Source organism: Neoarius graeffei, chromosome 5 (genome assembly GCF_027579695.1).
Source record: "Neoarius graeffei isolate fNeoGra1 chromosome 5, fNeoGra1.pri, whole genome shotgun sequence".
Taxonomy (NCBI): domain Eukaryota; kingdom Metazoa; phylum Chordata; class Actinopteri; order Siluriformes; family Ariidae; genus Neoarius; species Neoarius graeffei.
The window spans coordinates 18,136,556-18,208,644 of record NC_083573.1 but is presented as its reverse complement, the minus strand read 5'-3'; the positions used below and the strand labels follow the sequence as shown (position 1 = coordinate 18,208,644).

Genomic DNA, 72,089 nt, shown 5'->3' with positions numbered 1-72,089 from the left:
GGTCAACATCGATGCATAGACTTTCCTTTTCCAATGGTCCACTTAAACTTGGTGGTAAAACGATGAAGCTCCCACGTAAAATAGAAAAAACAGTTTTTTGACTGAATTATAAGCAGCTAAGTCTAATACTTGAAGCAGCTGAGGGATGCTGGATGGTGACTTGTTAATGGATGCGCTCGCCTATCAAGTAATGTCTAGTGATTAACTGACATAGAGTATAAGATGCTTAAAATTGTAGATTTATTTACCACAGTGCAGTTCACCACCAATATAAAACTACCGCTCGCCCAGCATAGCATGTCAAGCGAAGCAATCAAAAAACTGTGTGCACTTTGCCCTCCAGCAGCATCTGTCACCTGAGGAAAAGGTTCCTACCTATGTTGGACAATCATTGGACAAGAGTGACCCCTACAGGACACATCCATGCTAAACACCATGATAAACACAAAACATGACAAAAATGGCTCTTACACTCACATTATCAATATTATTTTTAGGGTTCCAAGCATCAAAGTCAGCTCAGACCTGCTGTTTCCTATCAATGGAAATTTCACGAATAGAAGGTTCTATGTGCCTCAAAAATATAATTTAAACATTTTTCATGAAATAAATCTATACTGTGGATGTCTGTGGAATTTATTTGATAGTGTAAGGGGTCCCTGGTTACAAAAATGCTGAGAACTTCTTGGTTGGTTTACTGGTTAAAAGGGGAAATTATGCACATTGCTTACATGGAAAACAGCTAACATTTCACTCCACCACCAGATGGCGCTGATGATCGCTGTGATTTTGGCCAGAGGCTTCCTGTTTAGTCTGCTTATTCACTGTAAAGCCATTTGACTATCCTATTTTTTTCACACCCAGTTTGGCAGTGATGACTGTGTTCATGCTTTTGTGCTTTCCTATATTTTCTAGGGCAGTTTCATTTTCTGCGCCTTTCAGGTCTCAAGCAATGATCAGTAGAAATAGGTTAAGTGTGCATAAGCTTTATAAAGGCTTATACAGCAAATGGACCACACAGTGAAAACGCATTAAAGGTCAGAGACAGCCAATACCATCTGTAGAGAGAGAAAGAGAGAAATGTGTCATCATCGATTGCGCTAATTCCTCCTCTTACTGACACTCTCTCTTTCTGTGTCTGTGTGTGTGTGTTTTCACCACTCCAGTGAGAGGAACAGTGTTTAGGGATCACTATGAGGAATAAGGGATGCTAAGGTGAACTATAAGAGGAGGATAGAGAACCATCTCTTAGACAATAATCCATGGCAGGTATGGCAGGGTATACAGAGCATCACCAACTATGTAGGGCCATGTAGTGAGACCCAGAGGCTCAAATGTATCACTGGCAGAGGAGCTGAACTGCTTTTTTGCACGCTTTGAGATACAACAGCACATAGCCATTCCACTGCTGCCTGCACTAGTCATTCAGTCCTGTGATATTGGTTTTCTTAGGAACAGGATTATTGTGGCGCGTTTGAAGCATGAGGGGACTTCACATAGCTCCAGGGATCTATTAAAGATCTGGGTGAAGATGGGAGCCAGCTGGTCAGCACAGACCTTCAGACAAGAGGGTGACACATCAACTGGGCCAGGTGCCTTCCTGATCTTCTGTCTGCGGAAAAGCTGACAGACATCCTTGTCACAGATCTTGAGTGCTAGTGGGGGGTCAGAGGCAGGGGGTGGCAGAATGGCAGGGGGTGTAAATGGGTCTTTAATGGCTGAATGGGGGAGAGGTGTGAATGTGTCAAATCTGCAGTAAAACATATTCAGCTCGTCAGCCAGTTGATGGTTCACTGCAGTGTTGGTGGATGGTCTCCTATAGTTAGTAATGTTCTGCAGGCTTCTCCACACTGACATCAGATCATTTGCTAAAAGGTTGTTTTTAATCTTATCAGCATAGCTCCTCTTAGCTGCTTTCACCTCCATTGTCAGTGTGTTTCTGGTCTGATTATACAGAACTCTGCCCATGTTTACATTAGACCGTATCAGCGGATCATCAGATTAACGTTTTAAAAATGATTAGTGTGCACACAGCAACACCAATACACGATTTGCATGCACACAGCAATACCAATACACGGATACGCTCGGCTCCGCAGGCATCCTGCGCTCCAAATCACTCCGCCCTGAACAGCGAGTGCCCTCTGGAGGGTGCGCACTCCGGCCTTGCGCAGCTCACAGAGCACGCGAGTGAAGTGAACAAGCTGTGATTCGGGACTGAGCCGCTGTGTGTGTGATCCCAGCGCACATCACTTACCACTTGCAAGTGGAAGGATGGCAAGCCTAAAGACAATCATAACTACACAATGGGCAGTATTTGCATCAGTATTTGCAGTATTTTCATACTTTTATACTCTTTAATGAAAGGTGATACAAGGCGGAAGTCCGCGCCGTTTTTCAGCAGTCGCGTCACATGACCAACGCCAGTGAATCAGGAAGGTGGATGTCACAGTGACGTTGTCCAATGAGACGCCAGCTAGAGCTCAGCACAGCGTATCTGCGTATTCTGAATGTTTACACAGCACCGGAGCTGACACGATCTGGATTGAATACGTGGACGCTGGCGGATTCCCGTTTCCCGGCGTTTCCAGGCGGTTTAATGTAAACGGACAGTGCATCCGCAAAGAAAACGAGACAGATACGGTCTAATGTAAACGTAGCCTCTGTCTCCACTTTTGTAGGCCTCTTCTTTGTTTTGACGAAGTTGCCTGAGTTTTGCAGTGAACCAGGGTTTATTGTTGTATATGTGGAAGGTTTTGGTAGGCACACACATCCTCACAAAAACTGATGTAAGATGTCACAGTATCAGTCAGTTCATGCAGGTCTGAGGCTGCAGCCTCAAAAACACTCCAATCAGTGCAGTCAAAGCAGGCTTGTAGTTCCACTTTGGCCTCATCGGACCATCTCCTCACCGTCTTAACTACAGGCTTAGCAGATTTCAGCTTCTGCCTGTAGGACGGGATAAAATGAACCATACAGTGATCAGATAGTCCCAAGGCTGCATGGGGGACATAGTGGTATGAGTCCTTTAAAACAGTGTAACAATGGTCCAGAGTGTTAGAGTCCCTGGTGGGACACTTAATGTGCTGTTTATATTTTGGCAGTTCGTGGTTGAGGTTTGCTCTGTTAAAGTCTCCCAAAACAATGAGCAAGGAGTCCAGGTGTTTTTTTCTCCACATTGTTTTTCTGGTCAGCCAGGTGTTGTAACGCCTCATTAATACATACCTGAGGGGGGATGTAAACTCCAACCAGAATAAATGAGGAAAACTCTTGCGGAGCATAAAACGGTTTGCAGTTTATGAATAATGACTCCAGATGAGGACTGCACGATTTGTTTAGAACTGTGACATCAGTACACCAACCTTCGTTAATGTAAAAGCAGACTCCGCCTCCCCTCGTTTTCCCCGTGAGCTCCGTTTCGCGGTCCGCTCGGTGCAGGTGAAATCCAGGCAGATGGAGAGAAGAGTCCGGGATGTGCTCACTGAGCTAGGTTTCAGTGAAGCACAAGGCAGCAGGTCTGTTAAAATCTGTGTTAATTGAGTTGAGGAGCAGCAGTTTGTCCATCTTATTGGCCAGAGAGCGGACGTTAGCCAGGTGAATAGACGGGAGCGCAGTGCGAAACCCCTGCTGCCTCAGCCTGACAAGTACGCCGGCTCGCTTCCCCCGATGTCTCCGGCAACCTCGGCGTAATCCATAGAGAGCTGCTGCTCCTCCAACAAGTAGCTCTGGAAAACTTTCCAGATCAATGAAAGCCGATGAAAAAACTTTAGTGGTGGTTATTCCAATTTTTATAAATTCTTCTCTGGAGTATGTGACCAGCAAAGGAGCGCAAAAAACACAACAAATACACAAAAATATAGAAAGTACGAGAGAGCGAAGTACAGAGGCAACCGTCCACGGCGCCATCTTGGATACATTTTTTCATTCTTACAGTGCTGAATTCACTTCTTTAGTCCTGAAATATCTTCTCAAACCTCACTTTATATGGATGGATGTTATTTTATAACACTATATTCAACACTAGGAATACTGCTGGGTGTGTAATGCTGGGATCAGACCATACGATATTTTTGTCTTTCCTGATGGTCACCATGTCAGATGAGGCAATCATAATGGCATAAATTCTTGCCATGTCTTGGTTGGTAGACTGGCAACACTACAAGTTTGACCCCAACCAATCATCATTAACATCCTTGCATGTTTATACTTTTATACTTGAACAATTCCTAATTCCACAGGTCACTTTATACTACTGCACTTTATGATATTTTTGCTGCTGCATATTTTAATATACTTTTATATTTATTTCATTCTGTGTACACTTGTTGCATACTGAATGACAATAAAGGTTGTTTATGTCTATATTGTCGGGGAGGAGGGTCAAGAAATTGTTAGTCATGACTATCAAGGAACATGCTGTAGGAGTTGTCAAATTAGGTGGGAAAATACAAAAGATTCTGACATGCTAGACTTTTTATCAGGGTGTCATACAGTGGTGCTTGAAAGTTTGTGAACCCTTTAGAATTTTCCACATTTCTGCACAAATATGACCTAAAACATCATCAGATTTTCAGACAAGTCCTAAAAGTAGATAAAGAGAACCCAGTTAAACAAATGAGACTAAAATATTATATTTGGTCATTTATTTATTGAGGAAAACGATCCAATATTACATATCTGTGAGTGGCAAAAGTATGTGAACCTCTAGGATTAGCAGTTAATTTGAAGGTGAAATTAGAGTCACGTGTTTTCAATCAATGGGATGACAATCAGGTGAGAGTGGGCACCCTGTTTTATTTAAAGAACAGGGCTCTATCAAAGTCTGATCTTCACAACACATGTTTGTGGAAGTGTATCGTGGCACGAACAAAGGAGATTTCTGAGGACCTCAGAAAAAGCGTTGTTGATGCTCATCAGGCTGGAAAAGGTTACAAAACCATCTCTAAAGAGTTTGGACTCCACCAATCCACAGTCAGACAGATTGTGTACAAATGGAGGAAATTCAAGACCATTGTTACCCTCCCCAGGAATGGTCGACCAACAAAGATCACTCCAAGAGCAAGGCGTGTAATAGTCGGCAAGGTCACAAAGGACCCCAGGGTAACTTCTAAGCAACTGAAGGCCTCTCTCACATTGGCTAATGTTAATGTTCATGAGTCCACCATCAGGAGAACACTGAACAACAATGGTGTGCATGGCAGGGTTGCAAGGAGAAAGCCACTGCTCTCCAAAAAGAACACTGCTGCTCATCTGCAGTTTGCTAAAGATCACGTGGACAAGCCAGAAGGCTATTGGAAAAATGTTTTGTGGATGGATGAAACCAAAATAGAACTTTTGGTTTAAATGAGAAGCATTATGTTTGGAGAAAGAAAAACACTGCATTCCAGCATAAGAACCTTATCCCATCTGTGAAACGTGGTGGTGGTAGTATCATGGTTTGGGCCTGTTTTGCTGCATCTGGGCCAGGACGGCTTGCCATCATTGATGGAACAAAGAATTCTGAATGATACCAGTGAATTCTAAAGGAAAATGTCAGGACATCTGTCCATGAACTGAATCTCAAGAGAAGATGGGTCATGCAGCAAGACAACGACCCTAAGCACACAAGTCGTTCTACCAAAGAATGGTTAAAGAAGAATAAAGTTAATGTTTTGGAATGGCCAAGTCAAAGTCCTGACCTTAATCCAATCGAAATGTTGTGGAAGGACCTGAAGCGAGCAGTTCATGTGAGGAAACCCACCAACATCCCAGAGTTGAAGCTGTTCTGTATGCAGGAATGGGCTAAAATTCCTCCAAGCCAGTGTGCAGGACTGATCAACAGTTACTGCAAATGTTTAGTTGCAGTTATTGCTGCACAAGGGGTTCACACCAGATACTGAAAACAAAGGTTCACATACTTTTGCCATTCACAGATATGTAATATTGGATCATTTTCCTCAATAAATAAATGACCAAGTATAAATTTTTGTCTCATTTGTTTAACTGGGTTCTCTTTATCTACTTTGAGGACTTGTGTGAAAACCTGATGATGTTTTAGGTCATATTTATGCAGAAATGTAGAAAATTCTAAAGGGTGCACAAACTTTCAAGCACCACTGTAGAGTGTCTCAGACACAACATTGCTGTTCTGTGATTATTTTGCACAACAAGGCATGTTCTTTGTTCCTGATATTCATATTCAGGCCTGATTCTGATCCCAGCATTAGTGATTTCATTAGTGATGCTGTACTGAGCTGATTCTTAATATTCCCTCATTTGTAACTGCAGGACCACACATATGGCATGAGAAGTTTGCGATAGCTAATGGACCCTGCCAGTCTTCCATTGACATTGTGACTGGTGAGGCTCAGTAGGACCCTGAGCTCAAGCCACTCACGCTGCGTTATGATCCATCAGTATCACTGGACATCATCAACAATGCCCACTCCTTCCAGGTCACTTTTGCAGATGATGAGGACACAGCAAGTGAGTGCATAATGTCTCTTAGATTACTAACATTACAAATGGCACCAAACTACAGTGTTCATTTGACCCTTACTGTTTAAACACCACCTGTAGTGTTGTCACTTACACTCACCAGCCACTTTAATAGGAACTTGCTCTTGATTCAAAGATTCCTGTTGTTGGCTGCAGGAGTGGAACCCAATGTGGTCTTCTGCTGTTGCATGCTGAGATGCTTTTCTGCTCACCACGGTTGTAAAGAGTGATTATATGAGTTACTATATCCTTCCTGGCAGCTCAAACCAATCTGGCCATTTTCCTCTGACATCACTTAACAATAAGATGTTTCCACACACAGACCTATCACTCACTCAGTGTTTTTTTTTGTTTTGCGCACTATTCTGTGTAAATTCTAGAGACTGTTGTGCATGAAAACTCCAGCAGATCAGCAGTTTCTGAAATACTCAAACCAGTCCATCTGGCCCCAACACCCATGCCACAGTGGAAGTCACAATTTGAGATCACAATTTTTCCCATTCTGATGTTTGAAGTAAGCATTAACTGAAGCTCTTGAATTGTAGTTGCATGATTTCATGTATTGCACTGCTGTCATGGTATTGGCTGATTAGATAACTGCAGAAAACAATAGGTGTATGGGTGTACCTTGTTGAACTAAGACTTTTGAGTGATTGATTTTAGACCTGTAATTGTTGTACTGTTTGACTCTTGCACCCATTAACCTGATATGTATAGTGTTTGTGGATGTTAATTCGGAACAGTGAGCATTAAATCAGTGCTATAGGTGTTAATTTGGCACTAGGAATTTTGCCTTGATGTGATGACGTATGTGATGGACCTTATCCATCACCTTATTATATTTTATGTATAATAATCTAGAATTAATTCATTTGTATATCATAGTCTTGAGATGTCAGTACTAAAAAGGTCAAGATGTGTAATTTAAACCAACTAAAAAAAAGAAGAAAAAAAGCCCCAGGATCCTGGAGATGAAGTACAGTTATTTCTGTGTGTCCGCTGGGATTGTTTAGTCATATTTACCCAGCATTCAAATGTCCTAATGAGGAAGTGTGAGTTGAAAGACTACACACAAAAATGTCCTAGTGAACTTTTGACTCATACTCAGTTAAACATTAAACACTACACTATGTGCAAATGTGTCAGTCTGTGATGGAAATAATTTCCTGAGCAAAAAAGCAGACTGTTGCACACAGATGTGTTGTGAAGACAGTATAATTTTATTGGACTATCATATATCTTCATGCGTGTGCGCGCACACACACAGTTATCTCAGAATCAGACAAAACTCTATTTATCCCCGAAGGGCAATTAGAAGGGCAAAGAGTGGTACATTAAAATAAGAGCAAGAGAATAAAATCACAAAAAGAATAAAATCACAAAAGTGGGTGGGCAAAAAACAAACAACAGCATATTATGTACAATGTAAAATGGCAGGCCTGCTGCCAGTAACAAAGTAAAAAAAAAAAGCAGCAGATAAAATATGGCAAATAAATAAAATGAAGCGTGGATAAAATTCAAGTGACAATATGATTAGAATGACATTGTAGTTAAGGTGACAAGGTGATATTGTAATATTGCACATCAGGACATGTGATATTGCACTAGAGTATTGTACAGAAGACTTAAGTTATTCTAACTGTCTTAGACTTCTTAGAGTTCAGGAGGAGAATAACAATAGAATAATAATAATAAGTCCAGAATCCAGAGGATGAGCTGGCTGCTCATGTTGAAGTTCCGGTGGAGTCTCTCTGCCAGAATATGCGGTTGCAGGGTATTAAAGGCCAAAGAGAAATCTGCAAACAGGAGTCTGACGGAGGTATTGGGAAGCTCCAGGTGTCTGTGAATAGTGTCGATGATGAAGGCTTTGGCATCGTCGACACCTTTATGGCTTTGATATGCAAATTGGAGCGGATCAAGTTGTGAATTGGTCAGAGTGAGAATGTATTGCCTGACAAGCCTCTCCATAGCCTTCATCACCTGGGAGGAGAGGGCCACTGGGCGCAGATCGTTCAGGGCCATGGGGGGGCTTCTCTTGGGAATGGGGACAATTGTTGAGTGTTTCCAACATTTGGGGACAGTTCCTGTGTTGATGGAGATCTGAAACAGTTTCTGGAAAACACTCCCTAACTGGTCCGCACAGTATCTAAGGACCTGGCCACTGACGTTATCAGCTCCAGATGCGCTGTTAGCCTTAGACCTCTTAAGGGCCCTCACTACATCAGTGGTGGGGAAAGAGATACTAGAGTCATCAGGTATGAAGTTGGATCTGATGTCCTCTAACTGGGTGGAGTTGTTGATCTCAAATATGGAGAAGAAGGAATTAAGGTCATTGGGGAGATATGCTGGTGTACTGCCAGGGATGTTAACAGAGTTGTTACTGATAGGAAGGTTAACAGCCGCCATTCTCTTCAGGCCCTGCCAAGCTGAGTGGAGGTTTCCATGAGAAAACTTTTCTTCCACTTTGTTCTTGTAGTTCAGCTTGGCAATCTTAATAGCCCTCTTGACCTCTTTATTAACCTCCTTTTTCTCCATCTCTGACCCAGAGAAGAAGATCCGTTTCTTCTTATTGATAATGGTTTTTAGCTCCTTGGTGACCCAGGGTTTATTGTTAGGGAAGATGGTAACAGTCTTGGAGGGTATGATGTTTTCCTCACAGAAGTTGATGCATGATGAGACGACATCCACCTGTTCGTTTATGTCATCAGAAGAGGAAAGGAGGTTAGTCCAGTTAGTAGACTCGAAGCAACCCTGGAGGATTGCTATACTCTCGTTAGTCCACTGCTTGATGGTCCTGGTAACCTTCTTAATTTTCCTGATGACTGGGATGTAGGCAGAAGCGAGCAGGATGGTGAGGTGATCAGCAGAGCCGAGGGGAGGAAGAGTGACAGCTCTGTAGGCATCCGGGACAGAATCTATCAAATGTCTTTCCCAGATGAGTGGAGCAATGGATGTATTGTTCAAAGCCTTTCAAAGATTTTCCAGGATTGCAGTGATTAAAATCTCCAAGAATGAATTTGGGGGAATCAGAGGATAAATGTTCAAATTTGTCCAGGGAGCTTTTGATGAGGTCAGTTGCTGAAGTGGAGTTAGCTTTGGGGTGTATGTAAACCAGGACGAAGAAGAGTTGAGGGAACTCTCTGGGAAGGTAAAAGGGACGAAGAGACAGAGCCAGGAGCTCAATGTCTGGAGTGCTCAGCTTCTCTCTGACGTGGACAGTGGAGCACCAACGGGGGTTGATATAGAAACACACACCACCACCATGTTGTTTACCGGTGACGTCACTGTCACGGTCGAGCCTGATGGGGGTGCCAAATCCATCAATGTACAGCGCTTTGTTGTCATTGCCATGGTTGAGCCAAGTTTCAGTAAACGCCAGAATAGAAGCATTCCTGTACTCATGCAGATGGTTCACATTAGCCTGAAGTTCGTCTGTTTTATTCCTTAGTGAGCAGACATTGGCGAGGATGACTGCAGGCAGTGTCAGCTGTTTACCTGTTGCTCGCTGAAGTCGCGCTCTGATACCTCCCTTCTTTTTTCCCCGTCTGGTCGCCTTGTGAAGTCTCTGTTTGGAGTTGGACTGATCCGCCTTGGATGTTTGTTTCTGAATCTCCTTAGGAAGTGTATCGGGGGAGAACGGAGCCGGACTGAGGTTGAGACACAGCAGCAGCTCCCGTGAATATGTAATCCTTATTATCTCCGAGGGTGAAGCAGCAATCGAATAAACCAACATGTGTAAAGCTGCCAGCGTGTAAATAATTCCGGAAAAATACATTCCGACAGTGTAATAAAACAAACAAACAAACCAAAAACACAAACAAAACAAAACACAATAGAAAAAATAAAAATAGGAAAACCGCTCAGTGCTCAGACTGGTCAACCGCAAGAGCAGTGACCCGGAAACGGAAACTGTGATCTGGGTAAACAAATCACAACATTGTACATGCAAGAATGTATGTGTCTTAGGGGAGGGTAGTGGTTGTATTATCATGTCTCCATTCTCATGAATTTGTGGTTTTCCTTAAGTGAAGCTGATTGTAATTATGACAGAAAGAACTGTATTTCATTAATTATGTCAAATGTCTTGTCAATTGATACATCATGATGTTTTTTTGTTGTTGTTGTGTTTGCATCATCAGCTCTGACAGGGGGGCCAATAACCGGCACCTACAGACTGAAACAGTTCCATTATCACTGGGGATCAAGTGATGATAAGGGCTCCGAGCACACAGTTGATGGAAAACTGTACCCTGCTGAAGTATGTGCCTTCCATATCCTAATCCACATCTTGGTGCCTACACAAGTTTGCCTAATTCAGTAGACTTTTAGGCTTGCATGCGATTCATTAGAATATGCACAGTTTTATAAATGACGAACTAAATTGTTGGCTTTAGTGCAAGTAAAGAAGTGGCTTCTTTTCATCTTCCCTAGCTTCATCTAGTTCACTGGAATACTACATATCCCAACTTTGGAGAAGCTGCGAGCACGTCTGATGGCCTTGCTGTAGTTGGAGTCTTCTTGGAGGTCTACACACATGAGAAAATTTATTCCTTTATTCTATTTTGTGATAAAACAGAACTTGTGATAAAATACTGTGGCATGAAGGACATCTCTTGTGTATTTCAAGTGTGTTCATTTCTGTATTTACTTTCAACATATTGGTGATGAAAACCCTCGACTCCAGAAGGTCCTTGATGCACTGGATGCCATTAAAGGAAAAGCAAGTTCTCTTAAAATTTCATGGGACTTTTATGTTAAGGATTAATTTCGTAAATTATTTCTGAGATAAGTTAGCTAATCATGACATTCTGGCTTTCCACCCAGGGAGCACAGACTTCATTTCTAGACTTTGACCCCACTATCCTGCTGCCTAGCACTCTGGAGTACTGGACATACAATGGCTCTTTGACCACGCCCCCTCTACTTGAGAGTGTTACATGGATCGTTTGCAAGAAGTCAATTGGTGTTAACTGTACACAGGTCCTGTCGATTTCATTAACATATTATTCATAGGACCTAAGACCTCATACTGGAACAGTTCTAGCTGCTCAGCATATACTGTACATATCGATATACACTCACCATGATAGTAAAAAGTGATTGTATGAGTGACTATATCCTTCCTGGCAGCTTGAACCAATCTGGCCATTTTCCTCTGACCTCTCTTATCAACAAGGCATTTCCACCCACAGAACTGTCGCCCACTCAGTGTTTTGTTTTTTTTTTTGCGCACCATTCTATGTAAACTCTGACTGTTGCGTGTGAAAACTCCAGGAGATCAGCAGTTTCTGAAATACTCAAACCAGTCCATCTGGCTCAAACCAACACCCATGCTCCAGTGAAAGTCACACTTGGATCACAATTTTTTTCCATTCTGATGCTTGAAGTGAAAATTAACTGAAGTGCTTGATTTGTATCTGCATGATTTTATGCATTGTGCTGCTGTCAAGGGACTGGCTTATTAGATAACTGCAAAAAACAGTATGTGTGTGGCCAGTGAGCATAATAAAGCAGCATGTTCTGAAATGTTAATGTTCCATAGCAATCTGGAGGAAGTTTACAGTGGTGCTTGAAAGTTTGTGAACCCTTTAGAATGTTCTATATTTCTGCATAAATATGACCTAAAACATCATCAGATTTTCACACAAGTCCTAAAAGTAGATAAAGAGAATCCAGTTATACAAATGAGACAAAAATATGATACTTGGTCATTTATTTATTGAGGAAAATGATACAATATTACATATCTGTGAGTGGCAAAAGTATGTGAACCTCTAGCATTAGCAGTTAATTTGAAGGTGAAATTAGAGTCAGGTGTTTTCAATCAGTGGGATGACAATCAGGTGTGAGTGGGCACACATTTTATCACACATGTCAGTATTTCCCTGCCATCTGGCAAGAGCACTACTGAATCTTTGTTGTTTTTTTGCACTCCACTTTTTCTTTATAGAGTAGATAGTCATAAGAAGATTAATATACTTCTGTGAATTGGGGGTAGGCCACTCGGCCCATCGTAATCACGATTCACCAAAACATACACACAAATAAACCAAAAGTCCAACACTATGCTGCAGGAATATTTTTTAAAAAGTGGGCCATCCGTCATGGCTACTGTCAGTAATCTCTTTCTGCCTGCTTTAGGATCATGGCAGCTTTTAGCAGAAACCATCACAATATCCCTAAAAATATCTCTTTCACAGATACTGTACTGTGCAAGCATTTCAGTTGTGCAGTTTTCTAAGGAAATCAGTACTTATTAATTAGTAGTTCCAGGTTTCTTGGAGAACTTGATACAGTTCTTCTTCTTCTTGGTCTATTACTTACTATGGTCCAAATAATGAATCAAATAAAATAAAAAAAATCTTTGTAGCTCTAAATGTTGGGGAGTTTTTTTTTTTAAACAAAAAAAGTAATCCTTCGAAATCTAAATTTTCTTTTCCACTGATACAAATGCAGTAAACACAACAGAGGCATCATAAGACAAAATGCATATAAGATGTGTTGCCTAAAACATTTGCACAGTACCGTATGTGTGTCATGGCATCATAACTACACTGAGAAACACACACGTACAATATCTGCACAAATCCCTCAGAGGAGAAGTGTAGGGTATGTTTGAGTATGGAATCCTCAAAATGGAAGTCTTTTTTGAATTTGATGTCTTCTAGAGCAGCTTAGAATGAACTGTGATCTTTGTGTGAAAGCGTATGTAGTGTATGTTCAGTTTCTTATGATTCCCTAAAGATATCTAATGAACACATAGTTGCTGGTGAGTTGTGCTTAAAGGAAGGGCTAGTGCAAAAAATAAATAAATAAATAAATAAATAAATGTCATGGGACCAGAGAATTTGTGGTGAGGAGTTGAACGGAAAGTACCTGATGTGTTGATTGTGTTAGATTTCGAATGAATGTGACACACTACTGTTCAGGATATGTTAGAACTATATTATGCAAAATTATTAGAAGATTTTAATTAAAAATGTTATATTAAATTATTAACATTACTTTTTGTGCAGTAAATAAGACAGCTAAGAAAAACCAAATAATTGCCATGCTAAACTGTTTAATTTATATGAATTAAAATCATTAAATGCTTAGCAGGTGATGCTTATGGCAGATGTTTTTTTTTTTGACAAATCTGTCCAGCAAAATCCATCCAATAAAAATATCATTAAGCACAGAGTCATAACAGTGGGAGCTCCATACTTAAGAGAGCATGGTAATGCATCGGCCTGATTTTTGATGCCTTTTGTGACCGTACGAATAATGTCCGTGTACCACGACAGAGAACCTGATCATACAGTGGTGCTTGAAAGTTTGTGAACCCTTTAGAATTTTCTATATTTCTGCATAAATATGACCTAAAACATCATCAGATTTTCACACAAGTCCGAAAAGTAGATAAAGAGAACCCAGTTAAACAAATGAGACAAAAATATTATACTTGGTCATTTATTTATTGAGGAAAATGATCCAATATTACATATCTGTGAGTGGCAAAAGTATGTGAACCTCTAGGATTAGCAGTTAATTTCAAGGTGAAAATAGAGTCAGGTATTTTCAATCAATGGGATGACAGTCAGGTGTGAGTGGGCACCCTGTTTTATTTAAAGAACAGGGATCTATCAAAGTCTGATTTTCACAACACATGTTTGTGGAAGTGTATCACGGCACGAGCAAAGGAGATTTCTAAGGACCTCAGAAAAAGCATTGTTGATGCTCATCAGGCTGGAAAAGGTTACAAAACCATCTCTAAAGAGTTTGGACTCCACCAATCCACAGTCAGACAGATTGTGTACAAATGGAGGAAATTCAAGACCATTGTTACCCTCCCCAGGAATGGTCGACCAACAAAGATCAGTCCAAGAGCAAGGCGTGTAATAGTTGGCGAGGTCGCAAAGGACCCCAGGGTAACTTCTTAGCAAATGAAGGCCTCTCTCACATTGGCTAATGTTAATGTTCTTGAGTCCACCATCAGGAGAACACTGAACAACAACGGTGTGCATGCCAGGGTTGCAAGGAGAAAGCCACTGCTCTCCAAAAAAAACCATTGCTGCTCATCTGCAGTTTGCTAAAGATCACGTGGAAAAGCCAGAAGGCTATTGGAAAAAATGTTTTGTGGATGGATGAGACCAAAATAGAACTTTTTGGTTTAAATGAGAAGCGTTATGTTTGGAGAAAGGAAAATACTGCATTCCAGCATAAGAACCTTATCCCATCTGTGAAACATGTTGATGGTAGTATCATGGTTTGGGCCTGTTTTGCTGCATCTGGGCCAGGATGGCTTGCCATCATTGATGGAACAATGAGTTCTGAATTATACTAGCAAATTCTAAAGGAAAATGTCAGGACATCTGTCCATGAACTGAATCTCAAGAGGAGGTGGGTCATGCAGCAAGACATCGACCCTAAGCACACAAGTCGTTCTAGCAAAGAACAGTTAAAGAAGAATAAAATTGATGTTTTGGAATGGCCAAGTCAAAGTCCTGACCTTAATCCAATCGAAATGTTGTGGAAGGACCTGAAGCGAGCAGTTCATGTGAGGAAACCCACCAACATCCCAGAGTTGAAGCTGTTCTGTACGGAGGAATGGGCTAAAATTCCTCCAAGCCAGTGTGCAGGACTGATTAACAGTTACCAGAAACGCTTTTACTTCTGCCCCTGTTTTACAGCATCCTGACCTGACCAAACCATTCACCTTGGAGGTAGATGCATCCGCAAAGGGGTAGGAGTGATCCTATCTCAGCATTTTGGGGAGAAACACAAGTTTCATCCAGTAGCCTTCTTTTTGAAGAAACTCACCTCTGCAGAGAAGAACTATGATGTTGGAAACAGAGAGCTGCTCACCATTAAACTAGCCCTTGAGGAGTGGCGACACTGGCTGGAGGGAGCTACTCACCCCTTCGTAATTCTCACTGATCACAAGAACCTTGAATATCTCAAGAAAGCCAAGAGATTAAACCCATGCCAAACCAGATGGACACTTTTTTCTTCACGCGCTTCAATTTCACAATTTCATTTCACCCTGGCTCCAACAACACTAAGGCAGACGCCCTAGCTTGAACCTTCAGCCCATCACATCAAGATTCTGTCACCCATCCCATTCTCCCATCCCAATGTTTTGTACAGTCTATTACCTGGGAGCTGGATAAAGAGATAAGAAAATCCCAACCACAGACTAACCCCATTAATCTCCTGCCAGGCCTTCTTTACGTACCTAAGCATCTTTGAGGCCAACTCATCACTTGGGCCCATGCATCTCCCACCATGGGACATCCTGGCAGTCAACATACACATCAGATGCTGAGAAATAAGTACTGGTGGGAGAGCATGCTCACTGAGATGAACCAGTTCATCGCCTCCTGTTCTGAATGTGCCCAAGTGAAGGTTCCGAGAACCCCTCCTGCCGGAAAACTGTGCCCCCTCCTGATTCCTCAAAGACCCTGGTACCACATAACCATTGACTTCATCACGGACCTCCCTCCCTCACAAGGCAACACCACAATAATGGTAACCATTGACCGATCCTCTAAAGCCCTAAAGCTCATCCCATAATCTGGCATTCCCACGGCTGCCCAGACAGCCAAGCTACTCTTCCAGCAGATATTCAGGTACTATGGTATTCCTGAAGACATAGTCAGTGACCAGGGTTCCCAGTTCATGTCACGTTTCTGGACTTGCTTCATGGAAAGATTCGGGATATGAGTGAGCCTCACGTTTGGCTATCATCCACAGTCAAATGGTCAAGTAGAATGAGCCAACCAAGAAGTCAGCTGTTTCCTGAGGATCTTCTGTATGTGTAACCAGGGGGACTGGGCCCGATTCCTCCTGTGGGCCGAGTATGCCCAGAACTCCCTCAAACATTCTGCAACCCAACTAACACCTTTTCAGTGCATACTTGGCTACCAACCACCCCTGTTCCCCTGGGATGACATGTCAAGCCAAGTACAAGCTGTGGATGATGGGTTCTCATGCAGTCAAGCAATCTGGGAGGAGGTACACCAATGTCTAGAGACAGTCAATGCTAAGTATAAGGGATATGCGGACAAACACAGAGGCAACAATCCAGACTTCTCCCTGGGTGACAGAGTATGGGTTGCTACAAGGAACCTCAGAGAACCCAACAACCATCGAAAACTTCAGCCATGTTATGTTGGGCCATTCAAGGTACCGCATCGCATCAAAGAGGCCTCATACCATTTAGAACTTCCCCCTCACAGCAGAATATTTCCCACATTCCATGTCTCCAACCTGAAACCTGCCATCCTGGGCCCTCTCACCGAGAACACACCAGTCCAGGAGCACCCAGCACTCAACATAGAGGGTGAACCCATGTACCAGGTAAATAGAATCCTTGATTCCAGACGTAGAAGAGGCCAAATCGAATTTGGTAAATTGGTAGGGGTAGGGACACAAAGAACAGAGCTGGGTAGCCACTAAAGACATTCTAGACCCTCTACTCAAACAAGAATTCCATCCTCAACATCCTGACAAACCAGAGGAAGAGATCACCCAAGAAAGAAAGAATATAGCTCCCAGAGGGAGCTCCTCGGAGGGGGGGGGGGTGTTCTGTCAGTAAACCTGTTGAGAACAACCAAACTACAAACATAGACACTTTGAACTACAATTTCCATGAACCAGAGCGCCCCCTCTCACCGGCCCATTGATTACAGCTGCCACTCATTCCACGAATTACTTGTCACACTACTTAAGCTCCTCACTCACTCCACTCCAATGCGAAGTATCATTCTGCGTTCTCCAGTTCATACCAAGCCTTGCATTCTCTGTCTGCCTCTCATTATTCTGACCTCTGCTTTTTCTCTGTCTATGTTCTTTGTCTTGCCTCTACTACTCTGTTTGCCGATCAACCGGCCCTCGCTAATTTCCTGACTACGCTTCCTGTCTTACGATTTGGCTTTGTCTACAGTTTGCATCCCACTCTCCTCTGCACATACATCTGTAAGTGCCTGCACTCTGACAGATGTCTTTGGACTGTGGGGGAAACTGGAGCACCCAGAGGAAACCCATGAAGGCACAAGGAGAACATGCAAACTTTGTCAAGTTTGCATGTTCTCCTTGTGCCTTCATGGGTTTCCTCTGGGTGCTCCAGTTTCCCCCACAGTCCAAAGACATCTGTCAGAGTGCAGGCACTTACAGATGTATGTATCAGATGTATGTACAGATGTATCTTTCCTCTGAGAAAGGCCCCAATCAACCACAAGGTTAGAACCTGGAACCTTCTTTCTGTGAGGCAGTAGTGTTCCCCAATGCACCACCCTACATTTTCACAGATTTTTCATTTAACTACATTAGATCTGCACATTAGACAGATTTTTATGGCATGTATACAGCTAATTTTGACAATGTACTACAATGTAATAAATAAACCATTTTACCAAGTACAGGCCAATTTAACCAAAATTCAGAAATGGGACTGTCATAGCTGTAATAGTATGACCGCTTCATGTCACACCACATCACTTCACTCTGTCATTATTTTCCAATAACAACACACCCCATTGTGTTTACTTTTATTAATATCACCTATAATCACAGCTCATCATCATCTCTTCGCATAACCTAATATCAAACAACTTCAGCCACATGGTTATTAGCTTAATTGCAATCTCCCTGCATTGTGTTTGTGTCACAACTAATGACAGAAGAACTATGCAGAGTAGATTGCACCGACATCATGAACTCACTAGCAGGAAGCCTGTGTTGATGCAGACACTGATTGTTCCTCTTCAGTGAAAAGGACACAAAATATACAGACAAAGTTTCAGCCAGTATACAGCAGAATGTTGGATTAAAGACAACATGACTGTTCAGCCATAATACAAGAAGATATTTTCCCCTGTAATGAGTATTGCAATGATGTATGCTTTTTGTTCAAGGGGATTTTTCTAATACAATTATATTTGTAATTAGGCAAAATAGTTCATTTTTATAAAGAGTAATTTGTTTATTCTAACACATAGTCTGAAATGAATAATTTATTAAAGGAAGGTGTACTTGAATTGAAGGATAAACCCATTAAGTCTATGGATAAAAGATGCAAAGACATTGCTATTATTGACTGTAAAACTGTCATGCTCTGCCCCGGACTTCCACTCCCAGAGATTTATTATCTCCCAGTTCACCGCTAATCTGGATCCAAGATGGGACTTTCATCTTGCCGGCATTCACTTCCTGGTTTGCTCTGCTGTGTATAAAAAGGCCATTCTCAGACAGGGACCGTGCCAGAACGTCTCATTGGTTTTTCACGTCATCTCTGCGCCCTTATTGCTTCTTGGATTTTTGCTCTCTGTTTTGCCTGTTTCTTGTCACAATCTTTTGCACTATGTTTTTTGTCTTTTTGTTAGGACTGGGACTGTTTTGGCCTCTAGAGGCCGCTGTTATTTCCTTTTCTGGTCATGTTTGTTTTGGCCTCTAGAGGCCACCACTGTGTTCTGTGTTTTGTTTTTGTCTTATTGCCTGTTTCCTGCCCCGCCCTGTCCTTAATTAGTTTGTGTATTTATACCCCTGAGTTCAGTCCTCTTGTCACGGAGTCTTTGTGCTGTTATGTTTAGCTCCAGTTTCCTCTGTACCGTGTTCCTTGCCTTTGTCTTTTTGGTTTTGCACTTTGCTTTGCTTTTTGGACTTTTGGACCTAGTATTTACTGTTTTTTTTGGATCTTCTGAGCGTTTGCATTTTTGCCTTTTCTCTTCTTATTTTTGGACTTTGAACTTTTGGATATTTTTTATTTTCCCTTTATCTTCTGAGCTTTTGGATTACTTTTGTTTTTTGCCGTGGATTGTATATATTGTAAATAAACCTTTTGATACTTTTCTACTTCCGCCTCACGCCTCTGCATTTGAGTCATCCCCCTGGTGGCCTAGTGGGGGTTTGCTGGATTATCACACCAGCGAACCAGGTTCGAATCCCAGCAAAACCCTAACAGAAAGACTCTATCATGACCGACTCAGCAGAGGCTGCTTCAACTGTCTACCTGGCCAACCTTCAGGGAATTATGGCAGCTCCGACATGCTTCGGAGCGACCATGGACGCTCATGGACGAACGCTCACCAGCCAACGTGAGGCCCTTGCTCGCCACGAGGAACTGCTTCAGCAAATTGGGAAAACCCTGGCACAGCTGACACCTCTGCCTGCATATCCTGATCCGGCTCCTGCTCCCGCTCCAGTGCCTCCCGCCACACTGTCTCCTTCACCTCGCGAACCCAGCCTTCCTGCACCACAGAGGTATGACGGCAAGCATGGTGAGTGCCGGGAGTTCCTTACCCAGTGCCAACTCACCTTTGAGCTCCAGCCTACCACCTACACTATGGATCGCCGCAAGATTGCCTTTGTGATAACCTTGTTAGCTGGTAACGGGCTTGGGCAATGGCCATCTGGCAAAGACAGGGACCCGAGTGTTCTGACTTCAAGTTATTTATGGAGGAGATGCTTCGGGTCTTTGATCAGGCAGACATCAGTAAAGATGCAGCCAGGAAGCTCATGTCTGTCCGACAGGAGGGAAGCATTGCAGACTATGCCATCTTGTTCCGGACCCTCGCAGCAGTAAGTGGATGGAACGAGACTGCCCTGGTGTCAGCCTTCCACCATGGTCTGTCTGACCCCATCAAAGACGGTCTGGCTTTTATCGGATGCCCAAGTGACCTCGAAACGCTGATCTCACATTCTACTCGCCTTGACAACAGAATGAGAGAACGCCGCCAAGTCCTGAGCCTCCCTGGCCTCCCTGCCTCTACCTGGAGCCCGTCTACCTCCTCCAGTGACTGTCCAGAGCCCATGCAAGTTGGCCGTACTCGTCTCTCCGTAGCCGAGAGGGAGTGCAGAAGGAGGGACAAGTGCTGCATCTACTGTGGCAAGCCTGGTCACTTCCGAGCATCATGTCCTGAGCTCTTGGGAAAAGGACTGCCCCGTCCAGCTGAGGGAGGGTTGTGACGGGGCATACCCTCTCTCCCGGACTCCCTGGCCAAGGAATCTACATCCTGGTCTCCATCTCCTGGGGTGAGTCCGTCCACTCTTGTCAAGCCTTGTTAGACTCAGGGGCGGCTGGAAACTTTATGGATATCCACTTCGCCCAAAGCATCAATGTCCCGACTGCACCTCTTGAAGTCCCACTGTCTGTGTCTGCCCTCGATGGCCAAGCGTTAGGTGATGGAAGAGTCACCCAAGTTACTTCTCCAGTCTATCTCCAGTCTCAAGGTCACAAGGAAGAGATATCCCTGCATCTGATTCATTCTCCAGAGTTCCCGGTGATTCTAGGTCTTCCTTGGCTTACCCGCCACAACCCTCGTATAGACTGGGTCACTAGCCAGGTTGTGGAGTGGGGTCCTGCTTGCTATGCCTCTTGTCTGCTCTCTAGCTCTCCTGTCTCCTGCCGAGCCTCCCGATCTCACCGAGTTATCTCAAGTTCCCACAGAGTACTGGGATCTCAAGGAAGTTTTCAGTAAGAGCAGGGCCGCCGTTCTCCCTCCGCACTGTGCCTACGACTGTGCCATCGACTTGCTCCCTGGGACTACCCCTCCTCGTGGCAGACTGTTTTCCTTCTCTCAGCCAGAACGCAAGGCCATGGAGGAGTACATCAAGGAGGCCTTGGCCTCTGGGTTCATTCGACCCTCCACCTCACCCGCTGGTGCCAGCTTCTTCTTTGTCAGCAAGAAGGATGGGGGGCTCCAGCCATGTATTGATTATAGGGGCCTGAACAAGATCACCGTGCGCAACCGCTATCCCCTTCCACTGATGTCCACAGCATTTGACCTGCTCCAAGGCACCACCATCTTCACCAAGTTGGACTTACGGAACGCAGACCATCTCATCCGTATCCGACAGGGAGATGAGTGGAAGACCGCCTTTAACACCCCGTAAGGGCACTACGAGTACCAGGTCATGCCCTTCGGACTCACCAATGCACCAGCTGTTTTTCAGGCCCTTATCAACGATGTCTTGAGGGATATGATTAATCAATATGTTTTCATCTACCTCAACGACATCCTGATATTCTCCAAGACCTTACAGGAGCACCGCCACCATGTCCGCCAAGTCCTCCAGAGACTTTTACAGAATAATCTGTTTGCTAAAGCCCAGAAATGTGAGTTTCATGTCCCCAAGGTCTCCTTCCTGGGATTTATCGTACGAACAGGGCAACTCCAAATGGACCCAGCCAAGACCCTGGCCATCCGGGACTGGCCTACTCCCAAGTCCGTTGAGGAGGTTCAGCGGTTCTTAGGATTCGTTAACTTCTACTGCAAGTTCATCAGGAACTTCAGCTCCGTAGCAGCACCTATGTCGGACCTCACCAAAAGGACTGGTGGTTCCTATGTCTGGTCCCCTCAGGCGGAAAAGGCGTTTAATGACCTCAAACACCGCTTTTGCATGGCACCTATTCTGGTTCTCCCGGACACCTCCCAACCATTCATCGTGGAGGTGGACGCCTCGGACAGTGGTGTCGGCGCGGTGCTCTCTCAATGCTCGGAAGGGAAGCTGCACCCCTGCGCTTACTTCTCCCACCGCCTGAGCCCTGCGGAGTCCCGCTATGATGTGGGGGATCAGGAACTGCTAGCGGTTAAACGAGCCCTTGAGGAGTGGAGGCACTGGCTGGAGGGAGCGCAACATCCATTCCTGGTGTGGACGGACCATAAGAACCTGGAGTACCTCCAGCAAGCTAAGAGGCTGAACCCACAACAGGCTAGGTGGACTTTGTTTTTCAGCCGTTTCAATTTCACCCTATCATACCGCCCGGGCTCTAAGAACACCAAACTGGACGCGCTCTCCAGACTGTTCTCACCCAACAACAGGGAGAGTGAAGTTGGGCCTATCATCCCTGTATCCCGGATTGTGGCTCTTGTCCGCTGGGGTATTGAGGAGACCGTTCGACAAGCTCAACGCCGGGACCCTGATCCTGGGATGGGGCCACCGGGCCTCCTGTACATCCCTCATCAAGCCCGGGCCAAGGTTCTCCAGTGGGGTCACTCTTCCCCTCTCACCACCCACCCAGGAGCTCAGAGGACCCTGGACTTCCTGAAAAGACGCTTCTGGTAGCCTAACATGGAGAAGGAAGTAAGGTCATTCGTCCTGTCCTGTGAGGTCTGCACCAGAACCAAGAACCCGCAACAGCGTCCCCAGGGTCTCCTGCATCCTCTGCCTATTCCCCGGCATCCCTGGTCCCACGTGGTGGTCAACTTCATCATGGGTCTCCCTGAGTCTCAAGGTAACACTGTCATTTTGGTCATTGTGGACAGATTCTCCAAGGCCTGCCGCTTTATACCACTGTGCAAGCTCCCTTCTGCCCTTGACACTGCTAAATTGCTATTTAATCACGTCTTCCGAGTCTTTGGTCTTCCACAGGACATCGTCTCTGACCGGGGGCCCCAGTCCTCCTCCCGAGTGTGGCACGGCTTCTGCAAGCTCATCGGGGTCACTGCCAGCCTCTCCTCTGGGTTCCACCCCCAGTCCAATGGCCAGACGGAGAGGCTCAATCAAGACCTGGAAACCACCCTGCGAGGCCTGGCTATGGATAACCCGACATCGTGGAGCACCTGGCTGCCATGGGCTGAGTACGCCCACAACACCCTGCAGTCATCGGCCACCAAGCTGTCGCCGTTCCAGTGCCAATTCGGGTTCCAGCCACCTCTGTTCGCGGACCAGGAGGAGGACGCTGGGGTGCCCTCGGTCAACCAATATGTGAGACGGTGTCACAAGACCTGGAGCAAGGTCAGGAGGACACTCATCCAGACCTCCAGTACCAACCAGACTCAGGCCAACCACCATAGGAGACCTGCCCACACTTTCCGCCCTGGGCAGCAGGTTTGGCTGTCCACCAAGGACCTTCCGCTGCGGGTGGAGAACCGCAAGCTTGCTCCTCGCTACATTGGCCCCTTCAAGGTTGTACGCAGAGTTAACCCTGTCTCCTACCGGCTCCAGTTACCACATACGCTAAGGATTAACCCCGCATTCCATGTTTCCCTGTTGCGGCCCGTACTGATGTCCACGTATGCCCCTGCCCCTAGGAACCCCCCGCCCCCCCCCCACATCTTCCAGGGTCAGACTGTTTTCACCGTGCGCCGCCTGCTGGACTCCCACCGGGTTCGCGGGGGTCTCCAATATCTTGTGGACTGGGAGGGCTATGGCCCTGAGGAGCGCTGCTGGGTCCCAGCTTGGGACATACTAGACAAAGAACTTTGTCAGGACTTCCATTCGGCCCATCCTGATCGTCCTGGGAACGTCAGGAGACGCTCCTGGGGGGGGGGGGGTCCTGTTAGGACTGGGACTGTTTTGGCCTCTAGAGGCCGCTGTTATTTCCTTTTCTGGTCATGTTTGTTTTGGCCTCTAGAGGTCACCACTGTGTTCTGTGTTTTGTTTTTGTCTTATTGCCTGTTTCCTGCCCCACCCTGTCCTTAATTAGTTTGTGTATTTATGCCCCTGAGTTCAGTCCTCTTGTCACGGAGTCTTTGTGCTGTTATGTTTAGCTCCAGTTTCCTCTGTACCGTGTTCCTTGCCTTTGTCTTTTTGGTTTTGCACTTTGCTTTGCTTTTTGGACTTTTGGACCTAGTATTTACTGTTTTTTTGGATCTTCTGAGGGTTTGCATTTTTGCCTTTTCTCTTCTTATTTTTGGACTTTAAACTTTTGGATATTTTTTATTTTCCCTTTATCTTCTGGGCTTTTGGATTACTTTTGTTTTTTGCCGTGGATTGTATATATTGTAAATAAACCTTTTGATACTTTTCTACTTCCGCCTCATGCTTCTGCATTTGAGTCATCCCCCCTAGTGGGGGTTTGGTGGATTATCACACCAGCGAACCAGGTTCGAATCCCAGCAAAACCCTAACACTTTTTTTTATGTTTGTTGTGCTATATTTTTGTCTCAAGTTTATCCTATTAAAAATCTTATTAAATCTTTTTTCTTATTGGATTTACTGGTCTGTGTTCTGCTCTTGGATCCTACTCACCACATCTCACTTCCCATAACAGTACGTTCTGGCCAACATGGATCCAGCGGAACTGAACCATCTGAGAACGGCTATGCAGCAGCAAGGAGCCCTCCTTGGGACCCACCAACAGGAACTCAAGCAGATCACCCAGAACCTGGCCACCCTGTCCAACTCACTCAACCTTCTAGCCATACAACTCCAGCACTCCCAAGCCGTGCCTACCCCTGCCCAGCTGCCTCCTTCTTCACCTCTCACCACCGCCGCTCACCATGAACTGAGACTTCCTTCGCCTCAGCCCTACAGTGGGGAACCAGGTACCTGCAGATCTTTTCTGTCTCAGTGTTCACTGATCCTGGAGCTACAACCTATGGCTTTCCCCACAGAACGCTCCCGGGTAGCTTATGTCATCACGCTCCTCACCAGCAAGGCCAGGGAATGGGGAACAGCGGTCTGGCTCACTGATGCATCCTTTTGTTCCAGCTTCAAGGAGTTCTCTGAGGTAATGAGGTGAACATTCGACTGCTCTCTGTCCGGTCGGGAAGTGGCTAGGGAGCTCATGGAGCTGCGGCAGGGGCCCTGATCTACCTTGGACTATGCCATTGAGTTCCAGATGTTGGCAGCATCATGAGACTGGAACAAGAGTGCCCAGGTTGACGCGTTCCTACATGGTTTGTCTGACGTCATCAAGGACGAAATGGTATCTTGGGAACTGCCATCGGACCTCGCCACTCTCATGGACCTCGCCAATTGTATCGACGCTCAGGTCCTACAATGGAGGAGAGAGAAGAGCCGCTTCAGCTTCAACTCCTCTCCACTTCATCTGTCGAACCCATGCAGGTAGATCGGGTACAAGTGTCAGCAGAGGAACGACTGCGCCGGTGGAACATGGGGGCCTGCTTCTACTGCAGTCAGCAAAGACACATCTGAGCCTGCCTGCTAAAAAGGATGAGCCCACCAGTGAATCAAGGGGCCCTGGTGGGCAATGCTCGGAACCAGTCCCCTGCTGACTGACCGTTGCTCTCCGTTATGATGCACAACAACCGGCATCACCATCTTCAGGCACTTGTCGACTCAGGGGCGGACAGGAACCTGATCTGTTCCACCACCACCAAGGATCTCGGAATCCTGTTACTCGCCCTCGAGGTCCCTCTCACTGTCCTGACACTCAATGGCACTGGCTTGACCACCATCACTCACCTCACCACCCCACTCACCCTAAGGATTTCAGGCAATCACTCCAAAACGATACAACTTCATGTCATGAACAACCCTCACATTCCCGTTATTCTTGGACTACCCTGATTGATGCAGCACAACCCCCACTTAAACTGGACTGATCACACCGTCTTAGGCTGGAGTCCTTCCTGCCTGGCCTCCTGCCTCAACTCTGCTCTGCCTCCCACCAAACCACCACAGCCCTCAGCCAGTGAGTTTCCTGACCTCTCTCATGTGCCTCTGGAATATCTGGACCTCAAGCCAGTTTTCAGTAAAACCCGAGCAGTGTCCCTCCCTCCTCACAGGCCTTACGATTACGGGATCGACCTCCTGCCCGGGACAGCACCACCCAAGGGATGTCTCTACTCTCTCTCACCTGCGGAATGACAGGCCATGGAGAAATACATCACGGAGTCACTGGCAGTTGGGATCATCCGCCCTTCCTCCTCTCCAGCAGGGGCAGGGTTCTTCTTCATCAAAAAGAAGGACAAGTCACTCCGTCCCTGCACTGACTATCGAGGTCTCAACGCCATCACGGTCAAGAACCGCTACCCACTACTTCATGACCACAGCCTTTGAACTACTCTAGGGAGCTAAGGTGTTTACTAAACTGGACTTATGCAATGCCTATCACCTAGTTAGGATCAGGGAAGGGGACGAGTGGAAGACAGCCTTCAACACCACCACAGGCCACTATGAGTACCTTGTGGTCCCTTTCGGCCTGATCAATGCTCCCGTGGTATTTCAGGTGCTAGTTAACAACGTCTTAAGGGACTTCCTTAATACCTTTGTCTTTGTATACCTGGATGACATCTTGATTTTCTCTCACTCCCTGGAGGAACATCAGGGTCAAGTCCGGCAGGTCCGCCAACGCCTGCTAGAAAATAAACTGTTCGTTAAGGCGGAGAAAAGCGAGTTCCACCAAAGCTCTGTCTTGTTCCTGGGGTTCATCATTGCTCTGGCAAAGATTCAAATGGACCCCCTCAAGTTGGAGGCAATCGTGGACTGGCCCACCCCATCTTTGAGATGAGAGCTCCAGCGCTTCCTAGGATTCGTCAACTTCTACAGGCGCTTCATTCACAACTTCAGCATGGTGGCCGGACCTCTCTCAGCCCTGACCTCGACTAAGACCCAATTCAAGTGGGGGGAGGAAGCAGAGAAAGCCTTTTCCACACTCAAGCACAGGTTTACCACAGCACCCATTCTCACCATACCCGATCCAACCAAGCAGTTTATTGTCGAGGTTGACACTTCTGAGTCAGGGGTCAGAGCTATACTATCCCAGAGGACCAGTGACAACAAGGTCCACCCATGCTCCTTCTTCTCCTGTTGGCTATCCCCAGCTGAGAGGAATTACATCAGCAACCGAGAACTACTAGCTGTTAAACTAACCTTGGAGGAGTGGAGGCACTGGCTTGAGGGGTCGGAGCTCCCCTTCCTAGTCTGGATCGACCATAAGAATCTGGAGTACCTCAAGTCTGCCAAACGCATTAATTCCCATCAAGCCCATTGGTCTCTCTTCTTCTCCTGGTTCAACTTCATGCTCTCCTACCGCCCAGGCTCCAAGTACGGCAAACCTGATGCCCTGTCCAGGATGTTCTCTTCCCACCAAGAGGAGTCCAAGCCGCCTGAGACCATCCTTCCTCCATGCTGCCTGGTGGGAGCCGCCATTCTGCACAAGCATCTCAACCTCTAGAAGGCCCTGGAGCAGGACCCCAGTGAAGGTAACCCCAACAACATTCCTCCTAACCATCTGTTCCATGTTCTGTGTGAACCCAGGTGCTGCAGTGGGGTCATGACTCTAAGCTGGCCTGTCATCCCGAGCCACCCAAACCCTGGCACTCATCCAGCAGCGCTTTTGGTGGCCATCCATCAAGGAGGACATCCAGGAGTTCGTGGCAGCCTGCGACATATGCTCCCAGAACAAGACAGCCAATCAACCCCCTTCCGGCTTGCTTAGTCCCCTCTCGACTCCATATCGACCTTGGTCTCACATTGCCCTGGACTTTGTCACAGGACTCCCCAACTCAGGTGGCAACACATGCATCCTCACTGTTTTTTTTTTTTAAAGATATTTTTTGGGGCTTTTTTCACGTTTATTGGATAGAACAGTGTAAAAATAGGAAATGAGTGGGAGAGAGAGAGAGACGGGGAGGTATCGGGAAATGACCTCAGGTCGGACTCGAACCTGGGTCCCCGGATTTATGGTATGGTGCCTTATCCACCTGAGCCACGATGCCCCATCCTCACTGTTATTGACCATTTCTACAAGTCTGTCCATTTCATTCCTCTGCCCAAGCTCCCCTCAGCCAAAGAAGCCACAGAATTACTCGTCCACCACATTTTCTGCCTACATGGACTACCCACCAACATTGTTTCTGACTGGGGTCCTCAGTTCACTGCACAGTTCTGGAGGGGCTTCTGCAAACTCATTGGGGCCACCTGTAGTCTCACCTCAGGCTTCCACCCACAGACCAACGGCCAGGCAGAACGAGCGAACCAGGCTTTGGAGGTTGCACTCAGGTGCATGGCGTCCAGGGATGCCAGTTCTTGGAGCAAGTACCTACCTTGGATCGAGTATGCACATAACACTCTTCCTTCCTCTGCCACAGGTCTCTCTCCATTCCACTGCTCACTAGGTTACCAACCACCACTGTTCCCCAGCCAAGAGGAGGAGGTCGCCGTACCCTCAGCCCAGCTCTTTATACGCCACTGCAGGAGGACGTGGGCATTGGCCTGGAGAAGACTCATTTGCTCTGCACTCGCATCCAAGAGGCAGGCTGACAAACGTCACTCCAAGGCACCCACCTACCGAGTAGGTCAATGAGTTATGCTCTCCATGCACCACCTGCTACTTAGGACCATCTCTCGCAAGCTAGCACCCAAGTTCCTTGGACCCTTCCTCATCAAGAAGGTAATCAACCCATGTTCTGTTAGACTGGCATTACCACTCACCATGCGACGTGTTCACCCTAACTTTCATGTATCTCAGCTTAAACCTCTGGTCTCCAGTCCTTTGCTCCCACACTCCAAACCCCCTCCTCCTCCCAGGCTCATTGATGGTGGTGAGGCTGACAAGGTCAAGAAACTGCTGAAGGTGCGGCAGTGAGGCAGAGGTCTCCAGTACCTGGTGGACTGGGAGGGTTACGGCCCCGAGGAGAGAATTTGGGTCCCCGGCAGGTTCATACTGGACCCAACACTCATCACGGAGTTCCACCGGCAACACCCGGACACTCTTCCTAAAGCCCCTGGAGGTGCTCACTGAAGGGGTGGGTACTGTCATGCTCCGCCCTGGACTTTCACTCCGGAGATTTATTATCTCCCAGTTCAGCGCTAATCCGGATCCGGGATGGGACTTTCATCTTGCCGGCGTTCACTTCCTGGTTTGCTCTGCTGTGTATAAAAAGGCCGTTCTCAAACAGGGACCTTGCCAGAACATCTCATTGGTTTTTCATGTCATCTCTGTGCCCTTATTGCTTCTTGGATTTTTGCTCTCTGTTTTGCCTGTTTCTTGTCAGTCTTTTCACTATGCTTTTTGCCTTTTTTCATGTTTGTTGTGCTATGTTTTTTGTCTCAAGTTTTTTGTCTGTACTATTTTTTATGCTAGCGTTTTTTTGTCCTTGCCTGCCTCGTTTTTTGTCCCAAGTTTTTTCTGGATTATTTTTGGTTTATTTTTACTCCTATTAAATCTTTTTTATTATTGGATTTTGTAGCAATTCCTGATGTGGGTGGAGCACAGAAGCATGGCAGGCGAGAGTTGATGTTAGCCAAACCACTTTATTTAGCTTTTCAGCTTTCTTTCTTTCTTTCTTTCTTTCTTTCTTTCTTTCTTACTCACTCACTCACTCACTCACTCACTCACTCACTCACTCACTCACTCACACATGTGTTGTGGTCGGGGAGAGAGCTCCTTTTCTCTGCTCTCTCTCTTCTTTATGCTCCATCCCTGTAACACACACACACACACACACACACACACACACACACACACACACACACACTATTGACAGCAGGTGGAATGACTTAGCCACTTACCTTCCCTGACCCTGCCCTCCATTCACAGACTGCTGCTTGGCCATGCTCCCGCTGCCACATACCCCCACCCCCCGACTCAGGCCGGGGAGCCATCCAGCCTGAAGCTGACTCCCCCCCCGATGGGACAAGAAGTCCACCACCACCATCTGCACCCCCAGCCTGTGGATCACCTCGAACTTAAATGGCTGGAGGGTGAGATACCAATGGGTGATCCATGCATTAGCATCCTTCATGCAGTGGAGCCATTGGAGGGGCGCATGGTCCAAACAGAGAGTGAGAGGGTGCCCCAGCAGGTAGTATCGAAGGGCGAGGACCACCCACTTGATGGTAAGACACTCCTTCTCAATTGTGCTGTACCTACTTTCACGCACTGAGAGTTTCCGGCTGATGTACAGCACAGGGCGCTCCTTGCCCTCCACCTCCTGGGACAAAATGGCCCCCGGCCCTCTGTCCAATCCATCAGTCTGCAAAATAAAGGGGAGAGAGAAGTCAGGGGAGTGTAAAAGTGGCCCCCACACAGTGCAGCTTTTACCTCAGAGAAGGCCTGTTGGCACTGCTCTGTCCACTGGACCAGATCTGGAGCCCCCTTTTTAGTGAGATCAGTTAGCGGGCTGGTGACATCCGAATAATTAAGTATAAACCTACGATAATAGCCAGCCAGCCCCAAGAACTGTCTCACCTCCTTTTTGGTCTTGGGCCTCAGGCAGGCCGCAATCACTGCGGTCTTGTTAATTTGGGGACGCACCTGCCCATGGCCCAAATGGAACCCCAGATACCGTACTTCCACCCGCCCAATAGCACACTTTTTTGGGTTAGCTGTGAGGCCTGCCCGCCTCAGTGACTTTAGAACGGCCCTCAGGTGTTCCAGGTGCCGCGGCCAATCATTACTGTAAATTATAATGTCATCTAGATAGGCGGCCGCGTAGGCAGTGTGAGGGCGGAGGACCCTGTCCATAAGCCACTGGAACATAGCGGGTGCCCCAAATAACCCAAAAGGGAGCGTGACAAATTGGTGTAATCCAAATGGTGTTGAAAAGGCCGTTTTTTCTCGGGATAGAGGAGTCAAGGGGATCTGCCAATATCCCTTTGTTAGATCCAGTGTCGAATAAAAGCGAGCAGTGCCTAACTGATCAAGCAACTCATCAATGCGAGGCATTGGGTATGCGTCACATTTAGACACCACGTTGACCTTTCTATAGTCCACACAGAACTGGACTGACCCGTCGGTCTTGGGAACCAGGACCACTGGGCTGCTCCAGTCACTGTGGGACTCCTTGATTATGCCCATTTCGAGCATGGCCTTGAGTTTGTCCTGAACCACCTTTTTTTTGTGTTTGGGCAATCGGTAAGGGCGGCTATGCACTACCACCCCCAGGGGCATTTCGAAGTGGTGTTCTATGAGGTGGGTACGACCAGGAAGGGGTGAGAACATGTCAGAAAATTCCTTCCGCAACTTAGCTACCTTCGTGAGTTGGGCCGGTGAGAGGTGGTCTCCACAAGGGACCAGAGTGGTCCAAGATGTTTGTTTTTTTTTATCTCTGGCCCCAGCTCTGCCTTCTCTGGGACTACCGACACCAACGCCACGGGGACCCCCTCATTCCAGCATTTTAAAAGGTTGAGGTGGTAGATTTCCATTGCCCCGCCCCATCTGTTCGCTTCACTTCATAGTCGACATCCCCGACTCACCGTGTGACCTCATAGGGCCCTTGCCACTTGGCAACTAGTTTAGAACTCAACGTGGGCAATAATACGAGCACTTTGTCTCCCGGCGTGAACTCTCTAAGGCGCGTGCCCCTATCATACAGCCGGCTTTGACGTTCTTGTGCCTGCCGCAAATTCTCCTGGGTTAGGTGCGTGAGGGTGTGGAGTTTTGCGCACAGGTCAAGAACATACTGAATTTCATTTTTACTTGGCGAAGGTCCCTCCTCCCAATTTTCCCGTAGCACGTCCAGAATGCCATGTGGCTTATGCCCATATAATAATTCAAAGGGAGAAAACCCCGTGGAGGCTTGCAGGACCTCTCGTACTGCAAACAACAGGGGCTCGAGCCACTTATCCCAATTACGAGCATCTTCACTTACGAATTTGCAGATTATGTTTTTGAGTGTTTGGTTAAATCACTCTACTAAGCCATCCATTTGTGGGTGATAGATACTGGTGTGGATAGACTTAAACCCCAGTAACCCATACAGCTTGCGCAGTGTGCGTGACATAAACGAAGTGCCTTGGTCTGTCAGGATTTCTTTCGGAATCCTGACCCGGGAGATAAAGCGGAAGAGTGCTTCTGCAATACTGCATGCTGAGATATTGCAGAGAGGCACTGCTTCCGGATATCGCGTTGCATAGTCCACTAGAACTAAAATAAAGAAGTATCCCCGTGCTGACCGATCTAATGGCCTGACGAGATCCATCCCAATTCGCTCAAACAGGGTCTCGATTAGAGGAAGAGGGCGCAATGGCGCTTTTGGAGTGGCCGCGGGATTTACTAATTGGCATTCACGACATGCCACACACCACCGACGGACATCCCCGCGAATCCCTGGCCAATAGAACTGGGCCATTATTCAGGCTAGTGTTTTGTCTTGCCCCAAGTGTCAGGCCATGGGATTAAAGTGAGCTGCATGGAATACAAGTTCCCTATGGCTCTTTGGGATTAACAACTGGGTTACTCATTCCTTAGTTTGAGTGTCCTGTGTCACTCGGTACAATCTATCTTTAATAATGGCAAAATAGGGGAAGGTCGGTGGCGCGCTTGGCTGAAGAGTTTGACCATCGATTACTCTCACTTGGTCAAACGCATGCTGCAGAGTCTCGTCTTGCGACTGCTCTAACAGGAAATCCCCAAGGGAATCCCCGAGAGAGGGAGGAGTAGCAGGCTGCTCCTCACTCTGACGCGGTGTTGACGTAGACAGCTCTGTGACAGCTTCTCTTGCCAATGCCACACCAGGATCTTCCCATGACCTACTAGGGCAGGACCCACTATGTGTTAAATATTCCATTAGTTTTTTAAATCCTGGCCAATCAGTACCCAAAATCAACAAGTGGGTAAGACGGGGACTAACCGCCACCTTTATTCTATGCATTTGGCCCCGGAATAGAATATGGACAGACACTAGAGGGTAATGGTGAACATCCCCATGCACACACAACACTTTCACCACTTGTGCTCTCCCCAATGCCTCACCTTGCACCAGGCATTGGTGAATTGAGGTCTGATCAAAACCGGAATCCACCAAAGCATGATATGTATCCCCTTGAATACTCACGGGTATGTGATACAATCCGGCCTGACTGGGGGTAGTTTCTGGCGCATCGGGGATCCGGATTACAGCACCCACCTCCCTTGCGGAGCTCTGACTCTGAAGATACTCCGACTCCCCGCTGCACCAGCACACCGGCCCAGGCTTTCCCTCTGCACTGGTGTTATGGGTGTCACTCACCTGAGGGGGAGACAACACAAACACAGAAGAGGGAGGTGGGAGGATACCACGGATGCAACAGGCCTGCTGGGGAGGAGCCAGCCACCGCCTCCGTGGCAGGGGAATGGGGTGGAGAGGGGGACAAGAGACAGGAGAGAGAGAAGAGAAGCGAGGGGAGACGTCTCATCTGCCTGCCATCAGAGACTCCTCCAGATGGTCCTCTGTCAGCTCAATGGCTCATTCCAGCGACGCTGGGCGGTGACACTGGACCCATTCCACCATTCCTTCCGGAAGCCGAGAGATAAACTGCTCCAGTGCCACCAGATTGATGATCTCGTCGGAGTTGCAGTCTTCTGCCCTCAGCCACCACCGGCAAGCGTCCTGGAGTTGCTGGCCGAATGCAAACGGCCGGCTGACCTCCTTCAGAGCCAGCGTCCAGAAGTGCTGACGATGTTGCTCTGGGGAGCGGCCGAGCCACTGCAGAATGGCTTTCCTTAGGTCAGCATAGACCAGTTGGCTGTCAGCAGGGAGCTGCTGCACTGCGAGCCGCTCCTCGCCAGTCAGGAGCGGGAGGAGGCGCGCCATGCACTGCTCCTGTGGCCACCCCCACGCCTTAGCTGCTTGCTCGAAGAGAGCGAGGAATGCTTCCAGATCATCCTGCGGTCCCATCTTTGTGAGGGTGGCGGCAGCGGTGGCCGAATGCCCTGCTGACGTGAGCAGGTGCCGGAACACCTGGCGATCTTCCTGCTGGGCCAGCATCAAGGCCTCGAAGCATTGCTGCTGCTCCTTCCGGAGGGTGATCAGCACTTGATGCTGGTTCTGCTGGGCGGTAGCGAGGGCAAGGATGAGCTCTTCGAATGGGGAAGACTCCATGGGGTGGTTCCCTTCTGTGCTCCCAGGTTTCGGCACCACTGTAGCAATTCCTGATGTGGGTAGAGCACAGAAGCACGGCAAGCGAGAGTTGATGTTAGCCAAACCACTTTATTTAGCTTTTCAGCTTTCTTTCTTTCTTTCTTTCTTACTCACTCACTCACACATGCATTGTGGTCAGGGAGAGAGCTCCTTTTCTCTGCTCTCTCTCTCCTTTTATGCTCCATCTCTGTAACACACACACACACACACACACACACACACACACACACACACACACACTATTGACAGCAGGTGGAATGACTTAGCCACTTACCTTCCCCGACCCTGCCCTCCATTCACAGACTGCTGCTTGGTCACGCCCCCGCTGCCACAGATTTACTGGTCTGTGTTCTGCTCTTAGATCCTACTCACCACACCTCACCTCCCATAACAAAAACATAATGTAGTAGGATGACATTTAATTTGGGCGAACAGTGGGCAATATATATCATCTACGATAATATCTTAAATGTTGTTTTGACAAAGTGCAATTTGACATTATCAAGTATTTAAATTATTTCAGAAAAAAACATAGAAAGGCACGTCAAAACTCCTCATTTGCTGAATGCATGCTGCAGAAGCCATACACCAGGCAGGATTCACAGTCACATGGTCTTAGTGATCATGTGATCTTTCACCAGCAGCCTCGGTGGCAACACACGGATCAGAGTCATGCATGGTTATGCTAATTCGGAGGAAGCATGCAGGAATCTCTGCCCCCCGCAACGACCTCATTGGATGATTTTAGTGGTGAGATGTGGGTCTACCTCTCTAGCATGGAAGTGGTTCAGTTTTGACAAGACTGATGTAGGTCAAAATACAGCTATATGCAAGATATGCTGAGAAACTGTTGCCGTGAAACTCAGCTCTACAACTAACCTGTTCCACCACTTGCGAACTAACCACACGAAAGTGTATGAGGAATATGAAAAGTTTCGCAACTCTGCAAGCACTACTGCAGCCGAAGAAAAGATAAGTAAATCTGCACAACACACTCAGCAAACCCTCGCTGAGTCATTCAGCAGAAACGTGCCATATGACAAAAAAAGTAAACGATGGCAAGACATCATGAATGCCATCGCTAATTTCATAGCCAAAGAAATGATGCTGATTCAAGTGGTGGAGAGCAAAGGCTTTAGACATCTTGTGAACATCCTAGACTCAAGATATACAGTACCAAGTCGCAAATATTTTGGCCAAACTGCTCTACCTAATTGTATGAGCCAAGTCGCAAAACATTGTTAGAGAAACTGCAAAATGTGTCACACTTTTCAACAACCATCGATTTATGGTCGAGCAGGACATCTGAGCCTTACCTGTCTTTGACGGTGCACTTTATTGATGAATCCTGGCTACTTAAGAGCTACTGCTTGCAGATGTCCTACTTTCCAGAGGACCAGGCAGGCAATATCATTGCCCTTGGTCTGAAAGATGCCCTTGCCTCATGGTCGCTAAGGGAAGATCGCATGGCTTGCATGACTACCAACAGCGGTTCAAATGTTGTCAGTGCACTCCAAATCAACAGCTGGACCAGGCTACCATGTTTTGGGCACTGGCTTCATACTGCCATTGGTGAGTGACCTAATAGGCCCCCGGTACTCTTTTTAAATGCATTTGATATAAAAGAGCTGCTTTGGATAACAAAAATAAAAGAAAACTAATAAAAATATGAAACATTTTTTGACAATTTATCAAACTTGACCCTACCACATGAAAGATGTTAAACTGCAATAACCTAATGCTGCATAATAATAATAATAATAATAATAATAATAATAATAATAATAATAATAATGTACAACTGTGTAATATTAGGCCTACATGTCTGAGAATGTCATTATATCACAAAATGTTTAATTGGCTAACAAATATTTCATTTATATGAAATGTTTTCCAGAGAGGAGCATGTGTGATAAGCCGTGCTATTGGAGTTTGTAAGAAGGTGGTTGGAGCTTTTTCCAACAGCTGGAAAATGAAGAAAGCCCTGAGTGATGCTCAAGAACAGCTGAAGCTTAAACTAATCACCAAATCACCCACAAGATGGGGCTCCAGACAAGGCATGATTGAGCGATTTGTTAAACAAGAGAAGGCCATTCGTCATGTGATGGGTGCAGACAGAAAGCACCAGCATCTCATCCCAACCTGTCAAGATGGTGAGGTGCTAGAATCAGTAAGCAAAGCACTTGGTCCTCTGTTAGAGTTTACGGATGCGCTTTCAGGTGAGCAAGTTGTAACAGTCTCCTACCTCAAACCTGTCCTGGCATTGTTCAACACAGAGGTCCTGGCAGTTAAGTCTGATGACACAGTCCTAACCAAAACAATCAAAGAAACCATTCTGGAATACCTGAACATGAAATACAGAGAAGACAATGTGGATGACCTCTTAAGTTTGGCATCCACACTTGATCCCTGCTTTAAAAACCGCTACAATGATGATGACCAGATTGAAGCCATTTCATCAACAATCACCACTGAGTTTATGACCATGGCAACAGAGGAAGACCGTGCTTCCCCAGGCCCCTCAACTGCTATAACTCAGGGTACCACTGCAGAAGGTGCAGCAGGTGGTGATGACACCAGGGAGCCACCCAAAAAGCCCAAAAAATCATTTGGATGTTACTTCAAAAAACAAGAAGTCAGAGGAAGGGAGTCACTTGCCACTACCATTGAAAATGCGCTCAAGAGCTACCTGATGATCCCTGAGGTGGACAGTGAAGTCAATCCATTTGAGTGGTGGGAATCACAAGAGGTCAATTTCCCCAGGCTGGCAAAACTGGCCAGAAAATATCTATGCATCCCTGACTCAAGCAGGCCTTCAGAGAGGGCATTCAGCACAGGTGGAAATGTTGTAACCTATCACAGGGTTTCACTCAAGCCTGATCCTGTGGACAGATTGGTGTTTTTGGCTCATAACTTGAAGTAAATAACCTGTGCATGTGAACAGTTGGCCTACAATTCTTTCTGCAGAGTTCCAGCATATTGTTTGTGCTAGTGTGTGCTGTGGTAACAATACTTGGTATTGTTTGTTTGATTTAAAATTGTGGATTTTGTTTACATTTTAATGACATTTTAATTTAATGACATTTGTTTATAATTTTTACTATATTTTTGTACAATACCTAAGATAATATGGAGCAAACCTGTTTTGGCATACTCCCCTCTTTTGGTTTTGTGTGATTTATGTACAGCCCTGGACATAACTTGAAGTTGGTCATTGTTCAATATGGCTATAAAATAGATTAAGTTGGTGTGCAGTGTTTTGCAGAAGGCCATAAGATAGATTAAGCTGGTGTGCAATGTTTTGCAGAACATGCATGGAGCACTTTGTTTACAATGTTAACAAATGCTAATATTTCATTTATTTGCTCTTGCTTGTATGCTGCACAATTTACCTCACAGCAGAGAATCTGAATGTTTACCCATTCAATGTTTCTACACTGGAGTTTAATTATGAGGAGTCTTAGAATTATTTTTACTTGAATGCTTAAGTTTAAAGAAAATAAGCAAGAGCTGTTGTTCTGAAACATTGTGTCCATAGATGCAATTGGTAAGCAACAACGAATGAGTTATAACTCAGGCATTTTAAAAAATCACATTTTAAAGGATATCGTCCAATTATCGATATCGTCAAAAAAAATTTTAAAATCGAGATATTATTTTTTGCCCATATCGCCCACCCCTAACAGGGGTGTGTGACACAGGTTCATTCATCAGCACAGTCTCCTTTCAGAGCACAGGCGTTGGAGGTTTGATTGCCCATAGCTCCCGGAGTCGGGAGATGGGCAAGCTGGTTTTTGTTTCTCTGCGTGTCAGGTATTGAGATTGCACCAGGAGTTCATTAAGAGCTTGAGACACATAAATTGGTCCTATAGTTTATTTGTGTAGAGAGTTTATTAAGGGCTTCTGACATGAAAAGTGGGCTGGTGATTTGTGCAGTCTGTAACAAGTTCGTATGCAAGGCAGGTTGAGACGCAGTGGATGGCTGTAGTGTTTCCTGATTTGTAAACTCAAAATGCATTGTGCTTCTTTGGCTGTTGTGGCCACCTTGTTGGGTTGATTCAGTGCCAGCTGTGTGCTTCCTACTCCTCAAGGCCAATTTATGCTGACAACCCAGTCCTAGCAGATAGCATTGCAGACAGTGTCTGCGTAGCCCCCCCACCTTCGCAGACGCTCTGCGCGCACCTCCCAAAAATTGTGACCACCGCAGAAGCCTCGCAGACAGCGTCACAGACAAGAGGGCTCTGATTGGTCCACTCTACATCCACTGTACATGCACTTCCGCTTCCCTACTTTCCCGGTTTGGTTTGTTTTCACTACTGCCATTTTTAAAAACACGAGTGAAGCTGGAGCAGCATGAAGAGCGGTTTATCGAGGAAGTGAGGAAGTATGTACATATATATGATTCCAGTTCTAGTCATTATAAGTAACCGGAGGATAAACACTCCACTAACCACACCCACCAACTACTCCTAGCGATTTCGCGACTTCGCGCCCCCTTGCGTTGTGGCAGTGAATAACATCGCGCACGCCTATTACTCCCCGCTCAACGATAAATTACAACTGTCTGCGAAAAGCTATCTGCGAAAGCCTTGTCGCAAGAGCATGCAGAGGCCTTCACTCCTTGTGCTTGGCTAACACTGCTTGTTTAATCGTGCCACATCTGCACCACTGCATGGGGCATTTTCACTCTGCATCATCTGGTGTGCTTGTGGTGTGGTTGGTGTCTGTTGTGTGTGTATGTTGGCGGAGTGTATGTCGCACGTTTGTTTGGGTTGAATGGTGTTTAGTGGGTGTGTATGAATGGCATGCTACTAATTGTTTTTATGTTTTGTTGTGTTTAATTTTCTATTAATTTTATTTTTTAATTAACCTTCTAATAGCACTGTAAACTCTGTATTGGCTTGGCACAGGGGGCAAATGCATGGGGTTTACTTTGTGCTCTTACAGTTTTCGTTTGGTTTTGTTTGGGTTTGTTTTGAGTGTACTTGAGTTGAGTTATGATTTGATTTGATTGTGTTTGTGTGGTACCACAAAGATTTGAAGATAGTCTGTTTATAATTAGGAAATTTGTTTTGTTGGTTTTTTGTTCTGGTGGGATTAAAACTGTGTCGAGGCCATTGTTGCACTGTCGCCTCCCAAGATCCATTTGTTAACACCCTCATACTGGAGTCTTTGTGCTCTCTTAACTTATTTTTACATTTTTATGATTACAGTGAAATCAATCAATTGTATGCACTTGAAGAAGCCTGCATCTGATGAAGATTTTGGCCTTTACTGCCTAGATTAGATTAGATTAGATTAGATTAGATTAGATTAGATTAGATTAGATTAGATTAGTGTCATTACAATAAGTAATTTCTAACATTCCTCAGTCATTGAAGAATTTTTCTGACCACATTTCTTCCACAACAGTTTTAATAATGTGTTACAGTTCTTAACCCAATTCCAGTAATTTCAGCAGTAACATCTTTTCCATGACCACAGGATACGTCTTCCAACATGGTTGTTTAAGAAACGAGAAGCTACTCAATGCATCAGTTAGGGTTAAAAGAATTGTTGCCAACTGCGGTAATTATCAAATCAAAGGCTCTGAAGTATTTGCGTATTTAAATCCAAATGGTGACCTTTTTTTGGCCAGGCAGTGTATATACAGTACCAGTCAAAAGTTTGTACATCCCTACTCATTCATGGGTTTTTCTGTATTTTGACTATTTTCTGCATTGTAGAACCATATTGAAGACATCAAAACTATGAAATCACATTTTGAACATATATGGAATTATGTGGTAAACAAAAAAAAGTGTTAAAAACCCAAAATATTTTAGATTGTTCAAAGTAGCCACCATTTACCTTGATGACATTTTGCACATTATTGCCATTGAAAATAAGTGATAATAAACATTTATTGGTTCACTTACACCTAGTCTTTGGTTATACACTCACCGTCCAGTTTATTAGCAACACCTGTACACCTGCAGTCTTTAACTGTCCAGTTTGGATGAGTCTGCGCTCATTATAGACTCACATTTTGGTTCCTGACTCATAGGAGTGAAACCCAATGTAGTCTACTACTGCTGTAGCTCATCCACCTCAAGGTCGAGGTTTTGTGCATGCTGAAATGCTTTTCTACTCGCCATAGTTGTAAAGCTTGATTACATAAGTTACTATATCCTTCCTGATAGCTTGAACCAATCTGGCCATTTTCCTCTGATCTCTCTCATCAACAAGACGTTTCCACCCACAGAATTGTCGCTTACTTGATGATTTTTGCACCATTCTGTGTAAACTCCTCACATTGGACGCCATGAAGAATCTGTTAAACAAACTCCTCTGCTGTGGTTTGTAGAATAGCTCTGGTGTCTTTCGTCGCACTGGTGGATAGCCTTGGTCCAAAGGCACGAGGACTTGCATATATCAGAGGTGGTGGCAGGAAGTTTTGGATGGTGGGGGTGACGTGTTGTGTGGAGAAGGCGCACCAAATGTAGAGGGGTCTGGGGGCATGCTCCCCCGGGAAATTTTTAACCCTCTAAAACACCATTTCCCACATTTTGAGAGGCTTAGTATCATTGAGAGGATAACACCCTCTTACCATGGGTTGCTGTCAACACGTATCATGACGAAACTTCACACAGTGCTAGTCAAATATTTCAATGATTAGGTCAAATAGCCTTGGAAAATTTGAACAAACACGTAATAATACCTAAAAACCGATCACATCTCTTGGCAATCCTGTTTTGACTGAGGAATGAGCCAATGAAAGTAATATTCCTGATCCTTCAAGGACCGCTGTCAGCTCCCGGGAAATCCAATTGACTGGAAATCAATGGTCGTAACCCCAGATTGGGTGCGAATGAATTTTTTTATGTTTGTTGCATATTTTTCAAATCAAAACTGTGTGATATTGGTGTATTGAAGCATGTATGAATGAAATATGCGGCTGTATCGGTAAATTGGAAAAACTACATTCCCTTAGTTTTCTCATGGATCCGCTCCCCCACACACACACACACACACAAACAAAACCAAAACACGAGAAAGTTTGTCCTCAGTGTCCTTGTTGAATTAAAGATCTAATAGATTTATATACCTGCTCAGCTACATGGTATAAAGCAAGAGCACAAATAACTGTCTTTCCTTTAGTCTTCAGTGTGAGTAAACAGTGATTCATTTCTTGGTTTGCGAAATTTGACTTGGGATGTTAAAAAAATTTATACTGAAAACTTACCTCGTGATCATCAAGCAACTTGGGTGCCTTTGTCAAGCCCAAAAATGTTGCAATGGATATTTGTCTGAAACTCCACTTCATACTAATTTTCAGTGAGTGGTCAGGGCAGCAAGTGAATTCATGTAGATCTAGAGCAGCATCAAGTTTTGGGGTGCCCAAAACTGCTTGTACGCCTCGTGAACGCTATCTACCCATCTGGACAGGACACAAGTTACCAGTCATCAAATGTAGCGACACTGATATAGCCTTGCTGTCACAGGGTCCCCACTTTGGTGCAAGTACCCAAGGAGACCAGACATGTCTAGACAGTTGCCACAGCAACGGGTTAATTAGTCCACAGAATATTCATAAATCAGCTTTGTGACGAATGGGTGCTACCAACCTACAGTACAAAGGGATGCCGCTGGGATGAAGGGACGCAGCAGGATTTAATAAGGGAAAACAAAGGCATGCAGCGGACTGTATATTCACACTACTCTCTCCTTTTCTTAATTGTAAATAGTCAAAGGACTCCCATCATAACTCCCATTGGACTCCCATTGTAACAATATAATTTTAGGGGGGGTGGTCCCCCCGCCGTCGCCATTGTATATATAATCCACAAAGTTAAACAGAGCGGCATCCTCTTGCCATAGTTGCAGCTGGTCATAAACAATGTCGATGCGTAAACTTTCCTTTTCCAATGATCCACTTAAACTCGATGGTAAAGCAATGAAGCTCCCACATAAAATAAGAAAAACACACTTGAAGCAGCTGAGGGATGCTGGATGGTGACTTGTTAATGGACGCGCTCACCTATCAAGTAATGTCTAGTGATGAACTGACATAGAGTATAAGATGGTTAAAATTATAGATTTATTTACCACTGTGCAGTTCATCACCAATACAAAACTCTCACTCGCCCAGCATAGCGTGTCAAGCGAAGTGGTAAAAAAAAAAAAAAAACTGTGTGCACTTTCCCTCCAGCAACACCTGTCACCTGAGGAAAAGGTTCCTACCAATATTATACAATTAATTATCCCAAGAGTGACCCCTACATGGTGCTAAACACATGACAAAAATGGCTCTTACACTCACATTATCAATGTTATTATTTTTAGGGGTCCAAGCATCAAAGTCAGCTCAGACCTGCTGTTTCCTATCAATGGAAATTTCACGAATAGAAGGTTCTATGTGTCCCAAAAATATAATTTAAACATTTTTCATGAAATAAATCTATACTGTGGATGTCTGTGGAATTTATTTTACAGTGTAAGGGGTCCCTGGTTACAAAAGGGCTGAGAACCTCTTGGTTGGTTTACTGGTTAAAAGGGGAAATTACGCACATTGCTTACGTGGAGAACAGCTAACACTTCATTCCACCACCAGATGGAGCTGATGATCGCTGTGATTTTTGGCCAGAGGCTTCCTGTTCAGTCTGCTTATTCACTGTAAAGTCATTTGACTATGCTTTTTTTTTTTTTTAACACCCAGCTTGGCAGTGATGACTGTGTTCATGCTTTTGTGCTTTCCTACATTTTCTAGGGCAGTTTCATTTTCTGCGCCTTTCAGGTGTCAAGCAATGATCAGTAGAAATAGGTTAAGTGTGCATAAGCTTAATAAAGGCTTATACAGCAAATGGACCACACAGTGAAAACGCATTAAAGGTCAGAGACGGCCAATACCATCTGGAGAGAGAGAGAGAGAGAGAGAGAGAGAGATGTGTCATCATCGATTGCGCTAATTCCTCCACCTACTGTGTGTGTGTGCTCGTTGACCACTCCAGTGAGAGGAACAGTGTTTAGGGATCGCTATATATACCGCAGCCCGTCGCGTCTCTTCTTAGTCACTGGAGCTTTTACGCACGAAAGCCATCGCCTCTTCCCACCGATCCAGCTGTGATAATAATGTCTCACGGATGGGGATACGGAGCACATAACGGTAAGTCCAGATCAGCTCTTTATACCACTGAGTTGTAGTTCACGGACGAGTGAGTGGGATGAATTAAAAATTCTCATGCACTGATGGCGCATTGTGGTTCCGTGACCTTGTTCACGCAACACACAGCTCAGCACAAGCCCTCCACATCGCATTCACTCCTGCACTGCTGAATTCACTCATACAGTTCGAATGTATTCCTGCAGTTCTGAATTCATTCACTGTGCGGAATTCTCTCCTATATTGCTGAACTCTCTCCTGCAGTACTGAATTCATTCATACAGTTCTGAATGTATTCCTGCAGTTCTGAATTCATTCACTGTGCTGAATTCTCTCCTATATTGCTGAACTCTCTCCTGCAGTACTGAATTCATTCATACAGTTCTGAATGTATTCCTGCAGTTCTGAATTCATTCACTGTGCTGAATTCTCTCCTGTATTGCTGAACTCTCTCCTGCAGTACTGAATTCATTCATACAGTTCTGAATGTATTCCTGCAGTTCTGAATTCATTCACTGTGCTGAATTCTCTCCTGTATTGCTGAACTCTCTTCTGCAGTACTGAATTCATTCATACAGTTCTGAATGTATTCCTGCAGTTCTGAATTCATTCACTGTGCTGAATTCTCTCCTGCATTGCTGAACTCTCTCCTGCAGTACTGAATTCATTCATACAGTTCTGAATGTATTCCTGCAGTTCTGAATTCATTCACTGTGTTGAATTCTCTCCTGCATTGCTGAACTCTCTCCTGCAGTACTGAATTCATTCATACAGTTCTGAATGTATTCCTGCAGTTCTGAATTCATTCACTGTGCTGAATTCTCCCCTGCATTGCTGAACTCTCTCCTGCAGTACTGAATTCATTCATACAGTTCTGAATGTATTCCTGCAGTTCTGAATTCATTCACTGTGCTGAATTCTCCCCTGTATTGCTGAACTCTCTCCTGCAGTACTGAATTAATTCATACAGTGCTGAATTCACTCCTGTGTTGTTAAATTCTCTGTATCGCTTAATTAATTCCTGCAGTGCTGAATTCACTCCTGTATTGCTGAATTCATTAATACAGGGCTGAATTCTCTCATGTAGTGCTGAATTCACTCCTGCAGTGCTGAATTCATTCTTGCAGTCCTGAATTCTCTCCTGTATTTTTAAATTCTGTCCTGTATTGCTGAATTCATTCATAGAATGCCGAATTCACTCATGTATTGTTACTGAAATCATTCTTACCATGCTGAATTCCCTCCTATAGTCCTGAAATATCTTCTTAGACCTCAATTTATATGGATGGATGTTATTTTATAACACTATATTCAACATTAGGAATACTGCTGGGTGTGCAATGCTGCGATCAGACCATACAATATTTTTGTCCTTCCTGATGGTCACCATGTCAGATGAAGCAATCATAATGCCATAAATTCTTGCCATGTCTTGGTTGGTAGACTGGCAACACTACAAGTTTGACCCCAACCAATCATCATTAACATCCTTGCATATTGTCTGGGATGAGGGTCAAGAAATTGTCAATTATGACTATCAAGGAACATGCTGTAGGAGTTGTCAAATTAGGTGGGAAAATACAAAAGATTCTGACATGCTAGACTTTTTATCAGGGTGAACATTGCTGTTCTTTTGATTATTTTGAATATTTTGCACAACAAGGCCTGTTCTTCTATTCAGGCCTGATTCTGTACTGAGCAGATTCTTAATATTCTCTCATTTCTAACTGCAGGACCACACACATGGCATGAGAAGTTTCCGATAGCTAATGGACCCCGCCAGTCTCCCATTGACATTGTGACTGGTGAGGCTCAGTATGACCCTGAGCTCAAGCCACTCACACTGCATTATGATCCATCAGTATCACTGGACATCATCAACAATGGCCACTCCTGCCAGGTCACTTTTGCAGATGATGAGGACACAGCAAGTGAGTGTATAATGTCTCTTAAATTACTAACATTACAAATGGCACCAAACTACAGTGTTCATTTGACCCTTACTGTTTAAACACCACCTGTAGTATTGTCACTTACACTAACCAGCCACTTTAATAGTAACATGCTCTTGATTCGAAGATTCCTGTTGTTGGCTGCAGGAGTGGAACCCAATGTGGTCTTCTGCTGTTGCATGCTGAGATGCTTTTCTGCTCACCACAGTTGTAAAGAGTGATTATATTAGTTAGTATATCCTTCCTGGCAGCTCAAACCAATCTGGCCATTTTCCTCTGACCTCTCTTATCAACAAGATGTTGCTCACTCAGTGGTTTTTTTGTTTGTTTTTCGCACCATTCTGTGTAAACTCTAGAGACTGTTGTGTGTGAAAACTCCAGGAGATCAGCAGTTTCTGAAATACTCAAACCAGTCCATCTGGCAGCCCTGTGATGACCTGGCGACTTGTCCAGGGTGTACCCCGCCTTTCGCCCGTAGTCAGCTGGGATAGGCTCCAGCTTGCCTGCGACCCCGTAGAAGGATAAAGCGGCTAGAGATAATGAGATGAGATGAGTCCATCTGGCACCAACACCCATGCCACAGTGGAGGTCATACTTTGAGATCACTTTTTTTCCATTCTGATGTTTGAAGTGAGCATTAACTGAAGCTCTTGAATTGTAGCTGCATGATTTTATGCATTGTGCTGCAGTCACGGTATTGGCTGATAAGATAACTGCATAAAACAGTAGGTGTATGGGTGTTCCTAATAAAGTGGCTGGTGAGTGTACCTTGTTGAACTAAGACTTTTGAGTGATTGATTTTAGACCTGTAACTGTTGTACTGTTTGACTCTTGCACCTATTAACCTGATATGTATAGTATTTGTGGGTGTTAATTTGGCACAGTAAGCATTAACTCAGTACTGTAGGTGTTAATTTGGCACTAGGAATTTTGCTGTGTGCCTTTTTGTGATGACATATTTAATGGACCTTATCAGCTATAATAATCTAGAATGAATTAATTTGTATATTGTAGTCTGTTGAGATGTCAGTACTAAAAAGATCAAGATTTGTAATTTAAGCCAACTAAAATAAATAAATAAATAAATAAATAGGATCCTGGAGATGATGTGCAGTTGTGTGTCTGCTGGCATTGTTTTGTCATACTTTCCCAGCACTCAAATGTCCTAATGAGGAAGTATGAGTCGAAAGACTACACACAAAAATGTACTGGTGAACTTTTGACTCCTACTCAGTTAAACATTAAACACTACACTACATGCAAATGTGTCAGTTTGTGGTGGAAGGAATTTCCTGAGCACAAAAGCAGACTGTTGCACAAAAACGTGTTGTGAAGACAGGATAAATTTATTGGACTCTCATGTGTCTTCATGTAGCGCGCGCACACACACACACACACACACACACACACACACACACACACTGTTATCTGGGTAAACAAATCACAACATTGTACATGCAAGAATGTGTGTCTTAGGGGATGGTAGTGGTTGTTATGTCTCCATTCTCATGAATTTGTGGTTTTCCCGAAGTGTAGCTGATTGTAATTATAACAGAAAGAATTTTATTTCATTAATTATGTCAAATGTCTTGTCAATTGATACATCATGATGTTTTTTTTTTTTTGTTGTTGTTGTGTTTGCATCATCAGCTCTGACAGGGGGGCCAATAACCGGCACCTACAGACTGAAACAGTTCCATTTTCACTGGGGATCAAGCGATGATAAGGGCTCCGAGCACACAGTTGATGGAAAAATGTACCCTGCTGAAGTATGTACCTTCCATATCCTAATCTACATCTTAGTGCCTACATAAGGTTGCGCAATTCAGTAGACTTTTAGGCTTACATGCTATATCTCTTTAGAATATGCACAGTTTTAGAAATGATAAACTACACTGTTGGTTTTAGTGCAAGTAAAGAAGTGGCTTCTTTTCATCTTCCCTAGCTTCATCTAGTTCACTGGAATACTACATATCCCAACTTTGGAGAAGCTGCGAGCACGTCTGATGGCCTTGCTGTAGTTGGAGTCTTCTTGGAGGTCTGCACGCATGAAGAAAATTATTCCTTTATTATATTTTGTGATAAAACAGAACTTGTGATAAAATACTGTGGCATGAAGGACATCTCTTGTGTGTTTCAAGTGTGTGCATTTCTGTATTTTACATTTAACAGATTGGCGATGAAAACCCTCGACTCCAGAAGGTCCTTGATGCACTGGATGCCATTAAAGGAAAAGCAAGTTCTCTTAAAATTTTATGGGACTTTTATGTTAAGGACTAATTTCGTAAATTATTTCTGAGATAAGTTGGCTCATCATGACATTCTTGCTTTCCACCCAGGGAGCACAGACTTTATTTCCAGACTTTGACCCCACTATCCTGCTGCCTAGCACTCTGGAGTACTGGACATATGATGGCTCTTTGACCACGCCCCCTCTACTCGAGAGTGTTACATGGATCGTTTGCAAGAAGTCAATCAGTGTCAGCTCTGCACAGGTCCTGTCAATTTCATTAACATATTATTCATAGGACCTATGACCTCATAGTGGAACAGTGCTAGCTGCTAGGCATATACTGTACATATCAATATACACTCACCGGCCACTTTAATAGGAACTTGTTCTTGATTCTAAGATTCCTGTTCTTGGCTGGCAGGAGTGGAACCCAATGTGGTCTTCTGCTGTTGCATGCTGAGATGCTTTTCTGCTCACCATGATTGTAAAGAGTGACTATATGAGTGACTATATCCTTCCTTGCACCTTGAACCAATCTGGCCATTTTCCTCTGACCTCTCTTATCAACAAGGTGTTTCCACCCACAGAACTGTCGCTCACTCAGTGTTTTTGTTTTTTGCACCGTTCTGTGTAAACTCTGACTGTTGTGCGTGTGAAAACTCCAGGAGATCAGCAGTTTCTGAAATACTCAAACCAGTCCATCTGGCTCAAACCAACACCCATGCTACAGTGAAAGTCACACTTTGAGATCACAATTTTTTTCCATTCTGATGTTTGAAGTGAACATTAACTGAAGCACTTGATTTGTATCTGCATGATTTTGTGCATTGTGCTGCTGTCAAGGGATTGGCTGATTAGATAACTGCATAAAACAGTATGTGTGGCCAGTGAGCATAAATAAAGCAGCATGTTCCGAAATGTTAATGTTCCATAGCAATCTGAAGGAAGTTTAGTTCCTGGAATAATTTTTGTATATTTTTATGCTCAGTGGATTTTAACCAGACTGACCACTGGCTTCATTTCAGAGATTAATTAGAGAAATGTCTTGATGACATGAGTACTTTTGCATCCTCATAAGTTTGCTGCTGATGTTTTTTTTTTTAACTGATTATTTTAGACACTATACAAAAAAGTACAGTAAATGGGATTTATGAATGTTTATGTGAATATTACCATTAAATTTATATTTGCATATTCCTAATCTAAGTGTATCTCACAATCTCTTTATTTTATATAAATTTAATTGTGTCTGTTTCTCTTTTATGGAAAACAGATGGAGAAATTCCGTGGCCTGTGCTTCTCGGCAGAGGGCGAGCATGAGTATTGTATGGTGGATAACTACCGCCCACCACAGCCTCTGAAAGATCGTAAAGTCCGCACATCTTCTGCATGAGCTGCTCCTGTATTCTTAAGCACATCCCGGCCCTTTTCATGTTGTTTTGTTTGTACATAAGAGTAATATTTCCCTGCCATCTGGCAAGAGCACTACTGAATCTTTGTTTTCTTTTGCGTTCCACTTTTTATATATAGAGTAGATAGTCATAAGAAGATTAATATGCTTCTGTGCAATGGGGGTAGGCCACTCGGCCCATCGTAATCACAATTCACCAAAACATACACACAAATAAACCAAAAGTCCAACACTATGCTGCAGGAATATTTTTAAAAAGTGGGCCATCCGTCATGGCTACTGTCAGTAATCTCTTTCTGCCTGCTTCAGGATCATGGCAGCTTTTAGCAGAAACCATCACAATATCCTTAAAAATATCTCTTTCACAGATACTGTACTGTGCAAGCGTTTCAGTTGTGCAGTTTTCTAAGGAAATCAGTACTTATTAATCAGTAGTTCCAGGTTTCTTGGAGAACTTGATACTCTTCTTCTTCTTGGTCTATTACCTACTATGGTCCAAATCATGAATCAAATTTAAAAAAAAAATCTTTGTAGCATTGATTTTTTTTTAAACAAAAAAAGTAATCTTTCGAAATCTAATTTTTCTTTTCCATTGATACTAATGCAATAAACACAACACAGGCAACATAAGACAAAATGCATATAAAATGTGTTGCCTAAAACATTTGCACAGTACCGTATGTGTGTCATGGTATCATACCTACGCTGAAAAACACACACACGTACAATATCTGCACAAGTCCCTCAGAGGAGAAGTGTAGGGTATGTTTGAGTATGGAATCCTCAAAACGGAAGTGTGCTTTGAATTTGATGTCTTCTAGAGCAGCTTAGAATGAACTGTGAACTTTGTGTGAAAGCGTATGTACTGTAGTGTATGTTCAGTTTCTTATGATTCCCTAAAGATATCTAATGAACACATAGTTGCTGGTGAGTTGTGCTTAAAGGAAGGGCTCGTGCACTAAAAAAGCATACTATTTTACTACAGATTGCAGTCAGCTCACCAAAACACATTCATTCAGCAAAATATAATGTTTTGAAAGTTTCCTTCCTTTTCTTGTCATGGGACCAGAGAATTTGTGGTGATTAGTTGAACTGAAAGTATCCAATGTGTTGATCGTATTAGATTTGGAATGAATGTGACTTAGCATAATGTAGTTAGAACTACGTTATGCTAAATTATTCAAAGATTTTAATTAAAAATGTTATATTAAATTATTAATTATTAATATTAGTTTTTGTGCAGTAAATAAGACAGCTAATAAAAAACAAATAATTGCCATGCTAAACTGTTTAATTTATATTTATATGAATTAAAATATTTAAATAAATGCTTAGCAGGTGATGCTTGTGTCAGATTTTTTTTGTTTTGTTTTTTAACAAATCTATCCAGCAAAGTCCTTCCAGTAAAAAATATTATTAAGCATAGAGTCATAAACATGGTAATGCACTGACCTGATTTTTGATGGCTTTTGCGACCATATGAATGATGTCCGTGTATCACGACAGGGAACCTGATCATAAGTGCAAAGCAAAGGATCTCATAAACATTTGACCACCAGACAACGAAATTTGTATCTTTATTTCCATAAGATATATGTTTTTTTATCCAGCATTTATTTTTAACTAGCTTTTTTAAAATAACGTGTGATTATTTCCTAACACTGTAGCAGCTGTTGGCATTAAGAACAACAGCAGCGAGTCTCTGACAGGTGCAGATGCATTTTATTCCTCTTGAACATAAATATAGCCTCGAACACCGCACACCAAACACCATACACCGAGCACCATAAAAACTAAAGAAAAGAAAACAAAAATAATTAACTTAACATGGTTGTAAACAAATACACAATTTTGCAGAGTAATGTTTACAGACTATGCTCTGAACATTACACACCTTGCTCCACTCAACCAAGAGTACAAACCTCTACAATTTAGCCAAACATGCAGCATTAGCCTCTGCGCTCAAAGTCTCAGACTAAACCACGGTTCAACCAATGCACTGAACACAAACAAAACACACTCAATAAACAGTGTGCACACAAACTTTACACTGTGCATGAATGATGTATCAGGATGACAGACAGCAAAGCTTTATAACATACTGCGCTAAACCTCGATGGAGGCACATGGTAAATATAAACAGCAGTGAATGTCTGTGGCATAACAGATACAGCTTCCTGGGCTGACAGATCTGCCTGGAACATGAATAATTAGTGACAGCTCTGGCTACTGCTTACAAACACATTTTATACTCACTGGCAGTTCCACTTTTATGCAGTACCTCTCTCTATATATGCTAGAATGTAGATAGATAGATAGATAGATAGATAGATAGATAGATAGATAGATAGATAGATAGATAGATAGATAGATAGATAGATAGCACTCCCCAATGCACCACCCTACATTTTCACTTATTTTTCATTTAACTACATTAGATCTGCACATTCGACAGATTTTTATGGCATGTATGCAGCTAATTTTGACAATGTACTACAATGTAATAAACAAACCATTTTACCAAGTACAGGTCGATTTAACCAAAATTCAGAAATGGGACTGTCATGGCTTTAATAGTATGACCGCTTCATGTCACACCACATCACTTCACTGTGTCATTATTTTCTAATAACAACACACCCCATCATTTTTACTTTTATTAATATCACCTATAATCACAGCACATCATCATCATCTCTTTGCATAACCTAATATCAAAGAACTTCAGCCACATGATTATTAGCTTAATTGCAATCTCCCTGTGTTGTGTTTGTCTCACAACTAATGACAGAAGAACTATGCAGACTAGACGGCACCAACATCATGAACTCACTAGCAGGAAGCCTGTGTTGATGCAGGCACTGATCGTTCCTCTTCAATGAAAAGGACAGAAGATATACAGACATAAAGTTTTGGCCAGCATACAGCAGAATGTCAGATTAAAGACAACATGACTGTTCAGCCATAATACAAGAAGCTATTTTCCCCCGTAATGAGTGTCACAATGATTTATGCTTTTTGTTCAAGGGGATTTTTCTGATACAATTATATTTGTAATTAGGCAAAATAGCTTATTTTTATAAAGAGTAATTTGTTCATTCTAGCATATAGTCAGAAATGAGTAATTTATTAAAGGAAGATGTATTTGAATTGAAGGATAAACCCATTAAGTCTATGGATAAAAGATTCAAAGGCATTGCTATTATTGACTGTAAAACATAATGTAGTAGGATGACACTTAATTTGGGCGAACAGGGGTGTGTGGCATCAGCGCCATCTCCTTTCAGAGCATAAGTATTGGAGGTTGTTTGATTGCCCGTAGCTCCCAGAGTCAGGAGACAGGCAAGCTGGTTTTTGTTTCTCTGCATGTCAGGTGTTGAGTATGCACCAGGAGTTCGTTAAGAGCTTGAGACACATAAAGTGGTCCTATGGTTTATTTGTCTAGAGAGTTTGTTAAGGGCTTCTGACATGAAAAGTGGGCTGTTAATTTGTGCAGTCTGTAACACATTCATATGCGAGGCAGGTTGAGACACAGTGGATGACTGTAGTGTTTCCTGATTTGTAAACTCAAAAATGCATCGTGCTTATTTGGCTGTTGTGGCCACCTTGTTGGGCTGCTTCGCCACCAGCTACGTGCTTCCTACTCCTCACTCCTTGTGCTTGGCTAACGCTGGTCGTTTAACCATGCCACTTCTACGCTACTGCATGGGACACTTTCCCTCTACATCATCTGGTATGCTTGTGGTGTGGTCGGTGTCTGTTGTTGTACATGTGTGTTGCCAGAGTATACGTTGCACGTTTGTGTGGGTTGAATGGTGTCTAGTGGGTGTGTATGAATGGCATGCTACTAATTGTTTTCATGTTTTGTTGTGTTTAATTTTCTCATCTCATTATCTGTAGCCGCTTTATCCTGTTCTACAGGGTCGCAGGCAAGCTGGAGCCTATCCCAGCTGACTACGGGCGAAAGGCGGGGTACACCCTTTGTCAGGTAAACCATCACAGGGCTGACACATAGACACAGACAACCATTCACACTCACATTCACACCTACGGTCAATTTAGACTCACCAGTTAACCTAACCTGCATGTCTTTGGACTGTGGGGGAAACCGGAGCACCCGGAGGAAACCCACACGGACACGGGGAGAACATGCAAACTCTGCACAGAAAGGCCCTCGCCGGCCACGGGGCTCGAACCCGGACCTTCTTGCTGTGAGGCAACAGCGCTAACCACTACACCACCGTGCCGCCCTTGTTTAATTTTCTATTAATTTTATTTTTTAAATTAACCTTCTAATAGCACTGTAAACTCTGCATTGGCTTCGGGCAGGGGGCAAATGCATGGGGTTTACTTGGAGCTCTTACAGTTTTCTTTTGGTTTTGTTTGGATTTGTTTTGAGTGTACTTGATTTGTGATTTGATTTGATTGTGTTTGTGTGGTACCACAAAGATTTGAAGATAGTCTGTTTATGATTGAGGAAATTTGTTTTGTTGGTTTTCTGTTCTGGTGGGATGAAAACTGTGTTGAGGCCATTGTTGCACTGTCGCCTCCCAAGACCTATTTGTTAACGTCCTCATACTGGAGTCTTTGTGCTCTCTTAATTTATTTTTACCTTTTTTGATTACAGTCAAATCAGTAAATTGTATGCGTTTGCATTTTGGCCAGGCAGTGTATATACTGTACCAGTCAAAAGTTTGTACATCCCTACTCATTCATGGGTTTCATTCATACACGGTGGTGTAGTGGTTAGCACTGTCGCCTCACAGCAAGAAGGTCCGGGTTCGAGCCCTGTGGCCGGCGAGGGCCTTTCTGTGCGGAGTTTGCATGTTCTCCCCGTGTCCACGTGGGTTTCCTCCAGGTGCTCCGGTTTCCCCCACAGTCCAAAGACATGCAGGTTAGGTTAACTGGTGAGTCTAAATTGACCGTAGGTGTGAATGTGAGTGTGAATGGTTGTCTGTGTCTATGTGTCAGCCCTGTGATGACCTGGCGACTTGTCCAGGGTGTACCCTGCCTTTCACCCGTAGTCAGCTGGGATAGGCTCCAGCTTGCCTGCGACCCTGTAGAACAGGATAAAGCGGCTAGAGATAATGAGATGAGATGAGATTATAGATCCTTCAAAGTAGCCACCGTTTACCTTGATGATACTTTGTACATTACTGATATTGAAAACATGTGATGATAAACATTTATTGGTTCACTTATACCTAGTCTTTGGTTATACACTCACCGTCCAGTTTATTAACAACACCTGTACACCTGCAATCTTTAACTGTCAGTTTGGATGAGTCTGTGCTCATGATAGACTCACATTTTGGTTCCTGACTCACAGGAGTGAAACCCAATGTAGTCTTCTACTGCTGGAGTTCATCCATCTCAAGGTCGATGTTTTGCGCATGCTGAAATGCTTTTCTGCTCACCACAGTCAGAAAGATCGATTATATGAGTTACTATATCCTTCCTGACAGCTTGAACCAATCTGGACAGTTTCCTCTGACCTCTCTCATCAACAAGACATTTCCACCCATAGAACTGTCGCTTACTTGATGTTTTTCGCACCATTCTGTGTAAACTCTAATGACTGTTGTGTGTGAAAATCCCAGGAGATCAGCAGTTTATTAAATATTCAACCAGCCAATCTGGTACTAACATCCATGTCATGGTGAAAGACACATAGATCAGACTTTCTCTTCATTCTGATGTTTGATGTAAATGTTACAGGTCAGAAATGTAGGTCAGGTGGAATTTTTCAACCTAGGTTAGAATTTTTAATCCAGTTCATAATTTGCTACTTGTATTAGGGAGACTTACTATACCTAGGGTTAGGTTAAGAGTTAGGATTTGGGAAGACTTTGTATTTTAAACTACTTGATGATATAATAAGACTGGACTCATTAATAAATTCAAAAAATATATATATCACTCTTTCCATCACAGTTGTGGCTGGTCTAGTGGTTAAGGTGTTGGGTTAAGAATCAGAAGGTTCTGAGTATCCTGGTTAAGTATAAAAACATATGTTCTCATCTCATCTCATCATCTCTAGCCGCTTTATCCTTCTACAGGGTCGCAGGCAAGCTGGAGCCTATCCCAGCTGACTACGGGCGAAAGGCGGGGTACACCCTGGACAAGTCACCAGGTCATCACAGGGCTGACACATAGACACAGACAACCATTCACACTCACATTCAGACCTACGGTCAATTTAGAGTCACCAGTTAACCTAACCTGCATGTCTTTGGACTGTGGGGGAAACCGGAGCACCCGGAGGAAACCCACGCGGACAACATGCAAACTCCACACAGAAAGGCCCTCGCCGGCCCCGGGGCTCGAACCCAGGACCTTCTTGCTGTGAGGCGACAGCGCTAACCACTACACCACCGTGCCGCCCAAAACATATGTTTTTTTTTTTAATTTTAAAAAGCTAATTAGGTTGATAGGAACAGACAGACAGACAAGAGGAATACTAGGTAGTTGCAGACAGAAAGGAAGTGGATGGAAGAAAGAGAGACAAAAGAAGTGATAGAAAATCCCTTTTAAGAATCTTAAATAATCCACGATTTTACCTAGGTTGGAAATTATGAACTTGGTTAAAAATTTTAACCCAGGTCAAAAAAAAAAATCACCTAGGCTGAAATTTTTTGACCTGTAACATAAACATTAACTGAAGTTCTTGACCTGTGTCTGCATGATTTTATGCATTATGCTGCTACCATATAATTGGGTGTATAGACGTTCCAATTAAAGTAGACGGTCAGAGTATTTTCACATTTTATATTATTTAATATATAATTTCAACAAAAAGGGCAAAATATAGGGTGCCCTTTTTTCTTGGACTGGCAATGACATTTTCCTTTACATGCACCCAAAACTGAACCAAATCCCAATGTTACACCTTACCTTCAGGTCAGTGGCGGCTGGTAGTCTTTCAAAAAGGGGAGGCTGGTCGGTTACGATATTTCCAGATTTTAAAAGAAAAAAGAAAAAACATCAATTTTGCCCGTACTCTTGCCTCTGATCTGGCTGATTGTTGGCAGGGTCACAAACTGTGAAATAACAGGTTCTTTTGGCCCATTAGCCTACTGTCCAATATACATGATGGTGGTGTTGGGGGGGGGGGTATATTTTAACATTTTATATTTTAAAATTCTGGCATGTTGTTTAAAAATTGATCATTATTGAAAGCAGCTCTTTGTCAGGAACCTCAGCAGTAACAGCAGAGTGTTCTGGAATAGGCACAAGCACTGACCTTGGGGAGCCAAACATAGAGCTGGGTGCCACACATTTCATTCAATGACACTTTGCCAATATTTTACTTATTTTGACTGAGAAATGTTTTATTGACAATTTTGATAACCCTTCACTTTTAATCCAGGTCTGTAGTGTGAAATGTTCTCGGCTGTGTTTTTGTTTAAAATGTTTTCCAAATTGTAGCTGTGTTTAATTCATATCCAGAAAAATATATATTCCAATATAATATACTCAGCATGAACATTTTAAATAGATTCTATATTTTTGGTCCATCCATGACATATTACTAAAGTAGCCTATTTACTGTTGTTGATGTGGGTCACTTGCTGTTAGCCAATTCACTTTCTCGTACCAGGAGAGCTGAAAGGAATGAGTATTATTCCCTACCTTTTTCACCAAGTCAATTTGAGGCGTTGGTCTACCCTGCTCTTTAATTTTAATTTTTTCCTCGAAAGGAAGACTGGCAAATGGCTTCGCCAAAATTAAATCAGCAATGCTTGGCATCCGTGCGCAGCTTTCTTGCTAGCTGACTAGCCCCCTCAAGTTCAAGTTCAGTCACTCAAATAAACGAAATTTCTGGAACTAAGATAGCAAACTTGACAACACTATATTTACACTTTATTTACAATGAAAATATATACAAACTAAAAAAGCTGGTAGAAACCGTATGTAATGAATGAAATCGAAATGTAAGCTGATCTCTTACAATACACCACAGCACTTGCGAATCCGCATGGGACTGAACTGAAATTCACCGCTGCCTGTCTATAGTTGAAATGAGCTGTCAATCAAAGAAAATGTCCGGCCGCTTTCACCAATCACCAGTCTCCTCGCGGAAAGCTTTGCCATGTCCCTCCCACTGTGAGGCTCGGAGTCCGTGGGCGGGCATTTGCACAGTATTTGTCCAATAACCGTCTTGCATTTTGATATTGAAAAGCTCATAGCTCCCAAATGCCATTGAAGTCCACTGAGGCTGGGAGTCCGTGGGACTCCGTGGACGGGCGTTTTCACAGTATTTGTCCAATAATTGTCTTGCATTTTGATATTGAAAAGCGCATAGCTCCCAAATGCCATTGAAGTCCACTGAGGCTGGGAGTCCGTGGGACTCCGTGGGGCGGGCGTTTTCGCAGTATTTGTCCAATAATCGTCTTGCATTTTGATATTGAAAAGCGCATAGCTCCCAAATGCCATTGAAGTCCACTGAGGCTGGGCTGCATCACACTGTCACGAGGGGGAAAAACTCATGCACACATTAGGCGAACTGGGGAAAGTTATAACGGAATGATTTCGCACTGTAGTTGGGTTGAGCACATATATTTCTATGATTCTGGATCTGAAATAGCAATATTATAAGGTCGGCTATAACGTAAGCCTAGCGCAATTCATCCTACATGATGTTCGTCATTTTTAGAGGAGGCTGAGCCTCCCTCGTTGTCTTAGAGCGATCGCCCGTGCTTCAGGTACAGTCTCAAGTCCTCATGTCCAAGTTGAGTGTAAGTCATTTCACCTTACATTCAAGTGGACTTTAACTAGTCAAGTAACCCTGATAAAGTGAACTGGTATGATGGTTCTATTTACCTCTGTGGTTATATAGTTAGCAATGCTCAGACAGGCTGAGGCAGTCAAACGATGGGAGACTGGTATTAAGGAGACCAGTGTGTGCCAAAAAATATTCCCCACACTATGAATGGTAAGATGGTTCCATTAATTTCTGTGGACACACACACACACACACAAAGCCGTGGTTGTTGGTACAGTGGCAGACCACATTGAGTTCCACTGCTGTCAGCCAAGAACAGGAATCTGAAGTTACAGTGGACACAGACTCACTGACACTGGATAGTTGAAGTTTGGAAAAACATTACTTGTTTGGATGAATATTGATGTGTGTGTGTGTGTGTGTGTGTGTGTGTGTGTGTGTGTGTGTGTGTGTGTGTGTGTGTGTGTGTGTGTAAATTAATGGAAATATCATACCATTCCTACTGTGGGGAATTATATTTCCTGGCACACATTGGTCTCTTTAATACCAATCTACCATCGGTTGACTGCCTCAGCCTATCTGAGCATTGCTGACCACATGCATTCCCTTTATGACCACAGTTTACCCATCTCATAATGACTACTTCCAGCATGAAAATGGAGCATGTCACAAAGCACAAATAATCTCAAACTGGTTCTATGAACATGACAGTGAAGTCAGTGTACTTCAGTAGCCTCCCCAGTTTGAGACTGTTCCGAGAGCTGTTCTAATCAGATGATAAAACTAGTCAGTGTAGAAGAAATCACAACCTCATCACACTATCTTCAGTCAAGCACCTATCCCCAACCTGTTTTCAATCACTTACATTACAAGCATTTAGCAGACAGTCTTATCCAGAGCGAAATACAAGACCCCGACATACCCACAGCAGTGAGTAGCCTGGGGAGCAGTTAGATGCCTTGCTTAAGGGCACTTCAGCCATTCCTGCTAGTCTAGGGAATCAAACCCATGACCTTTTGGTCCCAAAACTGCTTCGCTGACCTTTAGACCATGGCTTCCCCTACTTCCAAGAACCATCCAAGTGCCAAGGTTTCCTATTACATAGAGCCTATTGGATGGCCCATCTCACTGCAGACTGGGAAGGCCACTGCTGTGATACAGGTCAGAGAATCAGTCAGAACACTTTCCATCACCTTCCCAATGGCAAAAGAAGCAGTTGAATGTCTCATGTCCCTTAAACAAGGTTCACAGTCAGCAGCTGAGTCAACTAGAGTTTAATATGTTTGCTGCTGGAAACAGATAGAATAAGCCTGTACTCATTGCTGCATTTTCTAAGGAACTGAAACAGGAATATGGAAAGTTAACTTGACAGGACTGTGATTTATTATTCACGCCTAAGCACTGGATGAAAAACCAGTGGATGAGGAGTTCAGACCATATCAAACAGCAGGGACAACCTCTTTTCTGATCATGGAATCCCCAAATAACACCATTGTACTTATTTTTTACCCTGGTTCCAATATCACAACCAAAGAATATCATGGAATAAGCAGCCTGGTCTCCTCATTTTTGCACTACATGTACCTTTATTTTGTACTATATTGGGGGTTTTTTGGCTTTGATTTTGCACTACACTGCCTTTACTTTGTATTATTTCTTCCGCCTATTTATTTATTTGTATTTGTAATTGGCATTCATGGTGGACAACAAACTAAGAATTTTATTGTGCAAGAGGACATGTCCTTACTGTGCATATGACAATAAACACTTTGAACTTGAACTTGAATTATCATGAGGACTGTTTGTTTAGTTCCACAATAACCAGACCTTTCATGTCTGCAGAGACAAACAAGCATTTAATACACCTGCTAAGTTCAGGGGAGTATTCTTTAAAAAAAAAAAAAAACACCTTGAACCAAGTTTGACATTCATAGTACAGCTGGACACCTTCAAGGGTTGGGGGGGTGTTATATAAAGAAAATCACATCCATCCATTATCTGTAGCCGCTTATCCTGTACAGGGTCACAGGCAAGCTGGAGCCTATCCCAGCTGACTATGGGCGAGAGGTGGGGTACACCCTGGACAAGTCACCAGGTCATCACAGGGCTGACACATAGAGACAAACAACCATTCACACTCACACCTACAGTCAATTCAGAGCCACCAATTAACCTAACCTGCATGTCTTTGGACTGTGGGGGAAACTGGAGCACTCCCACACAGACACAGGGAGAACATGCAAACTCCACACAGAAAGGCCCTTGTCGGCTGCTGGGCTCGAACCCAGGACCTTCTTGCTGTGAGGTGACAGTGCTAACCATTATACCACTGTGCCACCCAAAAATCACATCCACAGAAAGAAATTACAATGTTGGCAACAGGGAGCCACTACCAGTAAAACTGGCACAGGAAGAATAGTGACATTGGCTGGAGGGACCCAAATGGTACAGCAAGACTACCCTTAGTTTACACTGATCACACGATAAGACAGTTAAACAACTCAGACCAAGACATGCCTGCTGGACCCTACAATTTCATATCATCCTGGTTCCAAGAACATTTGTGATGAAATGAATGATTTCACACCACAAAATTTTGATGGGAAGCCATGCTACAAAAAATACAAAGTGTAAGTCTTGCTCCATGTGTTCTCCTAAATAAAATAAAAAAGATAAAGTTCCATGTATTGGCATACTAAAAAGTATTCTTACCAGTCTTGGAACACCCATCGTCCCATGTTTCCATAGACTACATATGTCACTAATATGCCGTCCTCTCAAAGCCAAAGGACCATATTCTTCATGATAGACTGCCAACAGAAACAGCAGAGATACTATTTTAATGCATTCTCAGAGGACACTGTCAGACTGTGAGCTAGAATTCACAACTCAAATATGGAAAGCATTTATGGATAAACTAAGTGTATGAGTTAATTTTACCCCAATCTAATAGACAACCAAGAAATTGCTCGATTCCTCTGAAGAAAAGGAATTCACTCACAGGCACCACTCTGAGACTCTGACTTATGAGGCAGGTGAGTGGTATGACTGGCAACTCCAGTGAATCCAGTAATCTACAAGGTAAAACAACCCAAATATTAATGTTTCCATTCTCAAGCCTGTCATTCCTGATTCACCACTCTTGTCATTGCCAAATCCAATATAGAATTGACCAGGGAGCTATGACCCAGAGTAACACAGCTGACCCACAGCTGGGTTCCCAAAGGAGATGTCTTATACCCCGCTCTCATCAAAGAATTTTGTTCATGCCATCCTGACCATTCAGCCCCATCAACACATAAAAGATCCCCATTCAGCTCCTGGAAGCAGGGGGTAGGGGTCTCAAAGTAACTTGATCACTAAATGAATTCCTGCTTGCACTGTTCTTCATTGAAATAACCCAGATTCTCAGTGTTACTCTGCAAAGTCTTGCTCCAACATTGTGTCTGTGACCATTCCAAGCCCTTATCTGCCTGTCTTGATTTGTGTTTGCTGATTAACCTGACCATGAGGCTGCCTCACTTTTCTGAATATTGCCTAGTCTTTTGGTTTGTCAGGATTTGGACTCATAACCCTCCAATCTATAGCCTAAACCCTGAACCACAGAGCCACTTTTCACTGCTATTTCTATTTCTAAAATATTATTCCCCTGTTTACATCAGAATACACAAAAGCCTGTACAAATCTTTAAACCCAAGTCCAACCCCAAGTAAATAATAATAATAATAATAATAATAATAATAATAATAATAATAATAAACAAATAAATGAGTCCAATTCAAGTTATGTATCCTAGAAATCATAAGAGTTCTTAGCTATAAGTCCAAGTCTGGAACTCAAGTACTACATCACTGGTAAATCCATGTCATTGCAGAGCTCATGATTTATGACAGGTGTTTGAGAGGAGGCAAACAGCCGAGTGCATACCGAAGACAGCTAGAAACAGAGTTTATAGTTCATGTCCCCTTCTTTACATGCAACTACGACACAAGGTCCAAATGCAACAACCTGGTGGTCAAGTTAGGATTCTGCTTTCTGTGAACTCTCACTGCTGGGTTACTGATCAGAAGGTTGGGGGTTCAAGCTGACACTGTTGGGCCGTTGAACAAAGGGCCCTGCTCCAAGGCTGCCTGGACTCCAGCATCCTACCAAGTTGGGAACTGTGAAGAAAGATTTTCACTGAAAAACTATTGGAATTAAATTTTCTCAAGAAAAGTGTGGTAACAACTTTCACTAACTTCTGTGCACACACATACAGAAACACAAAGAGGGTACATCAAGTAAACTTTACCAAAACACTTGACTTTTCAAAATTTCATAATACAATAACCTTAGGCCTTAATAGCAACACGAAACAATAAATATTGAAAACAATCCATCCATAATACTCAAAATAAAATCAGTTTAAAATTTTATAAACACAAATGCAAATCGAGATCAGAAACCACCCCCTCACTTTAGTTTGCTCTCTGTTCAAATAACAGTACTTCTTGTTTTCTAGTTTTGTGAACACTTGCAAAATAATATTACATTTAACCCAATAAATTAAGTAAAGGGGTGGCACGGTGGTGTAGTGGTTAGCGCTGTCGCCTCACAGCAAGAAGGTCCGTGTTCAAGCCCCGTGGCTGGCGAGGGCCTTTCTGTGCGGAGTTTGCATGTTCTCCCCGTGTCCGCGTGGGTTTCCTCTGGGTGCTCTGGTTTCCCCCACAGTCCAAAGACATGCAGGTTAGGTTAACTAGTGACTAAATTGACCGTAGGTGTGAATGTGAGTGTGAATGGTTGTCTGTGTCTATGTGTCAGCCCTGTGATGACCTGGCGACTTGTCCAGGGTGTACCCTGCCTTTCGCCCGTAGTCAGCTGGGATAGGCTCCAGCTTGCCTGCGACCCTGTAGAACAGGATAAAGCGGCTAGAGATAATAAGATGAGATGAAATTAAGTAAAATATACACTTTGGGTTTTAGCTGCATAAAGTATTTACATGAATTAATTTAGCACAAAACTTAAAGCAATTAAGTAATTCTAGTTATTTGGGTTTTGGATTAAAAAAAACCCCCACAGATTTGCTTTTGTCATATTTGCATAACCACTGAATAATTTCATTGTGTATACACTCACCGACCACTTTATTAGGAACACCCAACCACCTGCTGTTTTATGCAGTTATATAATCAGCCAATCCCTTGACAGCAGCACAATGCATAAAATCATGCAGACACAAATCAAGAGTTTCAGTTAATGTTCACTTCAAACATCAGAATGGGAAAAACTGTGATCTCAAAGTGTGACTTTCACTGTGGCATGGGTGCTGGTGCCAGATGAGTTTGAGTTTGAGTATTTCTGAAACTGCGGATCTCCTGGAGTTTTCACACACACAATAGTCTCTAGAGTTTACACAGAATGGTGCAAAAAAAAAAAAAAAAAACATTGAGTGAGCGACAGTTCTGTGGGTGAAAACAAACACCTTGTTGATAAGGGAGGTCAGAGGAAAGTGGTCAGATTTGTTTGAGCTGCCAGGAAGGATATAGTAACTCATATAATCACCCTTTACAACCATAGTGAGCAGAAAAGCATCTCAGCATGCAACAGCAGAAGACCACATTGGGTTCCACTCCTGCCAGCCAAGAACAGGAATCTTCGAATCAAGAACAAGTTCCTACTAAAGTGACCAGTGAATGTATATCTTACCATAACTACCTCAAACATGCTTGGAGGCACTGAGATATAGCCCATATAAAATTACAAACTGATCTGACTCACAGGCTGATGAAACTGTTTAGACCAATAATGTGCCTCTTAGACAGAAACAGAAGATACGCTGCAATAGTATATTACATAAGAGCAGTGTCTAGTGAATTAGACACACCATTCATCTGATTAATTTGGATCTGTTGCAGGGAGGTCAATAATCCAGGGCAAGCTTAGCTTCATTATTAATAAGGGGAGCCACATTCAGGGTCAGTACTGCATTGTACAGTAACAGCATACTCATACAGATATATTTCCTGCAGCTGTGTGCATTATGTATTACAGCCTTAAGAAATACAAATCAGTTTTGAATAATGAAAGTAGCCAGCTAACAATTAGAGTTTTCAAATAAACATGGCAGGTCTCTTTGGGAATGCAGAGTGAACAGACCATGGGTCACGCTAAAGGCCATAGAACTAGTTACAGAACAGTGAGACTGCAGGCACCAGGATTTATTTCTGCATAGACATCAGGGACAGTCAAGAGTCACAGGCTTATACTTCCATGTCCCAGCAGCTACTAATGTCCTTGAGCAGTAAAGCACAAATATACAATATGTGAGGATTTATTTGCTGACCTGTTGGTTCTTTAAACAATAGTTATCAGCACCAAAAAGCCTGCATTTTACGGAGTAGGGCATGTGTTTTTCAGTGACACGTCACAGAAAAATTCCTACATTATGACAAAAACATTTCATTGTATAGTTACATAGTCTTTTATGACTAACACTAAGCTCAGTTTGCTCTCCTGGGCCAAATATGCCAGTGAACAATAACTGTTAATTAATCCCAGTTACCACAATGAACTTCGTCATGTGTCTTTGAACTAACAATAATTTAACCTGAGATATGAAGGTACAGCAAAGTCTTTTGTTTTCCTTATCATTAAAGACTCAGATAAAACATTAATCGGATCAAAGGTGTGTCCTTGACTTTATTCATATAATGTCATACAGCTTACAAGGCACATACAATGTAAATGTTCAACAATATATATGTGGATAGGTGTGTAATCATTTACTTCCACATTTTTCCAGCTAGCTATTTTTACTCGCATTTATACAATACTCATATATTAACTTGCATAATCTATGTAAGCCAAAGTTTAACTTTATGTTTAATCCATTTATCTTGGGCAAAACATAGGATATTTGTGTCAAACATCAGTTTAAATGTTATAACATATTAATCCCCAAGCTTCCAACAATGCTTTTTCTCAAGACCCCAAGGTCTTAGCTGAGTGCACAAAGTTGAGTGCACAGGAAAGTGTGTTATAAACATCCCTCTGCTGATAGTGCCTTAAGCCTTAGTGCAATAGCTGCACTAGAAAACACTCCACAAAAACAGTGTACAAAACCTAATTAGAGCGGTGCAGCTGTTTTTTTTCAATCCTGTGATTGGTGGGGCGATTTTACTGCTGTGTCACTTGAGAAACCACAATATTCCACACACACTATCCCGCTAAATCATGCTGCAAATAGGTCACCCTACTTATCAGTGCAGTTACCCAAAGGGGAATCTAAGCAAGGGCTCACAAACATATAATTAACCAGCAAAGACCATGCTTTGCTGAACACTGCATGATTTATGCATTACCCTCTCCTTTCCAATTAGTTTACCTTTCTTGTCTCCAATTAGCTTACGTCAATTACTTTCTTGTTTGTTTGTTTCTCTCCATTAAACATGAAAGCTGTGCATGTTGAGGCTCTCAGTGCATATACCATGGACAGCAGCTGGCATTGCTGAGTGAGGTAAGGTTTCTCTGAACTCTGATCGCATTTCCTGGCACTCAAAAGGTCATGCAGAGATGAACTGAGACATTCTTAATGAGCATGTACAGCGGTTTAACAAAACTCTATATCGAAGCACATTTTCTATGAAACTCAAATATTAGGTTAGCACTGCTTAAAGCCTTAAACTCAAGGGAACCCACTGAGGAGTCCAGACTCACATAACTCACTCTTGTAACTACATCATTCTTGTTAGTTTGATGATAGTCACTCAATAATACTATATGCATTAAGAAGAACAACTGAAAATGATTGTTATTATAATAAAACTGAGTGGTGTAATGACACAGTGGGAAGCATTGAAACATCACAGCTCAAGGGTCATGGGGTTGATCCTGAGCTCAGGTGTGTGTGGAGTTTTATGTGCCCTTTTTGTGTTCTATTGGGTTTCCTTTGGCTTCTCTGTTTTTTTTTCCTCCTTTGGCCTAAAAACAGGCAGGTAGATGGACTGGCTACACAAGATATGTGATATGCTCTGGCTCCACAACAACCTTGACCAGGATCAAGCAGTTACTAAAAAAAAAAATAATAAAAGAACAAGTAACTATTTTAGATTTTCTTTCCGTACAATTTTTGTACAATTTCCTACCACTGTGACTTACTGCCACACTCAAGAGGGTTTAATAAACACATTGGTTGATATTATAAGATGACCTGTGTACCAATCAGCCTACAAATGTTCCTAGAGACTCCTGTGTAAGTGTGAATTTTAAACAATGTATAGTTCTCAGAAAGTGTTCAAGCTGTTCAAATTCTCAAGGGAATTTGTTTCATTTTCATTTGCTAATTAACTTTGCAGCAATGTGTGAAAGCATAACTTATAAAGCAATTATCAGCAGAAATAAAATTATGATCAATTGTAATTTACTACACTCTGGTCCCATGAATACCCTGCAGGTTTTCCAATTAATATCACACAAGCTATCAAGATGCTATCAAGATACCACCAAGATATGCACTGTGTGGTGTTGAAGTGAACACATAGTAGGAACAAAATTAATCTCCAAAACCACAAAAAACAGTAAGTTTACATTTCTCAAGTAAATCCAAAGAGAAACTTGTTTCCTAAGGCCTGTTTTTTTTTTAAGATGGTACCTTTTATTGTGCACAAACACCATTGCTTGTGTATGGTGGCACGGTGGTGTAAGTGGTTAGCACAGTTGCCTCACAGCAAGAAGGTTCTGGGTTCAAGGCCGGTAGGGACCTTTTTGTGTGGAGTTTGCATGTTCTCCCCGTGTCTGTGTGGGTTTCCTCTGGGTGCTCCGGTCTTTTCCGCCACAGTTCAAAGACATGTGGTTAGGTTAATATGGGATGGTCTTGGGCTGAAGTGCCCTTGAGCGAGGCACCTAACTTCCAACTACTCCCCGGGCCCTGTTAGCATGGCTGCCCACTGCTCTGGGTATGTGTGTGTGTGCTCATTGCTCATGTGTGTGTTCACTGCTTAAGATGGGTTAAATGCAGACAGGAATTTCACAAGTATGTGATGAATAAAGTTCTTCTTATTATTATTGTAGGCAGGAAGCACCCTCTTGATATGTAAAGTCCAATGCCATTGCCTGCTTCACATACACATGCACACACATTTCAAACAAATAATACCTGAAGCTTCTAAAAATAATAAATTCTTCTTTTAGGATTAGCTATGTACCCAAATCCTTTAAACTAGTAGTTATCAAACCCCAGATTAAAAAACCTGACCTTGATCCCTGTCAGCTGTCCAATTATCGGCCAATATCAAACCTCCCTTTTATCTCCAAGATCCTTGAAAAAGCTGTGGCACAGCAGTTATGCTTATATTTATATAGGAATAACATCCATGAAATGTATCAGTCAGGATTTAGACCTCATCACAGCACAAAGACAGCTCTGGTTAAAGTAGTAAACGACCTACTGTTGGCATCTGATCAGGGCTGTGTCTCGCTGCTTGTGTTGCTTGACCTTAGTGCAATTCCATTCTTCTGGATAGACTAGAAAATGTTGTGGGAGTTAAGGGAATGGCCCTCTCCTGGCTCAGGTCTTATTTAACTGATTGCTATCAGTATGTTGATGTAAATGGTGATTTTTCTAGGCATACTGAAGTAAAGTTTGGTGTTCCACAAGGTTCTGTCTTGGGTCCACTGCTTTTTTCTTTATGTTACCTCTGCATGATATTATTCATAAGCATTGTATTAGTTTCCACTGTTATGCTGATGACACACAGTTGTATGTTTCTGCAAAACCTGATGAGAGACACCAGCTTAATAGAATTGAGGAATGTGTGAAGGACATTAGACACTGGATGCTTATTAACTTCCTTCTGCTTAACTCTGACAAGACTGAAGTACTTGTACTAGCACCAAATTGCAGCTAGAAGTAAGTTTTCTGATTACACAATAACACTGGATGGCCTTTCTGTTTCTTCACATGCAGCAGTAAAAGACCTCTGAGTGATTATTGACCCCAGTCTTTCATTCGAAACTCACATTGATAATATTACCTGGATAGCTTTCTTTCATCTCAGAAATATTGCTAAGATAAGAAATTTAATGTCACTACATGACGTGGAAAAACTAGTTCAGGCTTTCGTTACCTCCAGGTTGGATTATTGTAATGCCTTACTGTCTAGATGTTCCAATAAGTGCATAAACAAGCTCCAGTTAGTTCAAAATGCAGCAGCAAGAGTCCTTACTAGAACTAGAAAATATGACCACATTACCCCTGTCTTATCCACACTGCATTGGCTCCCAATCAAATTTCGTATTGATTATAAAATACTACTATTGGCCTTTAAAACACTGAATGGTCTTACACCACAGTACTTGAGTGAACTTCTGGTCCTCTATGACCCGTCACGCCTCTCATCTCATCTCATTATCTCTAGCCGCTTTATCCTGTTCTACAGGGTCACAGGCAAGCTGGAGCCTATCCCAGCTGACTACGGGCGAAAGGCGGGGTACACCCTGGACAAGTTGCCAGGTCATCACAGGGCTGACACATAGACACAGACAACCATTCACACTCACATTCACACCTACGGTCAATTTAGAGTCACCAGTTAACCTAACCTACATGTCTTTGGACTGTGGGGGAAACCGGAGCACCCAGAGGAAACCCACGCAGACAAGGGGAGAACATGCAAACTCTGCACAGAAGGGCCCTCGCCAGCCACAGGGCTCGAACCTGGACCTTCTTGCTGTGAGGCGACAGCACTAACCACTACACCACCGTGCCGCCCACCCGTCACGCCTACTTAGATCAAAAGGTGCAGGCTATCTGCTGGTACCTTGTATAGTGAAAGCTACATCAGGGGGCGGAGCCTTTTCTGACAAAGAAAGATCGGACCTGCCTGATCCATCCTGGTGCCCTGTGTCTGGTTAGAGTCTCATCGCATCGCTCCTGTGGAGGACGGCCCCATGTGGACAGTTGAAAGTCACACCTGGAGGACGCTCTGGACACTTACAGTAATGCTTTTATGGCTGAGGACTACAGTTGACTTGCTAACTTTAGGACTGCAGTTGTCATGAACAGTTTTGCACTCAAGTTTCCATCAATGAAGAGTTTATAACATCAATGAAACTGACTTCATGTTAAAACTGTTAATGTTATAGTCATGTTGTCTGTTGTTGCCCAAATGAGGATGGATTCCCTTTTGAGTCTGGTTCCTCTCGAGGTTTCTTCCTCATGTCGTCTGAGGGAGTTTTTCCTTGCCACCGTTGCCACAGGCTTGCTCACTGGGGATAGATTAGGGATAAAATTAGCTCATGTTTAAAGTCGTTCAAATTCTGTAAAGCTGCTTTGCGACAATGTTTATTGTTAAAAGCACTATACAAATAAACTTGACTTGACATTATATTCTCCTGAGAGTGTATTAAGAAGGTGGAAAGAGTACTTTGAGGATTTATTAAATGAGGAAAATCCAAGAGAGAAAAGGTCCGATTCATTGAAGACAGCAAATTAGGAAGCAGAGTTGGTTAGTAAGGATGAGGTGAGGGCAGCCATGAAAAGAATGAAGACTGGGAAAGCAGTCGGACCAGATGGTATCCTGATTGAGGCTTGGAGATGTTTGGGTGAGATGGCTGTGGAGTTCCTAACGAGATTGTTTAATAAGATCCTAGAGAATGAGAAAATGCCAAATGAATGGAGAAAGAGTGTGCTAGTCCCAATATACAAGAATAAGGGAGATGTACAGAGCTGCAGTAATTACAGAGGGATAAAATTGATGAGCCACGCCATGAAGCTATGGGAAAGGGTATTGGAGGCGAGATTGAGAAGAGAGGTAGCAATCTGTGAACAGCAGTGCGGGTTTATGCCAAGGAAGAGTACGTTGGATGCAATTTTTGCTTTAAGAATGTTACAGAGAAGGCCAGAGAAAGCTACATTGTGTGTTTGTAGACCTGGAGAAGGCATATGATAGAGTGCTGAGAGATGAGTTATGGTATTGTATGAGAAAGAGTGGAGTGAATGAGAAGTATATTAGAGTGGTGCAAGACATGTATGAGAACAGTGAAACAGCAGTGAGATGTGCATTTGGAACAACTGAATGGTTCAAGGTGAAGGTGGGACTCCATCAAGGATCTGCTTTGAGTCCTTTTTTGTTTGCCATAGTGATGGATAGCTTGACGGATGAAGTGAGGCAAGAGTCACCATGGAACATGATGTTTGTGGATGATATTGTGATACAGTGGGGCAAAAAAGTATTTAGTCAGTCACCAATTGTGCAAGTTCTCCCACTTAAAAAGATGAGAGAGGACTGTAATTTTCATCATAGGTATACCTCAACTATGAGAGACAAAATGAGAAAAAAAATCCAGAAAATCACATTGTCTGATTTTTAAAGAATTTATTTGCAAATTATGGTGGAAAATAAGTATTTGGTCAATAACAAAAGTTCATCTCAATACTGTTATATACCCTTTGTTGGCAATGACAGAGGTCAAACATTTTCTGTAAGTCTTCACAAGGTTTTCACACACTGTTGCTGGTATTTTGGCCCATTCCTCCATGCAGAGCTCCTCTAGAGCAGTGATGTTTTGGAGCTGTCGCTGGGCAACATGGACTTTCAACTCCCTCCAAAGATTTTCTATGGGGTTGAGATCTGGAGACTGGCTAGGCCACTCCAGGACCTTGAAATGCTTCTTACGAAGCCACTCCTTCGTTGCCCGGGCGGTGTGTTTGGGATCATTGTCATGCTGAAAGACCCAGCCACATTTCATCTTTAATGCCCCTGCTGATGGAAGGAGGTTTTCACTCAAAATCTCACGATACATGACCCCATTCATTCTTTCCTTTACACGGATCAGTCGTCCTGGTCCCTTTGCAGAAAAACAGCCCCAAAGCATGATGTTTCCACCCCCACGCTTCACAGTAGGTATGGTGTTCTTTGGATGCAACTCAGCATTCTTTCTCCTCCAAACACGACAAGTTAAGTTTTTACCAAAAAGTTCTATTTTGGTTTCATCTGACCATATGACATTCTCTCAATCCTCTTCTGGATCATCCAAATGCTCTCTAGCAAACTTCAGATGGGCCTGGACATGTACTGGCTTAAGCAGGGGGCACGTCTGGCACTGCAGGATTTGAGTCCCTGGCGGCGTAGTGTGTTACTGATGGTAGCCTTTGTTACTTTGGTCCCAGCTCTTTGTAGGTCATTCACTAGATCCCCCTGTGTGGTTCTGGGATTTTTGCTCACCGTTCTTGTGATCATTTTGACCCCACGGGGTGAGATCTTGCATGGAGCCCCAGATCGAGGGAGATTATCAGTGGTCTTGTAGGTCTTCTATTTTCTAATAATTGCTCCCACAGTTGATTTCTTCACACCAAGCTGCTTACCTATTGCAGATTCAGTCTTCCCAGCCTGGTGCAGGTCTACAATTTTGTTTCTGGTGTCCTTTGACAGCTATTTGGTCTTGGCCATAGTGGAGTTTGGAGTGTGACTGTTTGAGGTTGTGGACAGGTGTCTTTTATATTGATAATGAGTTCAAACAGGTGCCATTAATACAGGTAATGAGTGGAGGACAGAGGAGCCTCTTAAAAGAAGAAGTTACAGGTCTGTGAGAGCCAGAAATCTTGCTTGTTTGTAGGTGACCAAATACTTATTTTACCGAGGAATTTACCAATTAATTCATTAAAAATCCTACAATGTGATTTCCTGGATTCTTTCCCCCCATTCTATCAGACATTATCAGACACATGAAATCCTCTACCTCTGCAAATGATGTAATGCCCTCCTGGTTTTTTAAAGCAAACTTTGATACTATTGGTTATGATGTTCTGGCTATTATAAATTCTAGCCTTGTGCATGGTACAGTTCCTAACTGCTTCAAACAGGCCATAGTCCAGCCTCTTTTAAAGAAGCATAATTTGGATGTAAACAACTTAAGTAACTATAGGCCTATATCTAAACTACCATTTCTAAGTAAAGTTCTAGAAAAAGTTATCTCTGTCCAACTGACATCTTTTCTGCAGAGCAATAACATCTTTGAAACTTTTCAGTCAGGTTTCAGGGCATTCCACAGCACAGAGTCTGCTCTTGTTAAAGTTACAAATGACCTGTTAATGAATGTAGATTCTGGAAATTGTTCTATACTGGTTTTATTAGATCTGAGTGCTGCTTTTGATACAGTGGACCATGACATTCTCATTGAGCGTCTAGAACATTGTGTGGGTATTAGAGGCATGGCTCTACAGTGGTTTATTTCCTACATTAAGCACAGATCTTACACAGTTAACATTGGGACCTTTTCATCCACACCAGCTACCTTGACCTCTGGAGTCCCACAAGGGTCCATTTTGGGCCCTCTTCTTTTCTCTCTTTATATGCTTCCTCTAGGTCAAATCCTGCGCAAGCACAACATTTCATTTCATTTTTATGCAGATGATCTGCAACTGTATCTTCCTCTGTCCATTGGAAGCCAGAGCTCCATGAAATTGCTCAGTGACTGCATCACAGAGGTCAAAACATGGATGGCTCACAGTTTTTTGCAGTTAAATGCCAACAAAACCGAGGTAATACTATTTGAACCTCCTAACAAAACTGAGGCCCTGAAGAAAGATCTTGGCCCTCTAACTGCTTTTAGCAAACCCCTAGTCAGAAATCTTGGTGTACTATTTGACTCAGA

The 72,089-nt window shown here is 43.6% G+C and overlaps 1 protein-coding gene and 1 pseudogene across 1 annotated transcript; both read left to right on the top strand.

The window, feature by feature from the left end:
* LOC132886215 (carbonic anhydrase 2-like) overlaps window positions 1–11,490 on the top strand; it is a 19,818-nt pseudogene extending 8,328 nt beyond the window's left edge.
* Window positions 11,491–42,947: 31,457 nt separating this feature from the next.
* Window positions 42,948–50,075, top strand: LOC132886562 (carbonic anhydrase 2-like). Its single transcript, XM_060921358.1, has 7 exons — window positions 42,948–43,140; window positions 44,871–45,068; window positions 46,740–46,858; window positions 47,035–47,127; window positions 47,262–47,324; window positions 47,429–47,584; window positions 48,596–50,075. The coding sequence occupies exons 1-7, from the start codon at window positions 43,107–43,109 to the stop codon at window positions 48,713–48,715; spliced, it is 783 nt and encodes a 260-aa protein (XP_060777341.1). The 5' UTR covers window positions 42,948–43,106; the 3' UTR covers window positions 48,716–50,075.
* The last annotated feature ends 22,014 nt before the right edge of the window (window positions 50,076–72,089 follow it).

Coding starts and splice junctions, on each gene's coding strand:
- LOC132886562 (XM_060921358.1), top strand. CDS start 43,107: ATGTCTCACGGATGGGGATACGGAGCACATAACG. Junction 43,141..44,870: donor GGGATACGGAGCACATAACG/GTAAGTCCAGAT, acceptor TTCTAACTGCAG/GACCACACACATGGCATGAG. Junction 47,325..47,428: donor TGGATGCCATTAAAGGAAAA/GCAAGTTCTCTT, acceptor CTTTCCACCCAG/GGAGCACAGACTTTATTTCC.